General features: G+C 52.2%; 4 long non-coding RNA genes across 50 annotated transcripts; all 4 read left to right on the top strand.

Annotated features, from left to right (window-relative positions):
• The first annotated feature begins 3,668 nt into the window (after positions 1-3,668).
• On the top strand, positions 3,669-8,844 carry LOC128827844 (uncharacterized). Its single transcript, XR_008443109.1, has 4 exons — positions 3,669-3,772; positions 5,252-5,400; positions 6,404-6,480; positions 8,586-8,844. It is a non-coding gene; the product is annotated as an uncharacterized LOC128827844 (long non-coding RNA).
• Positions 8,845-11,780: 2,936 nt separating this feature from the next.
• On the top strand, positions 11,781-19,049 carry LOC128827712 (uncharacterized). 2 transcript variants are annotated; one of them, XR_008443046.1, is made up of 6 exons: positions 11,781-11,859; positions 14,889-15,026; positions 15,316-16,185; positions 16,496-17,467; positions 17,641-18,498; positions 18,795-19,049. It is a non-coding gene; the product is annotated as an uncharacterized LOC128827712 (long non-coding RNA). The 2 variants fall into 2 exon arrangements; XR_008443045.1 differs by having other exon boundaries at positions 16,496-17,345.
• Positions 19,050-19,076: 27 nt separating this feature from the next.
• On the top strand, positions 19,077-22,817 carry LOC128827715 (uncharacterized). Of its 8 annotated transcripts, none has more exons than XR_008443087.1 (5): positions 19,077-19,666; positions 19,980-20,822; positions 21,125-21,472; positions 21,608-21,745; positions 22,033-22,817. It is a non-coding gene; the product is annotated as an uncharacterized LOC128827715 (long non-coding RNA). The 8 variants fall into 8 exon arrangements; XR_008443089.1 differs by having other exon boundaries at positions 21,125-21,254; positions 21,375-21,745; XR_008443091.1 differs by having other exon boundaries at positions 21,125-21,254; positions 21,378-21,745.
• Positions 22,818-22,831: 14 nt separating this feature from the next.
• On the top strand, positions 22,832-37,343 carry LOC128827713 (uncharacterized). 39 transcript variants are annotated; one of them, XR_008443064.1, is made up of 12 exons: positions 22,840-23,817; positions 24,117-24,988; positions 25,302-26,144; positions 26,447-27,067; positions 27,353-28,194; positions 28,512-29,132; positions 29,434-30,306; positions 30,619-31,891; positions 32,005-32,058; positions 32,198-32,560; positions 32,872-33,742; positions 34,027-37,343. It is a non-coding gene; the product is annotated as an uncharacterized LOC128827713 (long non-coding RNA). The 39 variants fall into 39 exon arrangements; XR_008443077.1 differs by having other exon boundaries at positions 32,429-32,560; XR_008443071.1 differs by having other exon boundaries at positions 30,619-30,810; positions 30,924-30,977; positions 31,349-32,560.
• Positions 37,344-54,220: the final 16,877 nt, after the last annotated feature.

Below are 54,220 nucleotides of genomic sequence, written 5' to 3' on the forward strand. Positions count from 1 at the left end.
GACCAATGGAGCAGCCCAGCCAGGAGGAGCTGGAAGAAGAGGACTTGAGCAGCCCAGACATCCAACTTGCCAGGATCTGATAAGCCCAAGAGTTCTGTCTGGCGATGGAGGAGGAGCAGCTGTGTATTTTGCTGAAATGATGTCTCTCTATCCAGTGTCTGAGTAGCAAGGTGCCTCCCTGAGAGCAGAGAGATGATTCTTGTTTGCATGGGATAGGTCCTGGGGAGGTTGGAGCCCTGCATTTGGCTCTTAATGGGCTAGGAGCATCACCTTGCTCCCCAAGACTGAATGTGAAGGAGGAAAACCTGCCTGCAACTCGGGACGCTCTGTTATTTCTGGTCTGTCCTTCCAAGTCACTGGGTGTGAGTCACTGGACACAATATCGAGTACAGCCAAAGAAAACCATCTTCTGGTCCTTCAGAGGACCTGAGCATCCTGGCCAGGCATGGGATGGGATGGGGGTAGGGAGAGACCTGCAGGACTGTAGTCCCTTACCAGAGCTGATCACTTCAAGCACTGGCTAGGCTGGAGGGGACTAGGGAAGGGGGCTCCAGGAAGCAGAAGCCAGGTGACCTGATTGCCCATGTCTGTCCTCCACACGCCAGTGCTGGCCTACATTCTCTTTTCAGTTCCTACCCTGTTTCCCCGAAAATAAGACATCCTCCGAAAATAAGGCCTACTTACAGTTTTGCCTCTCGTTGTAATATAAGGCATCCCCCCGATAATAAGACCTCCCCGATAATAAGGCATCCACCGATAATAAGGCATTTTTCATTTCTGAAAAATAAGACATCCCCTGAAAATAAGACCTAGCGCATCTTTGGGAGCAAAAATTAATATAAGACACTGTCTTATTTTCGGGGAAACAGGGTAATGACATTGGGAAGATGAGAGAATGGCCAACCTGGAGGAGAGACCAGGAGAAGGAGCAGCCACCCTGAGCCCATTCAGAGGAATGGAAACCAGACAGCGAGCTGTGGAGTAGGTGCAAATGGAAATTTGCTTAAGCTAAGTATTGAAAGAGTGCTGCAAACACTCTTGTCTATGGAGAGAAACGTGTTATGTTAGCATGGGGTGGATCCATGAGAAAAAAGTCCTTGCATCTAACTGGGGCATGTGAAGGTTGGGGGAGCCCTGGCTTCCCATTCAGGGAGTTGTCATGGCCAAGTGAAGAGAAAGTATTAGTTTTCCTGAATTATGGTTCTCTTCCAGGAGGGCAAATTGCCTGTAATCAGAGATGCTCAAGCCTCAGCTCTCTGCCTTCCACATCACTGGGTGTGAATAATTGGTCATTGCACTCTGCTCCTTGTCTGTACTGACTCTAGCTTCCTTCAGAGGATGTGAGCATTCTGGTTAGGTACAGACCACTTTGGGATAAAGGCAAAGGGAAGGGACAACCACGGAGCTATCCTGCTGCTGGCCCTGTCACCTCCGGGCCCCTGTTTCCTGCACCATCCATCCAGCAGAACCTGACCCCGCACCGCTTCGCTGGTGCTACATGCAGTGCGCAACCTGCTGCTCAGGGATGTACAAGCATGTGGTTTTCTGGCTGCTGAACCACCTGCTCCAAAGCCTGCCACAGGTCTCACCTTCCTTGGGCAGCAAGACTCTGGCCGGGGGGTGGGGGGAGTCCCTCAAACCTCCTCACCTCCTGTACCCAGAGCAGCCTACTAAGCACAGAAACTAAGGCTAACAAACCCCACCTGCCCCCGCCCGCCTCCAGCTGGAGCTGCAGCCCAGGGCCCAGCTGAGACAGGCAGCCAGTGACCCAAACAACTGGGGCCCTTGGTGTCTCAGGAGTGGGAAATGTGCCACCATCTTCTCTGTAGTACCATGGCACCATTACACCATAGTGACTTTCTGCAGGGCACAAAACTGGCTCAATGGGGTGGGCAAAGCTGGGCCGGGGCTATAGCATCACAAACTGCTCTGTGTCCCAATTTCCTACTACTAGGAGTTACTGACACCTAGATATTTTTTTTTTTTTTTTTTTTTTTTTTTTTTTGCCTGTCCTGCCACATTTGCTACACCCACAATTTCCCATTCCTGGGTCTAGGGGTAGGGAGTTGTGACAGATGGGTTGGACCATGTCAGAGTTTTGACTTCTGTGAAATCTTTATTTTAAATTGGTGTCAAGTATCAGAGGGGTAGCCATGTTAGTCTGAAACTGTAAAAAGCAACAGGGGGTCCTGTGGCACCTTTAAGTCTGACAGAATTATTGGGAGCATAAGCTTTTGTGGGTAAGAACCTCACGAAAGTGAGGTTCTTACCCACGAAAGCTTATGCTCCCAATACTTCTGTCAGTCTTAAAGGTGCCACAGGACCCTCGGTTGCATTTTAAATTGGGACACTCATAAAATGAGATTGTTCTAATTTAATACGTATGTGTTCTAAATTAGCAAAATCTTGTTTTACTTGTGTCCAGATTTTAAAGAGATTTCACAGGAGTAGCAAACTGTGACAGGAGGAACAGCTGTCTGCCCCTCCCCTGGTTCAGAGGTAGCCATTTGTGACAACCAGCAATTCAAGCACCAGTGAAGTCATTTCCTTAAGATTTGTTTTTAATAATGTATTAAATATGGTAAATACAACATCACAATAAAAACAAAGGAAGGGTTAAGGTTAAAGTTTGGGCAGTGGGCTGGGTTCCCCCCCTTGGGGGAGTGACCCCAGGTGGGGCAGGGGATGACCTGTGTGTAGACCTCCCCCACACCATTTGGGCAGTGACTTCTGGTGACCAGCTGTGGCACTGCCCTGTGTGTAACTCCACCAATTGAAGCACTGACACCCCCCCACCACCACCATTGTGTCAGTGGCCCCTCTGCAGGGTTGGGCTGGGGAAAGTGGGTCTCTGTGGAGCTGGGCTGGGGGGACCCAAGGAGCTGTGTGACGGGAGGAGTCCCAGGGGCCTGGTCTCTCTCTCTCTCTCTCCAGGGATCAGCAACGTGTTCATGGTAAAAATTTTGTGGCCCGTGGTAATTTGTCAAGAAATGTTGACTGACTGAATGACATAACGCCCCCAATCTCCATCACTAAGTACGGTAATTTTGTCAAGTGTCCGTTGCACAGCATGGTGGTGCCGACCCTGTCTCTCTCCCCACTGGCCAAGTCTCTGTCTGCACTAGAAGCAGCCGGGCCCGGCCCTGCCTCCAGCCTGGGAGAGGGACCCACTGCCAAGATGCTGGGGCTTGTGTCGTTATGAACCCCTTCCAAGTGTGGGCCCAGTGCGATGGTGCCATTGGCGCTGTAGTAAACCTGGTACTGAGAGTGACGCATGAGGACAGCCAGTCATCTCTATGGTTGCCAGCTTGGGTGTATCCTGGGAGTTGGTGCCTCCTCTGCCCATTCCCCAGGTGCTGGGGAAGGTCCTAGGCCTGGAAATACCCACTGACTGCATGAGTGTGTAGCCCTGCTCGAGTGCACCAATGTTTGACTGAGCCAGGGCCAAAACCTTTATGGGGCCAGTCATGTAAAGGACAAATTTCTGCCTATGAAGATCAGAGCTCTTTGGAGTCACTGAACAGAAAGTCTGCAGCAGAATCAAGTTTTCCAGTAACTGTTAATTAGTATTTAATGCTTCTAAGGGCTGGTCTTCACTACCCGCCCGGATCGGCGGTAGAAAATCGATCTCTCGGGGATTGATTTATCGCGTCTCGTCGGGATGCAATAATCGATCCCCGAATCGATGCGCGTACTCCACCAGCCCAGGTAGGCGTAAGCGCCGTCGACAGGGGAGCCACAGCGGTCGATTTGCCACCGTCCTCACAGCGGGGTAAGTCTGATCAGCTACGTCGAATTCAGCTACACGAATAGTGTATCTGAAATCGATCCCCTCCCGCTGTAGTGTAGACGTAGCCTAACTGCACCAAAAACAACAAGGAGTCTGGTGGCACCTTAAAGACTAACAGATTTATTTGGGCATAAGCTTTCGTGAGTTAAAACCTCACTTCTTCGGATGCATAGAGGTTTTAACTCACGAAAGCTTATGCCCAAATAAATCTGTTAGTCTTTAAGGTGCCACCAGACTCCTTGTTGTTTTTGTAGATACAGACTAACACGGCTACCCCCTGATACTTAACTGCACCAAGGCAGCTAGCCTTCAAAGGTGTGTGTGCGGGAATTGGGGTCATGTGCTAGCGTAATCAAAATGGCTGCCCCTGTGGAGGGCTTTTCGTTCACAGATTCAAAGGAAAGTGTGTTGTCATCCCCATATTACAAATTATGAAACAGAGAATCTTTTCCACTAGCTATGTACTAATAGGCTGTGTGTGAGATGGAGGTTTTACAGAGCAGGTAGCTACTTTACTGCCTCATGCTGTTTGCTTTTCTTTTTCAATAGCCTTATTCCTGTGGCAAAGCTTACAACTGCTCTATAAGAACATATAATCACTTGTTTCATAGTGAATATATAAATATGCAGCAAAAAATCTTCATTATTCAGGATAATGTAACCCTTCTGCCAAGCCAGTTGATAGCAGCAAGGGCCGGGTTCAGTACATAGGGGTCCCTTCCCAACAGCGTGACACAGAACCAGCTCGAGCCCCCACCCAGTGACCTGGGAAAATCTTACACACACCCCTGGGCGCCTCGAAGAGGCAATACTTCCCCTCTCGCAAGCACAGAGCCTCGGTGTAGCAGAAAATGTTTAATAACATGAGGTAAATGACATAGCATTAAATTGGGAAAACACCACAACTAGAGTTCATAGACCAAACCATGAGCGAAGACCCACCCCAGCAGTCCTTTCCCCGTGGGTTCTTGAAACCAGTGACCCAAGAATCACCAAAGTCCCAAAAGTCCAACAACCCCAAAGTCTCTTGTGTCCAGCAACCCAAGAATCACCAAAGTCCAACAACCCCAAAGTCTCTTGGGTCCAGCAACCCAAGAATCACCAAAGTCCCAAAAGTACAACAACCCCAAAGTCTCTTGGGTCCAGCAACCCAAGAATCACCAAAGTCCAATAACCCCCAAAGTCCCTGTCCCTGGTCAGTGCAGCCCCAGAGTTCAAGGGAGGGGGCACAAGCAGGGTGTTAAGGGGTACCTTATGTGATCCAAGGCCAAGCAGCTGCTTCTCCGTGGGGTTCCACTGCAGCCTTCACCACGAGCCACTCCACTCCACCCGCAGCCCTACAAACTGCTCTAGCAACTGCTCCACCAGCCACTTAGGAATATAGCTTCAGGCTCCCCCACTAATTAACACAGCCTCAGTGATCTCAGCTCTTTATAATTTTAGCTCTTTTTGTGATTTCAGCTAGTAGTAGGGGAAAAAGTGAACTCAGCTCAGCAACCTGTAACTAGACTCCTAATGGAATCAAAGTTAGCTCTGACATTCAACAGTGGAGAGAGAAGGAGAAGGTACAATTCGTGTTTCATGCTCTGAAAAGGCACCCACACCACCAGGTACAAATACCTATCCCCCAACCTCTCTCAATTCACTGAGGTTTGTAACCCATGCCCCTTGTCAAGCAAGTGCTACTTAGGTAATGGTGAAGGACTCACTCAGTCCTTCTGTCATACAACAGTTCCACTGGCTTGATTCACAGAATCAGGTTAACAAAACTTTATTCTTCCTGCCCCAATAACAGAGAAAACTGCGGATCCCACACCAGCCGAAGTAACCACTTTAGTTGCTGTGGTTTCATGCCAGGCGAGTGGGTGTGCCTATGCAAACAAGATCAGCCCCTGGAGTTCTTTTCCACACTCGCCATAATTCACCACCAGATGTCAGGGTAGAGCTCATCCTGACTCTGCTTACATAGAAAGTGAAGACGCTGGCTTTGATTGTTAATTATTCATGCCCTAATTAATAAAACTTTCAGGGAAGCTCCAAGTTATTAATCAATTGTTTATAAAATGCATGTCAAATGTAACTTGTTTTCAAGCAATAACCAAAGCTCTTTAAAAAGAACAGGAGTACTTGTGGCACCTTAGAGACTAATACAGATGTATGCATCCGAAGAAGTGGGCTGTAGTCCACGAAAGCTTATGCTCTAATAAATTTGTTAGTCTCTAAGGTGCCACAAGTACTCCTGTTCTTTTTGCGGATACAGACTAACACGGCTGCTACTCTGAAACAAAGCTCTTTAATGTTTGTAAATCTCAAACAGTAATTATCCTATATTTAACTGGCATCCAATGTGGAGCTTTGTACCTATTGGGGTGTCCACCCCACCCAGGACTGGAAGGGCTTTAGGTGGCTAGCCAGGTCTATTAACTCCACAGGCTGCACCTGGAGGAAGAGCCAGGGAGCAGGAAATTGATTGCAAGAAGGCTCAGCTGGGCAGGGCCTATAAAGCTGGCAACAGTCAGAAGTGGGTTGTAGTCCACGAAAGCTTATGCTCTAATAAATTTGTTAGTCTCTAAGGTGCCACAAGTACTCCTGTTCTTCTTTTTGCGGATACAGACTAACACGGCTGTTACTCTGAAACCAGGCAGAGGTTGACTCCTTGGGCAGAGAGAGGAGTGTTTGGAGGCTACTGGGTAAGGAGAGTTGTTACTAAGGAAGAGAGTTTGGAACTGGTACTTCCAGGGTGGGGGGCAGGAATTGTAGAAAGCAGTCTAGGGAAAGAACAGTGAGGGCTGGGAGAGTAAAGCCCAGAACTGCTGGGTTGAAGGTCTCTGGACGGGAACGTGGACTAGAGAGTAGACCCAGGTTCCCCTACTGTCTGCTGGGGAAGTGGCACCATCAGGGCAGTACAGGAGATGATTGCCTGAGACTGCTTGCATAGAAGGACTTTGGGTAACTGTAGAAGGGGGAAACATGGATGATGACCTAGCTGGAGGGGGGAGGGACTCTTAGGGAGCTTCCCCCATGCAGACTGTGGCTGACCCCTAGCATCTCCCATTCAGTCAGGCAGATTTGCCCCTGAACCCCCATGTGTCTGCATCCCTACTCAGACACCCACTCCCCCATCCCCTTGTGTCCTTGCACCCTGTCCACATGTCACTCACCCCCACTCTCACATCTACTCCCCCCATTGGGCCCTGCACCTCTTCCCCCTGTCCCCATGTGTGTCTGTGCACCCGCTCAGCCACCCCCTTACCCATGTAATTCAGCTCTGCGCTTCCCTTCCCCTCTGCCCATGTGGCCCTGCACTTCCACTCCCATTCAGCCCCTGCCCCAGTCTGTCCTCCCCCCACTAGCCTTTAGGCAACCCTGTCTGTCTCCCCATAGACCCTATCTCCTGACCTGGCCCAATAGGCACTGTGAAAAACGCAGGCCGTTTCTCTTCCCTAGCTGGCTGGGAGCTGCTGCTCTGTTTTAGTGCCACAGAGCCCTCTGGTGCGGGGAAAAAGGTGGAACTGCAGCAACTTTCAAGCAGAAGTTTTTTTTTTTCTGTGCAAAAAATTAAAAGTATGTGCAGCTCATTAATTATGAACATGCACAGGGGCACAGAATTCCCCCAGGAGTAACATAGCATCCTCAAGGCTACCAAACCATGTGACCTTCAGCCAAAGACCACACCCCACCCCGAGGGAGGAAAAAGCCTGCGTGAACTCAACACACCCAAGACAGGAAGAGATTCATTCCCGCTCATACCAAGCCCAGCCAAAGTGGGAGCGTGCACCCTCTTCCCAGACACAGGGTCCTCAGGGCTCATTGATGGAGAAGTTTGTTAGGCAGTGGGGGGGCCCAGGAAGCACTGGCTCAGGTGTGCTTTCCATTTCACAACGGGGCTGGACACTGACCCTCAAACTTCTTTTCCCTTGGTTCTAAGCACAACCCAAGAAGAAATGTGAAAGTTATCATTGAACTTTGCAATGCTGTGAAGGCTCTCGACCACAATCCCCTTTCCCATTACACCGTTAGGTACACCACAGGTGCAAGGCCTCTTCCACCTCTCCGTGCAAGGGCCTGCACACAGGGATCAGCTCCCTGTGCATGGCCTCTCACTGCTCTCTCAGAGGGCTTTGACTACCCAAGCACTTAATACATAATTTCAGGGAAGCAGACAGGTCCCGTCAGCTCTAGATAGCATCCACTAGACTAGAGACAGCAGCAACAATAAGTCACTTCCTTTCATGCCTTTCCACCTGTAAATCTATACCTAGCATGACCCATCTAGGCACAGAGCTACTGACACCCAAAGCTGCATCCCCCACAGGTTTCTACACCTGCCCATATCCAATGACAGGAGATAGTAGAAGTGTTTTTGGCTGGTAATTGTCTGGAAGTGTCCCCCTCATCCCCATAACTAAATGTGAAGGAGGTTGACCTGCGTGCAAGTAGAGATGCTCTGTAGTTTCTGGTCTGTCCTTCCATGTCATCTGGTGAGAGACACTGGAGACCACATTGTTCTCCAGTTCCATACTCAACCGTTCCTTTCTTCAGAGAACCAGAGCATCCTGGGCAGGCCTGGGTGTCGTGGACTGAGGGTGTGGAGAGACCTGGTTGATTATAGTTCCTTATGAGTGATGAGCATTTTAGGCCTTGGGTAGGCTGGAGAGGTATAGGGAAGGGGGTCCAATGAGCAGCAGCCAGGTGACTGTGTGTGTGTGTGTGTGTGTGTGTGTCTGTCTGTCTAAGTCTTACAGGCACCAGTGCTTGCCTAACTTACAAGTGTTTTCTCTCTCTCTCTTTTCAGTTCCTATTGATTTTGGGTAGATGAGAGAATGACCAACCTGTGGCAGAGACCAAAAGGAGCAGCCACCCTGAGATCATCTGGGGAGATGGAAACCAGACAGTGATCTGTGGAGTCAGAGCATATAGAAATTTGCTTAAGTTAAGTATTGAGGGAGGACTGCAAGAACTCTTGTCAGCATGGGGTGGGTCTCTGAGAAAAGGCCTTTGCGTGTATGTGAGGCACAATAAGCTTGGGGGAGTCGTTTGTCCCCTCTCAAGGACTTGTCTGGTGCTATGGAGTCTTCCTGAAGTACGGTAACTATGTCGAGAGCAACTTGCTCAGTCCTCAAGTCTCTTCCTTCTACATCACTGAGTGAACTTCCCTGGTCACACCACTCTAGTCTAGGGTTACCATACGTCCGTTTTTTCCCAGACATGTCCGGCCTTTCGGCAATCAAACCCCCATCCGGGGGGAATTGCCAAAAAGCCGAACATGTCCGGGAAAAATACCGGACAGGCACTTCCTCTCCTGCAGCTGCTCTGCTCCTCCCCTGACTCAGACTTCGGCTCTGTTTAAGAGCCAAGCTGCCCGAGCCAGCGCTACCCACTTCAGGCAGCCCCCATGCCTCCGGACCCCAGCCGCCGGCCAGGCACTTCTCCTCCCCAGCTCCAGCTGCTCTGCTCCTCCCCTGACTCTTCGGCTCTGTTTAAGAGCCAAGCTGCCCGAGCCAGCGCTACCCACTTCAGGCAGCCCCCGTGCCTCTGGACCCCAAGCCGCTGGCCGGGCACTTCCCTTCCCGGGCTCCAGCTGCTCTGCTCCGGCGGCTGGGGTCCGGAGGCATGGGGGCTGCCCGAAGCCGGTAGCGCTGGCTCTTAAACACAGTCGAAGTCTGAGTCAGGGGAGGAGCAGAGCAGCTGGAGCCGGGGAGGAGAAGTGCCCGGCTGGCGGCTGGGGTCCGGAGGCATAGGGGCTGCCCGAAGCCTGAGTGCTACTGGCTTCATGGTTTGCCCGGCAGCCTCCAGACCCTGTGCCCCTGGCCGGGCACTTCCCCTCCTGGGCTCCAGCTGCTCTGCTCCGGCGGCGCAGGGTCCGGAGGCAAGGGGGCTGCCCGAAGTCGGTAGCGCTGGCTCGGGCAGCTTGGCTCTTAAACAGAGCCGAAGAGTCAGGGGAGGAGCACAGCAGCTGGAGCCCGGGAGGGGAAGTGCCCGGCCGCGGGCGCTGGGTCCGGAGGCATGGGGGCTGCCCGAAGCCTGAGCGCTACCGGCTTCACAGGTTTGCCGGGCAGCCTCCAGACCCTGCAACCCCGGCTGGGCGCTTCCCCTCCCCGGCTCCAACTGTGCTGGGGAAGCGCCGGCTGGGGGCGCAGGGTCTGGAGGCTGCCCGGCAAACCGTGAAGCAGGTAGCACTTGGGCAGCCCTTTTCGCGTGGCTGGGAGGGAGGAGGGGGAGTTAGGGCGGGGACTTTGGGGAATGGGCGGGAAATGGGTGGAGTTGGGGCAGGGAATGGGCGGAGTTGGGGCAGGGGCAGGGGTGGGGCCAGGGCCCAGTGGAGTGTCCTCTTTTTTTATTTTTTAAATATGGTAACCCTACTCTAGTCCTCCTCCCTACCAACTCTGGCTTGTTTCAGAGGACGAGCTGGGGGACCGAGAGTAGCCCTTGGCCCGTGTGTCCGCTCTCAAAGGTGCATCACCCAGGGCAGGTGGAGGGTCCAAGGCTCAGCACAGCATCCCAGACTGATGTGCTCTGGCCTGGGTTCCTGAATCCTGCTCCCCGAGGGCTGTGTTGGCCCCGTAGCTGGACCCCGCACCAGGGAGGCTCTTACAGGCGGTGAGCGGTCAAAGGGCAGTAGGGAGCTGAGGAGCAGCCACAGCCCTGCGGTCCCAAGGAGGAAAAGATGGGGAAGCTCTGCGGCTGCCTGCACTCTGACATCAGCTAGTGCGGCAGCCGCCTCACCCTGCCCGACTCTGGCTTCTGGCCTCTGACATGGCCGTGGGCCAGGGCCTTGGAGGAGAGGAGGCAGGGCTGGCACTTCACTGAGGAGGAGCCGGGGGTGGAGCCACAGGAGGGGCAGGGCCTCATGGCAAAGAGGGTTGCAGCTGCCACCAGAAGAGGCTGGCGCTGCCCACAGGGTGTTAGCGTGCTGGAGGGGAGCTATCCCAGGATTTTGGCAGGTACCCTTTTGCCCCATTTGTATGTTGAGATGTCACAGCACAGGCAAGGTACTAAGCAGGGGCTTGGATAGAGGAGAAAAAGGTACGGAGGTGGTATGGGAGATGGGAGTGTCTTGTGCTTTCTCCCACCATGGAGTGAGGCGCCAGAAACTTCTAGCTGCCAGGGGGTGGTGAGAAGCACAAGCTGCTATGAGACGTGCCCTCTATATGTGCAACAGCGAGTCACAGAGGTAGCATCCCTGAGCTGTGCTGCTAGTGGGAGCAGCCAACATCATAGTGAGGGGGATGGGTGACCTCTCCCCTGACTGGGGACAGTAGGTTACAGTGGGGCACCCTTAGCCACCGCCCCCCATCAACTTTACGTTCCCTCCTTGGCTTATGTGCCTCAGTTTCCTCCTCTGAAACCACTTTACCTCTTGCTCCCACCACCCCCAAGCACTCACCCTCCTCCACTCACCTAGATAAACCTCTCATTCCCTGCACCCCATCCTCTTCATCCAAAATCTTCTACTCTCTCCTATCCCCTGCATCCCTCCTGCTCCTGCCCATTCCCATGCCCCCTGAGCGGGTCCTAAACCAACCTGTCCCGACTTCAACCCAGATTGGCCTAGCCACAACTCGACACCCCAAAACTGCCAGAAGCCCCGAATCCCTCTGTTTATTCTCCATCTCCCACCTGCCCCCCATTGCCCCGCAGCCTCAGGACACACACACCCCGTAAGACCCCCACCCCCGGCGCCCATCCACAGCCCCCACTATTGCCATGTGCCCAGCTAAGCCCCGCTGGGGGGGAGGGGAGGACTGAAGCAGAGGCTTGTGGGAGATGTAGTGCACCCCGGCCTACAACTCCCATCAGCCACCGCAGATCCAGCGGCACCGTGGGAGAGGCGGGCGCCGGGGCGGGGCCCAGGGCCCTCTGTTTGGGCGGGAGGCGCTTTTGGCGTTACAGCTTCCGGTTGCAGAGCGGGGCCGGAAACGGAAGTTGTCGGAAGAGGAAGTGATGTCAGCGGTCTGGACGCCAACCGCGGTATGCCGGGGAGCTTGGCTTCCGTTCTGCGCCAGTCGCTCCCGTGTCATGAGCGACGCAACCTGGGAGTTGTAGTTTTTAGAGTGCAGCTGTCTCGGGTATGTTTGGTAGCGGCCCGTCTCAGCCACTGACCCCAGCGCGCCACAGTCTTGTGTAACCCGCACCCCGAGCCCGCCGCACCCCTCTCTAACCCGCCCCGACCTTCCTCGTCCCCCCGCACCCCCAGCCCGCCCCGACCTCCCTCGTCCCCCCGCACCCCTAGCCCGCCGCACCCCTCTCTAACCCGCCCCGACCTTCCTCGTCCCCCCGCACCCCCAGCCCGCCCCGACCTCCCTCGTCCCCCCGCACCCCTAGCCCGCCGCACCCCTCTCTAACCCGCCCCGACCTTCCTCGTCCCCCCGCACCCCCAGCCCGCCCCGACCTTCCTCGTCCCCCCGCACCCCCAGCCCGCCCCGAAACTCCCTCGTCCCCCCGCACCCCTAGCCCGCCGCACCCCTCTCTAACCCGCCCCGACCTTCCTCGTCCCCCCGCACCCCCAGCCCGCCCCGACCTCCCTCGTCCCCCCGCACCCCTAGCCCGCCGCACCCCTCTCTAACCCGCCCCGACCTTCCTCGTCCCCCCGCACCCCCAGCCCGCCCCGAAACTCCCTCGTCCCCCCGCACCCCTAGCCCGCCGCACCCCTCTCTAACCCGCCCCGACCTTCCTCGTCCCCCCGCACCCCCAGCCCGCCCCGACCTCCCTCGTCCCCCCGCACCCCTAGCCCGCCGCACCCCTCTCTAACCCGCCCCGACCTTCCTCGTCCCCCCGCACCCCCAGCCCGCCCCGACCTCCCTCGTCCCCCCGCACCCCTAGCCCGCCGCACCCCTCTCTAACCCGCCCCGACCTTCCTCGTCCCCCCGCACCCCCAGCCCGCCCCGAAACTCCCTCGTCCCCCCGCACCCCTAGCCCGCCGCACCCCTCTCTAACCCGCCCCAACCTTCCTCGTCCCCCCGCACCCCCAGCAACCCTCTCTAAACCGCCTCTAGCCTGCCCCCTCCCCCCGCAACCTCCCTTGCCCCCCCCGCACCCCCAGCCCGCCCCAACCTTCTCTAACCCGCACCCCCAGCCCGCCCCAACCTCTCTCGTCCCCCCGCCCTCCCAGCCCGGCTCCCGCATCTCCTTCGCCCCCCCACACCCCTAGCCCGCCCCAACCATCCTCGTCCCCTCGCACCCCCAGCCTGCCCCAAGCCTGCCCCAAGCCTGCCCCCCTCCCCTCGCAACCTCCCTTGTCCTCCCGCACCCCCAGCCCGCCCCAACCTTCCTCGTCCCCCCGCACCTCCCTCGCCCCCCTGCATCTCCTGCCCACTGCGACATTCCTCGTCCCCACCACACCTCCCTCGCCCCCCCCGCACCCCCAGCCCGCCGCGACCTTCCTCGTCCCCCCTTGCACCCCGAGCCCGCCGCGACCTTCTTTAATCCGCCCCTAGCCTGCCCCCTCCCCCCGCAACCTTCCTTGCCCCCCTGCACCCCCAGCCTGCCGCGATCTTCTCTAATCCACACCCCTAGTCCTCCCCAACCCGCTTCCCCGGTTCCCTACCCACCGTAACCTTCCCCAACCTGTCCCCCGCACCCCCACCCCCCCAACCTTCCTCGTCCCCTCCGCACCCCCAGCCCATCGCGACCTTCCTCGCCCCTCCCGCACCCCCAGCGGGCCGCAACCTTCTCTAATCCACCCACCTCAACCTCCCCCCCCTGCACCCCCAGCCCGCCCCCCAAACCCCAACCCGCCACGACCTTCCTCGCCCCCCTGCACCCCCAGTGGGCCGCAACCTACTCTAACCCGCCCCCCCAGCCCACTGCAACCCCCCGTCCCCCCACACCCCCAGCCTGCCGCGATCTTCCTTGTCCCCCCCGCACCCCCAGTCCGCTGCGACCTTCCTCGCCCCCAGCATGCTCTCCGTCCCGCTGCACTCCCAGCCCACCGCGACCTTCCTCGCCCCCAGCACGCCTCCCATCCCCCCGCACCCCCAGCCCGTTGCAACATTTTTCCCCCAGCCCGCCCCCCGCACCCCCAGCCTGCCACAACCTTCTCTAACCCGCAACCACAGCCCGCCGCGACTTTCCTCGCGCCCTCCCGCACCTCCCAGACAGCCGTGACTTTCCTTGTCCCCCCCCTCCCCCCCCGCATCCCCAGCCTGCCAAGACCTTCCTCGTCCCCGCCGCACACCATCCCCCCATACTCCCAGCCCGCCCCAACCCACCCGTGCGCCCCCCTCCCCGCGCCTGCAACTTTCTCCAACCCGCACCCCCGTTCCTCCAGCCCAAACCAACCCGCTCCTATCTATCCCCCCATCCGTTGGGCCCCTCAGTCCTCCTTTCTTCTCCCTCCAGCACCTCCTAGGCCACCCCAAACTGCACCCCATCCCTACCTTTCCCCCATCCATACCTACTCCCATAGTGTCCTCAGCCCTTCCCTCCCCAACACCCCCCAGCCTGCAACAACCTTCCCCAACCCACATGCATGGATCCCTCAGTTCATTCTTCCACTCATGGGACTCCTCAGCCCCCATCTCTCTCCAACATCCTCCCAGTTCACAACAACCTGCGTCTCCATCCATGCTTCCACCCGAAGGGACTACGCAGCTCCCCTTCCCCCCCAACGGCCCCCCCAGTTCATCCCCCCATCTGTTGGGCCCCTCAGCCCCCTTTTCTTCTCCCTCCCAACACCCCCAGCCCAACGCAACCTGCACCCTTCTCTGTCCCTAGATCTGTGGGCCCCCCACTGCCCTTTCTCCAACATTCTCCAACCTGCATCCCCATCCCTACCCTGCATCCCAATCCCAACCTCCACCCATGGGGCCCCTCAGCCCTTCTCTCTTCTTCCTCCCCAACACGAACCCTCCGTAGGAGACGGTCAGGCATGCGAGGTGTGCATCCCCACAGGCCAGGTCTTGGGAGCCATGGAGAAGTAGGAGCGGATGAATACCATGTGGGGCAGTGGGCGCCAAAGTGGAGCTGTGTTTACTCGATCTCTGTTAATCGAGTGGGGCTGATGTAGATGGGACTGGAGAGAGAGGCAGTGATGAGGGCAAGATTCGTCGCACCAATAGAGCTCTGTATAGTGATAGTTCTTGCTTGGCTTTATTAGTTTGCAGAGAAATGATCCAGGAGCCCTAGCCGGACAAGAATATGGCGGAAGTCGACCTGAGCGGCCTGGACATCCTTCTAAGGAGATGTGAATACTCCTCATATATCTGCCTTCTGCATCGCTGGCTGTGAGTAGGAGGTCAGTGCTTTGAATTCCTCATCTGTAGTCGCTGTAGTTTTCTTCACAGGCAGTGTGCTTCCTCGTTGGGTATGAGGCTCTGGGATTAAGGCTGGGCAAGGGACAAGAGTCTGCTGAGGAAAGTGTTTTTTTTGGTGCCGTTACAATGGGTGCCTTCTAGTTGCAGTTGTAACGTAGTAATGGGGGAGGGCTTGAGGGTGGAGCCGTGGGATATGTGAGATGTGAAATGAAGAGCCTATGTGACATTGCAGACGGAGATACTAATTCCCCTCTCCCCCGCTGGATTTAGTACCAAAGAAAACAAAGTCATGCGTCAGTCTACTGTCCTCATGGGATGGAAAGAGAGCGAGAGCATCGAGACTCTGAGCATTGTTGATGTCACGCAAAAGCCATCCATCTGGGAGCTGAGGAGACTCCGCTGTCAGTGAGATAAGTGTCTGGTTTCATGAGGGCTCTGCTCACGCCCAACCTGAGTCCAGGTAGGAAAGGCCAGTACGGTAGGGCTGGGCTTTTATGAAAAGGTTCCTGACTAGCTGTGGTTACGAGGGACAAAAGGTCTCTATTTTGAGAGGTTGCTCACTTCTCTGGTCAGGAACGGTGTCTCCTCCGCAGCACAAGGTTGCATCCAGGAGGATGATTCCAGGTGGTGAGTGCTTGCTTTCCTCCAATGTTTTCCTTTCTCTATCTCTCTCTCTTCTCTAGTACATTGGCCAACACGCACCCTCTAGCTCTCTCTGTCTGTCCTTGCCTTTCCTCGTGTTGTCTCCCTTCGTAAGACATGGGCAGGCGTGCTACGTGTGCATCCCCACAGGCTTTCTCTCGGGAGCCATGGAGAAGTAGGAGGGGACAAAAATCATGCAGGGCAGTGGGTGCGAGAGTGGAGCGGTGACTGCTGGTGTTAACTCAGTCTCTGTTCATCGAGTGGGGCTGATGTAGATGGGATTGGAGAGGGAGGCCAGGATGAGGGCAAGATTTGAAACAACAAATAGAGCTTTAAGTAGTGATGGCTCATGCTTGGCTTTTGCAGCTTCGCTTCCAGAGGAATTTTCCAAGAGCCCTAGCCCGAGGAGAAAGTGGCAGAAGTGGACATGAGCAGACTGGACATCCTTGTCAGCAGATATGAACAGTTCTCAGCTTTCTGACTCCCGCATAACTGGCTGTGAGTAAGCGGTCAGTGCTTTGAATTGCTCATCTGTGCTCGCTGTAGTATTCTTCACAGGCCGCGTGCTTTCTCATTCCGTACGGGGCTCTGTGAGATTACAGCTGGAGAGGCGCCAGAGTCTGCTGTGCAGAGTGACTATATTGGGTGCCGTTACAAGGGGTGCTTTTTGGTTGTAATGATAAAGGTGTAATGGGAAGATGTTTGAGGGAGGAGCCCCGCCGTGAGGAAGAGGCGAAAGGAAGTGCCTACTAGATGTTGCTGACTGAGATGGTAACGGATTTGTTTTTTCGCCTTGTGCTGGGCTTAGGACTGAGGGAAAAGAAGTCACGCCTCAGAGTCTCAAGACCTCATGCGATGGAAAGCCAGCCAGAGCAACGAAACGGCGAGCATTGTAGATGCCAGGGAAGAGTCGTCTATCTGGGATGCGAGCACACGCCACTCTCCGTGAGATAAGTGTCTGGTTTGGTGATTGCTGTGCTCATGGCCCACCTTGCTCCTGCTAGGGACGCCACGTTAGCTGGGGCTGGGTTTGTAAGAAATGGTTCCTGACCAGCTGTGCTTACGAGAGAGACAAGGTCCCCATTTTCAGGGTCTGCTCATTTCTCTGGCCAGGAGCGGTGTCTCCTGCGCAGTGGAAGGTTGCATCTAGGAGGATGACTCCAGGTGGTGAATTGCTTGCCTCCCTCCCATATCTGTCTCTCTCTCTTCTCTAGTGTGTTGGCCAACTTTCTCACTGTCTCTCCTCTCCTCTCCTGTCCTCTCCTTGTGCCGTCTCCCTTTGTAGGACACGGGCAGGCGTGCTAGGTGTGCATCCCCAGAGGCCAGATTTCGGGAGTCGCAGACGAAAATCATGCGGGGCAGTGGGTGCGAGAGTGGAGCGGTGACTGTCGGTGTTAACTCGGTCTCTGCTCGTTGAGCGAGGCCGATGTAGATGGGACTGGAGAGGGAGGCAGGGCTGAGAGCAAGATTTCCAGCACCAATAGAGCTCTGTGTAGTGATGGTTCTTTCTTGGCTTTCTTAGTTTGCGGAGGAATCGTCCAGGAGCCCTAGCCGGACAAGAATATTGCAGAAGTGGACCTGAGTAGTCAGGACATCCTTCTAAGGAGACATATAGTCCTCATGTTTCTGCCTTCTGCATTGCTGGCTGTGAGTAAGAGGTCAGTGCTTCGAATTTCTCATCTGTACTCGCTGTAGTTTTCTTCACAGGCCGTGTGCTTCCTCGTTGGGTACGAGGCTCTGGGATTAAGGCTGGGCAAGGGACAAGAGTCTCCTGAGGAAAGTGAGTATTTTGGGTGCCGTTACAATGGGTGCCTTCTAGTTGCAGTTGTAACGTAGTAAGGGGAGATGGGTTGAGGGTGGGGCCGTGGCATATGGGAGATGTGAAATGAAGAGACTACGCAACATTGCAGACGGCGATGCTAATTTTTTTGGTTTTCCCCACCCCCCTGTTAGGTTTAGTACCAAGGAAAATGAAGTCACACATCAGTCTATTGTCCTCATGCGATGGAAAGTGAGCCAGAGCATCGAGACTCTGAGCATTGTTGATGCCACGCAAAAGCCGTCCATCTGGGAGCCGAGGAGACGCCGCTGTCAGTGAGATAAGTGTCTGGTTTGGTGAGGGCTCTGCTCACACCCAACCTGAGTCCAGGTTGGGAAGCCCACTAAGTTAGGGCTGGGTTTGTATGAAAAGGTTCCTGACTAGCTGTCATTACGAGAGGGAAAAGGTCCCTATTTTCAGAGGTTGCTAATTTCTCTGGTCAGGAACGGTGTCTCCTCTGCAGCAGAAGGTTGGATTCAGGAGGGTGACTCCAGGTGGTCAGTTGCTTGCTGTCCTCCCATTTTTCTCTCTCTCTCTCCTCTTGTGTGTTGGCCAACTTTCTCACTCTTTCCTCTCCTGTTCTCGTGCCGTCTCCCTTCGTCGGACACGGGCATGCGTGCTAGGTGTGCATACCTACAGGCCAGGTCTTGGGAGCCATGGAGAAGTAGGAGGGGATGAAAACCATGCGGGGCAGTGGGCACTAAAGTGGAGCTGTGACTGTCTGTGTTTACTCAGTCTCTGTTCATCGAGTGGGGCTGATGTAGATGGGACTGGAGAGGGAGGCAGGGATGAGGGCAAGACTCGACGCCCCAATAGAGCTCTGTGTAGTGATAGTTCTTGCTTGGCTTTATTAGTTTGCGGAGGAATCGTCCAGGAGCCCTAGCCGGACAAGAATATGGCAGAAGTGGACCTGAGCAGTCTGGACATCCTTCTAAGGAGACATGAATAGTCCTCATGTTTCTGCCTTCTGCATCGCTGGCTGTGAGTAAGAGGTCAGTGCTTTGAATTCCTCATCTGTAGTCGCTGTAGTTTTCTTCACAGGCCGTGTGCTTCCTCGTTGGGTATGAGGCTCTGGGATTAAGGCTGGGGAAGGGACGAGAGTCTCCTGAAGAAAGTGAATATTTTGGGTGCCATTACAATGGGTGCCTTCTAGTTGCAGTTGTAACGTAGTAATGGGAGATGGGTTGAGGGTGGGGCCGTGGGATATGGGAGATGTGAAAAGAAGATACTACAGGACATTGCAGACGGAGATGCTAATTTCCCCCCCCCCCCCCCCCCCCCCGTTTAGGTTTAGAACCAAGGAAAACGAAGTCACCCGTCAGTCTACTGCCCTCATGATGGAAAGCGAGCGAGAGCGTTGAGACTCTGAGCATTGTTGATGCCACGCAAAAGCCATCCATCTGGGAGCCGAGGAGATGCTGCTGTCAGTGAGATAAGTGTCTTGTTTCATGAGGGCTCTGCTCATGCCCAACCTGAGTCCAGGTAGGGAAGCCCACTAAGTTGGGGCTGGGTTTGTATGAAAAGGTTCCTGACTAACTGTGGTTACGAGGGGGAACAGGTCCCTATTTTGAAAGGTTGCTCATTTCTCTGGTCAGGAATGATGTCTCCTCTGCAGCGGAAGGTTGGATTCAGAAGGATGACTCCAGGTGGTCAGTTGCTTGCTTTCCTCCAATGTTTTTCTTTCTCTCTCTCTCTTCTCTAGTATGTTGGCCAACACACACCTTCTAGCTCTCGCGGTCTGTCCTTGCCTTTCCTCGTGTTGTCTCCTTTCGTAAGACACAGGCAGCCGTGTAACGTGTGTATCCCCACAGGCTATGTCTCGGGAGCCATGGAGAAGTAGGAGGGGACGAAAATCATGCACGGCTGTGACTGTCGATGTTATCTCAGTCTCTGTTTGTCGAGTGGGGCTGAGGTAGATGGGATTGGAGAAGGAGGCCAGGAGGAGGGCAAGATTTGAAGCACCAATAGAGGTTTGTGTAGTGATGACTCATGCTTGGCTTTTGCAGCTGCGCTTCCAGAGGAATTTTCCAGGAGCCCTATCTCAAGAAGAAACTGGGAGAAGTGGACATGAGCAGACTGGACATCCCTGTAAGCAGACATGAACATCCTTGTCAGCAGACATGAACAGTCCTCAACTTTCTGGCTCCCGCATAACTGGCTGTGAGTAAGCGGTCAGTGCTTTGAATTCGTCATCTGTGCTCGCTGTAGTATTCTTCACAGGCTGTGTGCTTTCTCATTGGGTATGGGATTCTGTGAGATTACGGCTGGGGAGGGGCCAGAGTCTTCTGTGTAGAGTGATTAATTTGGGTGCCGTTGCAAGGGGTGCGTTCTAGTTGTAATGCTAAAGGCGTAATGGGGGGGGGAGAGTTTGGGGCAGAGCGCTGCCGTGTAGGAGAGGCGAAAAGAAAAGCTTACGCGACCCTGCCCACTGAGGTGGTAACTTCATTGTTTTTCCTCCTTGTGCCGGATTTAGTACCCTGGGAAAAGAAATCAAACGTCAGCGTTTACTCCCCTTGTCGGATGGAAAGCGAGCAAGAGCAGTGAGCCTGCGAGCATTGTTGACGCAAGTCAGGAGCCGTCCAGTTGGCAGTGGAGCAGTCGCTACCGTCAGTGAGATAAGTGTGTGGTTTGGTGAGGGTTCTGCGTAGGGCCCCAATGGCTCCAGGTAGGGACGCCCCGTTAGCTGGGGCTGGGTTTGTAAGAAATGGTTCCTAAGCAGCTGTGGTTACGAGAGAGATAAGGTCCCCATTTTCAGGGACTGCTCATTTCTCTGCCCAGATGCGGTGTGTCCTCGGAAGCAGAAGGTTGCATCCAGGAGGATGAATCCAGGTGGTGAGTTGCTTGCCTTCCTTCCATTTTTTTCTCTCTGTCTCTTTCTCTCTCTCCTCTAGTGTGTTGGCCAACTTTCTCACTCTCTTTCCTCTCCTCTCCTCCTCGTGCCGTCTCCCTTCGTAGGACCACGGGCATCCGTGCTAGGTGTGCATCCTAGCCAGGTCTCGGGAGCCACGGAGAAGTAGGAGGGGACGAAAATCATGCAGGGCTGTGACTGTTGGTGTTAACTTGGTCTCTGTTCATCGAGTGGGGCTGATGTAGATGGGATTGGAGAGGGAGGCCAGGATGAGGGCAAGATTTGAAGCGACATATAGAGCTTTAAGTAGTGATGCCTCATACTTGGCTTTTGCAGCTGCATTTCCAGAGGAATTTTCCAAGAGCCCTAGCCCGAGGAGTAAGTGGCAGAAGTGGACATGAGCAGACTGGACATCCTTGTAAGCAGATATGAACAGTTCTCAGCTTTCTGACTCCCGCATAACTGGCTGTGAGTAAGCGGTCAGTGCTTTGAATTGCTCATCTGTGCTCGCTATAGTATTCTTCACAGGCCATGTGCTTCCTTGTTGGGTATGGGGCTCTGTGAGATTACAGCTGGGGAGGGGCCAGAGTCTACTGAGCACAGTGATTATTTCGGGTGCTTTTTGGTTATAATGCTAAAGGTGTAATGGGGAGGGTTGAGGGCGGAGCCACGTCGTGTGGGAGAGGTGAAAAGGAGAGCCTATGAGATGTTGACTACTGAGATGGTAACTTTTTTCCCCCCCTCCGTTCCTTCCCCCGTGGGTTTGTAAGAAATGGTTCCTGCCCAGCTGTGTTTAGGAGAGAGACAAGGTCCCCTTTTTCAGGGGCTGCTCATTTCTCTGGCCAGGAGCGGTGTCTCTTCCGCAGCAGAAGGTTGCATCCAGGAGGATGACTCCAGGTGGTGAGTTGCTTGCCTTCCTCCCATGTTTTTCTCTCTCTTTCTCTCTTCTCTAGTACGTTGGCCAACACACACCCTCTCTCTCTGTCTGTCCTTGCCTTTCCTTGTGCTGTCTCCCTTCAGAAGACACGGGCAGGCGTGCTAGGTGTGCATCTGCAGAGGCCAGGTCTCAGGAGCCATGGAGAAGTAGGAGCGTACGAAAACCATGCAGGGCTGTAACTGTCAGTATTACCTTGGTCTCTGTTCATCGAGTGGGGCTGATGTAGATGGGACTGGAGAGGGAGGCAGGGATGAGGGCAAGACTCGACGCCCCAATAGAGCTCTGTGTAGTGATAGTTCTTGCTTGGCTTTATTAGTTTGCGGAGGAATCGTCCAGGAGCCCTAGCCGGACAAGAATATGGCAGAAGTGGACCTGAGCAGTCTGGACATCCTTCTAAGGAGACATGAATAGTCCTCATGTTTCTGCCTTCTGCATCGCTGGCTGTGAGTAAGAGGTCAGTGCTTTGAATTCCTCATCTGTAGTCGCTGTAGTTTTCTTCACAGGCCGTGTGCTTCCTCGTTGGGTATGAGGCTCTGGGATTAAGGCTGGGGAAGGGACGAGAGTCTCCTGAAGAAAGTGAATATTTTGGGTGCCTTCTAGTTGCAGTTGTAACGTAGTAATGGGAGATGGGTTGAGGGTGGGGCCGTGGGATATGGGAGATGTGAAAAGAAGATACTACGCGACATTGCAGACTGAGATGCTAATTTTTTTGGCTTCCTCCCCCCCCCCCCCTCTCTTTAGGTTTAGAACCAAGGAAAACGAAGTCACCCGTCAGAGTCTATTGCCCTCGTGATGGAAAGCCAGCGAGAGCGTTGAGACTCTGAGCATTGTTGATGCCACGCAAAAGCCATCCATCTGGGAGCCGAGGAGATGCCGCTGTCAGTGAGATAAGTGTCTTGTTTCATGAGGGCTCTGCTCACGCCCAACCTGAGTCCAGGTAGGGAAGCCCACTAAGTTAGGGCTGGGTTTGTATGAAAAGGTTCCTGACTAGCTGTGGTTACAAGGGGGAAAAGGTCCCTACTTTCAGAGCTTGCTCATTTCTCTGGTCAGGAACAGTGTCTCCTCCGCAGCGGAAGGTTGGATTCAGGAGGATGACTCCAGGTGGTGAGCTGCTTGCTTTCCTCCCATTTTTTTTTTTCTCTCTCTCTCTGTCTCTCTCCTCTTGTGTGTTGGCCAACTTTCTCACTCTTTCCTCTCCTGTCCTCGTGCCGTCTCCCTTCGTAGGAGACGGGCAGGCTTGCTCGGTGTTCATCCCCGCAGGCCAGGTCTCGGGAGCCATGGAAAAGTAGGAGGGGACGAAAATCATGCAGGGCTGTGACTGTTGGTGTTAACTTGGTCTCTGTTCATCGAGTGGGGCTGATGTAGATGGGATTGGAGAGGGAGGCCAGGATGAGGGCAAGATTTGAAGCGACATATAGAGCTTTAAGTAGTGATGCCTCATACTTGGCTTTTGCAGCTGCACTTCCAGAGGAATTTTCCAAGAGCCCTAGCCCGAGGAGTAAGTGGCAGAAGTGGACATGAGCAGACTGGACATCGTTGTAAGCAGATATGAACAGTTCTCAGCTTTCTGACTCCCGCATAACTGGCTGTGAGTAAGCGGTCAGTGCTTTGAATTGCTCATCTGTGCTCGCTATAGTATTCTTCACAGGCCATGTGCTTCCTTGTTGGGTATGGGGCTCTGTGAGATTACAGCTGGGGAGGGGCCAGAGTCTACTGTGCAGAGTGATTATTTCGGGTGCTGTTGGAAGGGGTGCTTTTTGGTTATAATGCTAAAGGTGTAATGGGGAGGGTTGAGGGCAGAGCCACGTCGTGTGGGAGAGGTGAAAAGGAGAGCCTATGAGATGTTGACTACTGAGATGGTAACTTTTTTCCCCCCCTCCGTTCCTTCCCCCGTGGGTTTGTAAGAAATGGTTCCTACCCAGCTGTGTTTAGGAGAGAGACAAGGTCCCCTTTTTCAGGGGCTGCTCATTTCTCTGGCCAGGAGCGGTGTCTCTTCCGCAGCAGAAGGTTGCATCCAGGAGGATGACTCCAGGTGGTGAGTTGCTTGCCTTCCTCCCATGTTTTTCTCTCTCTTTCTCTCTTCTCTAGTACGTTGGCCAACACACACCCTCTCTCTCTGTCTGTCCTTGCCTTTCCTTGTGCTGTCTCCCTTCAGAAGACACGGGCAGGCGTGCTAGGTGTGCATCTGCAGAGGCCAGGTCTCGGGAGCCATGGAGAAGTAGGAGCGTACGAAAACCATGCAGGGCTGTAACTGTCAGTATTACCTTGGTCTCTGTTCATCGAGTGGGGCTGATGTAGATGGGACTGGAGAGGGAGGCAGGGATGAGGGCAAGACTCGACGCCCCAATAGAGCTCTGTGTAGTGATAGTTCTTGCTTGGCTTTATTAGTTTGCGGAGGAATCGTCCAGGAGCCCTAGCCGGACAAGAATATGGCAGAAGTGGACCTGAGCAGTCTGGACATCCTTCTAAGGAGACATGAATAGTCCTCGTGTTTCTGCCTTCTGCATCGCTGGCTGTGAGTAAGAGGTCAGTGCTTTGAATTCCTCATCTGTAGTCGCCGTAGTTTTCTTCACAGGCCGTGTGCTTCCTCGTTGGGTATGAGGCTCTGAGACTAAGGCTGGGGAAGGGACAAGAGTCTCCTGAAGAAAGTGAATATTTTGGGTGCCATTACAATGGGTGCCTTCTAGTTGCAGTTGTAACGTAGTAATGGGAGATGGGTTGAGGGTGGGGCCGTGGGATATGGGAGATGTGAAAAGAAGATACTACGGGACATTGCAGACGGAGATGCTAATTTTTTTTTTTCTTCCCCCCCCCCCCCCGTTTAGGTTTAGAACCAAGGAAAACGAAGTCACCCGTCAGTCTACTGCCCTCATGATGGAAAGCGAGCGAGAGCGTTGAGACTCTGAGCATTGTTGATGCCACGCAAAAGCCATCCATCTGGGAGCCGAGGAGATGCTGCTGTCAGTGAGATAAGTGTCTTGTTTCATGAGGGCTCTGCTCATGCCCAACCTGAGTCCAGGTAGGGAAGCCCACTAAGTTGGGGCTGGGTTTGTATGAAAAGGTTCCTGACTAACTGTGGTTACGAGGGGGAAAAGGTCCCTATTTTGAAAGGTTGCTCATTTCTCTGGTCAGGAATGATGTCTCCTCTGCAGCGGAAGGTTGGATTCAGAAGGATGACTCCAGGTGGTCAGTTGCTTGCTTTCCTCCAATGTTTTTCTTTCTCTCTCTCTCTTCTCTAGTATGTTGGCCAACACACACCTTCTAGCTCTCGCGGTCTGTCCTTGCCTTTCCTCGTGTTGTCTCCTTTCGTAAGACACAGGCAGCCGTGTAACGTGTGTATCCCCACAGGCTATGTCTCGGGAGCCATGGAGAAGTAGGAGGGGACGAAAATCATGCACGGCTGTGACTGTCGATGTTATCTCAGTCTCTGTTTGTCGAGTGGGGCTGAGGTAGATGGGATTGGAGAAGGAGGCCAGGAGGAGGGCAAGATTTGAAGCACCAATAGAGGTTTGTGTAGTGATGACTCATGCTTGGCTTTTGCAGCTGCGCTTCCAGAGGAATTTTCCAGGAGCCCTATCTCAAGAAGAAACTGGGAGAAGTGGACATGAGCAGACTGGACATCCCTGTAAGCAGACATGAACATCCTTGTCAGCAGACATGAACAGTCCTCAACTTTCTGGCTCCCGCATAACTGGCTGTGAGTAAGCGGTCAGTGCTTTGAATTCGTCATCTGTGCTCGCTGTAGTATTCTTCACAGGCTGTGTGCTTTCTCATTGGGTATGGGATTCTGTGAGATTACGGCTGGGGAGGGGCCAGAGTCTTCTGTGTAGAGTGATTAATTTGGGTGCCGTTGCAAGGGGTGCGTTCTAGTTGTAATGCTAAAGGCGTAATGGGGGGGGGAGAGTTTGGGGCAGAGCGCTGCCGTGTAGGAGAGGCGAAAAGAAAAGCTTACGCGACCCTGCCCACTGAGGTGGTAACTTCATTGTTTTTCCTCCTTGTGCCGGATTTAGTACCCTGGGAAAAGAAATCAAACGTCAGCGTTTACTCCCCTTGTCGGATGGAAAGCGAGCAAGAGCAGTGAGCCTGCGAGCATTGTTGACGCAAGTCAGGAGCCGTCCAGTTGGCAGTGGAGCAGTCGCTACCGTCAGTGAGATAAGTGTGTGGTTTGGTGAGGGTTCTGCGTAGGGCCCCAATGGCTCCAGGTAGGGACGCCCCGTTAGCTGGGGCTGGGTTTGTAAGAAATGGTTCCTAAGCAGCTGTGGTTACGAGAGAGATAAGGTCCCCATTTTCAGGGACTGCTCATTTCTCTGCCCAGATGCGGTGTATCCTCGGAAGCAGAAGGTTGCATCCAGGAGGATGAATCCAGGTGGTGAGTTGCTTGCCTTCCTTCCATTTTTTTCTCTCTGTCTCTTTCTCTCTCTCCTCTAGTGTGTTGGCCAACTTTCTCACTCTCTTTCCTCTCCTCTCCTCCTCGTGCCGTCTCCCTTCGTAGGACCACGGGCATCCGTGCTAGGTGTGCATCCTAGCCAGGTCTCGGGAGCCACGGAGAAGTAGGAGGGGACGAAAATCATGCAGGGCTGTGACTGTTGGTGTTAACTTGGTCTCTGTTCATCGAGTGGGGCTGATGTAGATGGGATTGGAGAGGGAGGCCAGGATGAGGGCAAGATTTGAAGCGACATATAGAGCTTTAAGTAGTGATGCCTCATACTTGGCTTTTGCAGCTGCATTTCCAGAGGAATTTTCCAAGAGCCCTAGCCCGAGGAGTAAGTGGCAGAAGTGGACATGAGCAGACTGGACATCCTTGTAAGCAGATATGAACAGTTCTCAGCTTTCTGACTCCCGCATAACTGGCTGTGAGTAAGCGGTCAGTGCTTTGAATTGCTCATCTGTGCTCGCTATAGTATTCTTCACAGGCCATGTGCTTCCTTGTTGGGTATGGGGCTCTGTGAGATTACAGCTGGGGAGGGGCCAGAGTCTACTGAGCACAGTGATTATTTCGGGTGCTTTTTGGTTATAATGCTAAAGGTGTAATGGGGAGGGTTGAGGGCGGAGCCACGTCGTGTGGGAGAGGTGAAAAGGAGAGCCTATGAGATGTTGACTACTGAGATGGTAACTTTTTTCCCCCCCTCCGTTCCTTCCCCCGTGGGTTTGTAAGAAATGGTTCCTGCCCAGCTGTGTTTAGGAGAGAGACAAGGTCCCCTTTTTCAGGGGCTGCTCATTTCTCTGGCCAGGAGCGGTGTCTCTTCCGCAGCAGAAGGTTGCATCCAGGAGGATGACTCCAGGTGGTGAGTTGCTTGCCTTCCTCCCATGTTTTTCTCTCTCTTTCTCTCTTCTCTAGTACGTTGGCCAACACACACCCTCTCTCTCTGTCTGTCCTTGCCTTTCCTTGTGCTGTCTCCCTTCAGAAGACACGGGCAGGCGTGCTAGGTGTGCATCTGCAGAGGCCAGGTCTCAGGAGCCATGGAGAAGTAGGAGCGTACGAAAACCATGCAGGGCTGTAACTGTCAGTATTACCTTGGTCTCTGTTCATCGAGTGGGGCTGATGTAGATGGGACTGGAGAGGGAGGCAGGGATGAGGGCAAGACTCGACGCCCCAATAGAGCTCTGTGTAGTGATAGTTCTTGCTTGGCTTTATTAGTTTGCGGAGGAATCGTCCAGGAGCCCTAGCCGGACAAGAATATGGCAGAAGTGGACCTGAGCAGTCTGGACATCCTTCTAAGGAGACATGAATAGTCCTCATGTTTCTGCCTTCTGCATCGCTGGCTGTGAGTAAGAGGTCAGTGCTTTGAATTCCTCATCTGTAGTCGCTGTAGTTTTCTTCACAGGCCGTGTGCTTCCTCGTTGGGTATGAGGCTCTGGGATTAAGGCTGGGGAAGGGACGAGAGTCTCCTGAAGAAAGTGAATATTTTGGGTGCCTTCTAGTTGCAGTTGTAACGTAGTAATGGGAGATGGGTTGAGGGTGGGGCCGTGGGATATGGGAGATGTGAAAAGAAGATACTACGCGACATTGCAGACTGAGATGCTAATTTTTTTGGCTTCCTCTCCCCCCCCCCCTCTTTAGGTTTAGAACCAAGGAAAACGAAGTCACCCGTCAGAGTCTACTGCCCTCGTGATGGAAAGCCAGCGCGAGCGTTGAGACTCTGAGCATTGTTGATGCCACGCAAAAGCCATCCATCTGGGAGCCGAGGAGATGCCGCTGTCAGTGAGATAAGTGTCTTGTTTCATGAGGGCTCTGCTCACGCCCAACCTGAGTCCAGGTAGGGAAGCCCACTAAGTTAGGGCTGGGTTTGTATGAAAAGGTTCCTGACTAGCTGTGGTTACAAGGGGGAAAAGGTCCCTACTTTCAGAGCTTGCTCATTTCTCTGGTCAGGAACAGTGTCTCCTCCGCAGCGGAAGGTTGGATTCAGGAGGATGACTCCAGGTGGTGAGCTGCTTGCTTTCCTCCCATTTTTTTTTTTTTTCTCTCTCTCTCTCCTCTTGTGTGTTGGCCAACTTTCTCACTCTTTCCTCTCCTGTCCTCGTGCCGTCTCCCTTCGTAGGAGACGGGCAGGCTTGCTCGGTGTTCATCCCCGCAGGCCAGGTCTCGGGAGCCATGGAAAAGTAGGAGGGGACGAAAATCATGCAGGGCTGTGACTGTTGGTGTTAACTTGGTCTCTGTTCATCGAGTGGGGCTGATGTAGATGGGATTGGAGAGGGAGGCCAGGATGAGGGCAAGATTTGAAGCGACATATAGAGCTTTAAGTAGTGATGCCTCATACTTGGCTTTTGCAGCTGCACTTCCAGAGGAATTTTCCAAGAGCCCTAGCCCGAGGAGTAAGTGGCAGAAGTGGACATGAGCAGACTGGACATCCTTGTAAGCAGATATGAACAGTTCTCAGCTTTCTGACTCCCGCATAACTGGCTGTGAGTAAGCGGTCAGTGCTTTGAATTGCTCATCTGTGCTCGCTATAGTATTCTTCACAGGCCATGTGCTTCCTTGTTGGGTATGGGGCTCTGTGAGATTACAGCTGGGGAGGGGCCAGAGTCTACTGTGCAGAGTGATTATTTCGGGTGCTGTTGGAAGGGGTGCTTTTTGGTTATAATGCTAAAGGTGTAATGGGGAGGGTTGAGGGCGGAGCCACGTCGTGTGGGAGAGGTGAAAAGGAGAGCCTATGAGATGTTGACTACTGAGATGGTAACTTTTTTCCCCCCCTCCGTTTCTTCCCCCGTGGGTTTGTAAGAAATGGTTCCTGCCCAGCTGTGTTTAGGAGAGAGACAAGGTCCCCTTTTTCAGGGGCTGCTCATTTCTCTGGCCAGGAGCGGTGTCTCTTCCGCAGCAGAAGGTTGCATCCAGGAGGATGACTCCAGGTGGTGAGTTGCTTGCCTTCCTCCCATGTTTTTCTCTCTCTTTCTCTCTTCTCTAGTACGTTGGCCAACACACACCCTCTCTCTCTGTCTGTCCTTGCCTTTCCTTGTGCTGTCTCCCTTCAGAAGACACGGGCAGGCGTGCTAGGTGTGCATCTGCAGAGGCCAGGTCTCGGGAGCCATGGAGAAGTAGGAGCGTACGAAAACCATGCAGGGCTGTAACTGTCAGTATTACCTTGGTCTCTGTTCATCGAGTGGGGCTGATGTAGATGGGACTGGAGAGGGAGGCAGGGATGAGGGCAAGACTCGACGCCCCAATAGAGCTCTGTGTAGTGATAGTTCTTGCTTGGCTTTATTAGTTTGCGGAGGAATCGTCCAGGAGCCCTAGCCGGACAAGAATATGGCAGAAGTGGACCTGAGCAGTCTGGACATCCTTCTAAGGAGACATGAATAGTCCTCATGTTTCTGCCTTCTGCATCGCTGGCTGTGAGTAAGAGGTCAGTGCTTTGAATTCCTCATCTGTAGTCGCTGTAGTTTTCTTCACAGGCCGTGTGCTTCCTCGTTGGGTATGAGGCTCTGGGATTAAGGCTGGGGAAGGGACGAGAGTCTCCTGAAGAAAGTGAATATTTTGGGTGCCATTACAATGGGTGCCTTCTAGTTGCAGTTGTAACGTAGTAATGGGAGATGGGTTGAGGGTGGGGCCGTGGGATATGGGAGATGTGAAAAGAAGATACTACGGGACATTGCAGACGGAGATGCTAATTTTTTTTTTCTCCCCCCCCACCCCCCTCCCTTTAGGTTTAGAACCAAGGAAAACGAAGTCACCCGTCAGAGTCTACTGCCCTCATGATGGAAAGCGAGCGAGAGCGTTGAGACTCTGAGCATTGTTGATGCCACGCAAAAGCCATCCATCTGGGAGCCGAGGAGATGCCGCTGTCAGTGAGATAAGTGTCTTTTTCATGAGGGCTCTGCTCATGCCCAACCTGAGTCCAGGTAGGGAAGCCCACTAAGTTGGGGCTGGGTTTGTATGAAAAGGTTCCTGACTAACTGTGGTTACGAGGGGGAAAAGGTCCCTATTTTGAAAGGTTGCTCATTTCTCTGGTCAGGAATGGTGTCTCCTCTGCAGCGGAAGGTTGGATTCAGAAGGATGACTCCAGGTGGTCAGTTGCTTGCTTTCCTCCAATGTTTTTCTTTCTCTCTCTCTCTTCTCTAGTATGTTGGCCAACACACACCTTCTAGCTCTCGCGGTCTGTCCTTGCCTTTCCTCGTGTTGTCTCCTTTCGTAAGACACAGGCAGCCGTGTAACGTGTGTATCCCCACAGGCTATGTCTCGGGAGCCATGGAGAAGTAGGAGGGGACGAAAATCATGCACGGCTGTGACTGTCGATGTTATCTCAGTCTCTGTTTGTCGAGTGGGGCTGAGGTAGATGGGATTGGAGAAGGAGGCCAGGAGGAGGGCAAGATTTGAAGCACCAATAGAGGTTTGTGTAGTGATGACTCATGCTTGGCTTTTGCAGCTGCGCTTCCAGAGGAATTTTCCAGGAGCCCTATCTCAAGAAGAAACTGGGAGAAGTGGACATGAGCAGACTGGATATCCCTGTAAGCAGACATGAACATCCTTGTCAGCAGACATGAACAGTCCTCAACTTTCTGGCTCCCGCATAACTGGCTGTGAGTAAGCGGTCAGTGCTTTGAATTCGTCATCTGTGCTCGCTGTAGTATTCTTCACAGGCTGTGTGCTTTCTCATTGGGTATGGGATTCTGTGAGATTACGGCTGGGGAGGGGCCAGAGTCTTCTGTGTAGAGTGAATAATTTGGGTGCCGTTGCAAGGGTGCGTTCTAGTTGTAATGCTAAAGGCGTAATGGGGGGGGGAGAGTTTGGGGCAGAGCGCTGCCGTGTAGGAGAGGCGAAAAGAAAAGCTTACGCGACCCTGCCCACTGAGGTGGTAACTTCATTGTTTTTCCTCCTTGTGCCGGATTTAGTACCCTGGGAAAAGAAATCAAACGTCAGCGTTTACTCCCCTTGTCGGATGGAAAGCGAGCAAGAGCAGTGAGCCTGCGAGCATTGTTGACGCAAGTCAGGAGCCGTCCAGTTGGCAGTGGAGCAGTCGCTACCGTCAGTGAGATAAGTGTGTGGTTTGGTGAGGGTTCTGCGTAGGGCCCCAATGGCTCCAGGTAGGGACGCCCCGTTAGCTGGGGCTGGGTTTGTAAGAAATGGTTCCTAAGCAGCTGTGGTTACGAGAGAGATAAGGTCCCCATTTTCAGGGACTGCTCATTTCTCTGCCCAGATGCGGTGTGTCCTCGGAAGCAGAAGGTTGCATCCAGGAGGATGAATCCAGGTGGTGAGTTGCTTGCCTTCCTTCCATTTTTTTCTCTCTGTCTCTTTCTCTCTCTCCTCTAGTGTGTTGGCCAACTTTCTCACTCTCTTTCCTCTCCTCTCCTCCTCGTGCCGTCTCCCTTCGTAGGACCACGGGCATCCGTGCTAGGTGTGCATCCTAGCCAGGTCTCGGGAGCCACGGAGAAGTAGGAGCGAACGAAAACCATGCGGGGCAGTGGGCACTAAAGTGGAGCTGTGACTGTCTGTGTTTACTCAGTCTCTGTTCATCGAGTGGGGCTGATGTAGATGGGACTGGAGAGGGAGGCAGGGATGAGGGCAAGACTCGACGCCTCAATAGAGCTCTGTGTAGTGATAGTTCTTGCTTGGCTTTATTAGTTTGCGGAGGAATCGTCCAGGAGCCCTAGCCGGACAAGAATATGGCAGAAGTGGACCTGAGCAGTCTGGACATCCTTCTAAGGAGACATGAATAGTCCTCATGTTTCTGCCTTCTGCATCGCTGGCTGTGAAGCTCTGAGATTAAGGCTGGGGAAGGGACGAGAGTCTCCTGAAGAAAGTGAATATTTTGGGTGCCATTACAATGGGTGCCTTCTAGTTGCAGTTGTAACGTAGTAATGGGAGATGGGTTGAGGGCAGAGACGTGGGATAGGGGAGATGTGAAATGAAGAGACTACGCGACATTGCAGACGGAGATGCTAATTTTTTTATCCCTCTCCCTGCCAGGTTTAGTATCAAGGAAAAAAAAGTCACGCGTCAGAGTCTACTGCCCTCATGTGATGGAAAGCTACCGGGAGCGTCGAAACTCTGAGCATTGTCGATGCCACGCAAAAGCCGTCCATCTGGGAGCCGAGGAGACGCCGCTGTCAGTGAGAGAAGTGTCTGGTTTGGTGAGGGCTCTGCTCACGCGCAACCTGAGTCCAGGTAGGGAAGCCCAGTACAGTAGGGCTGGGTTTGTATGAAAAGGTTCCTGACTAGCTGTGGTCACGAGGGAGAAAAGGTCCCTACTTTGAGAGGTTGCTCATTTCTCTGGTCAGGAATGGTGTCTCCTCCGCATCAGAAGGTTGCATCCAGGAGGGTGACTCCAGGTGGTGAGTTGCTTGCTTTCCTCCCATGTTTTTATTTCTCTTTGTCTGTCTCTCTCTCTCTCTCGTACGTTGGCCAACACACAGCCTCTATCTCTCCCTCTCTGTCTGTCCTTGCCTTTCCCTGTACTGTCTCCCTTTGTAGGACACAGGCAGGCGTGCTAGGTTTGCATCCCCACAGGCCAGTTCTTGCGAGCCATGGAGAAGTAGGAGGGGAGGAAAATCATGCAGGGCTGTGACTGTCGGTGTTATCTTGGTCTCTGTTCGTCAAGTGGGGCCGAGGTAGATGGGATTGGAGAGGGAGGCCAGGATGAGGGCAAGATTTGAAGCACCAATAGAGGTTTGTGTAGTGATGGCTCATGCTTGGCTTTTGCAGCTGCGCTTCCAGAGGAATTTTCCAGGAGCCCTAGTCCGAAGAGAAAGTGGCAGAACTGGACATGAGCAGACTGGACACCCTTGTCAGCAGACATGAACAGACCTCGGCTTTCTGACTCCCGCAAAACTGGCTGTGAGTAAGCGGTCAGTGCTTTGCATTCGTCATCTGTGCTCGCTGTAGTATTCTTCACAGGCCGTGTGCTTCCTCGTTGGGTATGGGGCTCTGTGAGATTACAGCTGGGGAGGGGCCAGAGTCTGCTGTGCAGAGTGATTATTTCGGGTGCCGTTGCAAGGGGTGCGTTCTAGTTGTAATGCTAAAGGCCTAATGGGGGAGAGGGTTTGGGGCGGAGCGCCGCCTTGTGGGAGAGGCGAAAAGAATAGCCTATGCGACACTGCCCACTGAGGTGGTAACTTCATCGTTTTTCCTCCTTGTGCTGGGTTTAGTATCAGGAAAAGAAATCGAACGTCAGCGTTTACTCCCCTCGTCGGATGGAAAGCGAGCGAGAACAGTGAGCCCGCAAGCATTGTTGATGCAAGTCAGGAGCCGTCCAGTTGGCAGTGGAGCAGTCGCTATTGTCAGTGAGATAAGTGTCTGGTTTGGTGAGGGCTCTGCGTAGGGCCCCCTTGGTCCAGGTAGGGACGCCCCGTTAGCTGGGGCTGGGTTTGTAAGAAATGGTTCCTGACGAGCTGTGGTTACGAGAGAGACAAGGTCCCCATTTTCAGGGACTGCGCATTTCTCTGGCCAGATACAGTGTGTCCTCAGGAGCTGAAGGTTGCATCCAGGAGGATGACTCCAGGTGGTGAGTTGCTTGCCTTCCTCCCATGTCTTTCTATCTGTCTCTCTCTCGTCTCTAGTACGTTGGCCAACACACACCCTCTATCTCTCTGTCTGTCCTTGCCTTTCCTTGTTCTGCCTCCCTTCGTAGGACACAGGCAGGTGTGCTAGGTGTGCATCCCCAGAGGCCAGGTCTCGGGAGCCATGGAGAAGTTGGAGTGGACAAAAAGCATGTGGGGCAGTGGGCGCTAAAGTGGAGCTGTGACTGTCTGTGTTTACTCAGTCTCTGTTCATCCAGTGGGGCTGATGTAGATGGGACTGGAGAGGGAGGCAGGGATGAGGGCACGATTCAACGCACCAATAGAGCTCTGTGTAGTGATAGTTCTTGCTTGGCTTTATTAGTTTGTGGCTGAATCGTCCAGGAGCCCTAGCCGGACAAGAATATGGCAGAAGTGGACCTGAGCAGCCTGGACATCCTTCTAAGGAGACATGAATAGTCCTCATGTTTCTGCCTTTTGCATCGCTGGCTGTGAGTAAGAGGTCAGTGCTTTGAATTCCTCATCTGTGCTCGCTGTAGTTTTCTTCACAGGCCGTGTGCTTCCTAGTTAGTTACGAGGCTCTGGGATTAAGGCTGGGGAAGGGACAAGAGTTTCCTGAGTAAAGTGAGTTACAATGGGTGCCTTCTAGTTGCAGTTGTAATGTAGTAATAGGAGATGGGTTGAGGGCGGAGCCGTGGGATATGGGAGATGTGAAATGAAGAAACTATGCGACATTGCAGACAGAGATGCTAATTTTTTTGTTTTTCCCCCCTCTGCTTGGTTTAGTACCAAGGAAAACGAAGTCACGCGTCAGTCTACTGTCCTCATGTGATGGAAAGCGAGCCAGAGCGTTGAGACTCTGAGCATTGTTGATGCCATGCAAAAGCCGTCCATCTGGGAGCCTAGCAGACGCTGCTGATAGTGAGAAGTGTCTGGTTTGGTGAGGGCTCTGCTCAGACTCCACCTGAGTCCAGGTTGGGAAGCCTAGTACAGTAGGGCGGGGTTTGTATGAATGGTTCCTGACTAACTGTGGTTACGAGGGAGAAAAGGTCCCTATTTTCAGAGGTTGCTCATTTCTCTGGTCAGGAACTGTCTCCTCTGCAGCAGAAGGTTACCTCCAGGAGAATAACTCCAGGTGCTTCTCTCTCTCTCTCTTTTTCTCTCTCTCTCTCTCTCTCTTCTCTAGTATGTTGGCCAACACACTCTCTCTCCTCTCCTCTCCTCTCCTCATGCCCATTTGTAGAACACTGGTTGGTGTACAGCCCAGGTCTCGGGATCCATGGAGAAGTAGGAGCGGAAGAAAATCATGCAGGGCAGTGGGCGCTAAAGTCGAGGACTGCCCTGTCACCATTTGCTACACCCACAATTTCCCATTCCTGGGTCTATGGGAAAGGAGTTGTGACAAATGGGTTGGATTTTGTCAGAGTTTCAGCCAGTGTTCCCTTCAATTTTTCCCACTCATGTGTGGAAGGAATTTCGTTATGTGCACCAATATGGAGGTGATGTGTCACACATTACCTCCACATTGGTACACGTAACAAAATTCATGTGGCGGGTGTGGGGCCAAGGCGTTCGGAGTGTGGGACAGGGCTCAGGGCTGCGGCAGAGCGTTGAGGTGCGGGGGGGGTGAGGGCTCCATCTGGGGGTGTGGTCTCAGGGCTGGGGATGAGGGGTTTGAGGTCCAGAGTGCCTTGGAACTACAGGAAGTGTGGGGAGAAGACTCCCTGCAGCTCTCTCTCCCCGCAGCAGCACCTGGGCTGGGGGGAGAGGCATGTCTCCACGCCACAGCCCTGAGTCTCTGCACAGTGCTTAATATGCTGCTGCGCAGCTTAGAGGTAACTTAGGTTTCAACTTGTGTGAAATCACTATTTTAATACATTTTTTTCTAAATTAGCAAAATCTTGTTTTACTTGTGTGTAAATTTTAAAAAGAGGTTTCACAGGAGCAACGGGTGTCCACCCCTCCCTTGGTCTAGAGGTAGCCATTCCGGCCAACGAGCAATTCAAGAACCAGTGAAGTCATGTGATCATAAAAATAGACTTGATTATGTTTTGTTTTTTAATAATGTATTAAATATGGTAAATGAGAGTCACTATAAAACCCTAGGAAGTGTTAGAAGAAGATATGAAGGTTTCTTGAAAAGTAAAGAATTAAAATGTATGAAACTCCATTTCCTGGAGGTAATGGGAAAGGGTGGCCAGTTCAGGGAATCGGAACAGCTGAGCAGACCAATTTGTGAACATCTCTGTGCACATGTCACTTGTATGTAAACACCTGAATGAAGACTGAGAGTATTTAAAGAGCAGGGTGTATGGGGGGGAGAGGGAAGGTGTCTGAAACTCACTACATCATTTCAGAGAGGGAAGAGCAGCCTTGTCTAGACCTTCCCTGCCCCCCCCCCCACACACACCTTCCTTTTGCCCCTGTTACTGTACATGGTCAGCTTGCTCCAGCATCCTCAACTGCAAAGTAACCGATTCTGCTGGGGAGTGTTTTATAACACTACAACAGCTGGGGGGGGCTCTTGCTGTGGCTCAGGTATGATGTTCCAGGCTGTAATCCTGACCAGTGTGGGGCTATGTCACCTGACCTGCAACAGGGGGGTGCCTCACCGTGCATCTCTGTTATAGCTCTGACTTGGGTAGCTCACAAACAGCCTGTCAGCGTGATGCTCCCCCCCCAAGTGTCTGTGTATGGCTACGACTCTGATCCCAGAGCTTGTCAGCACTCACCAGTCACACTTTGGCTTCCATCAGACCTGGGCTACCACATGCAGGGTGACCCCAACACACTCCCTGTCCTGAATTTTACCCCAAAAACGTGTTGTGCACTGTCCATCCCTCTCCTGGACAGGCCAGATAGATTAGGTCTGTTGTACCTCTAGGAGGTCAATATACAAAAATCTGCCACCTTGTGGATAATTCCATTTACAGTTCACAACACTGGATTAGTTTTGGTTCAAGAATAAAACAAGTTTATTTAACTACATAGAGAGGTTTTATGTGAACAAAAGTAATAAGGCATTAAAGAAGAAATGGTTACAAGAAAAAATAAAGATAAAATGCTTTCTAAACTTAACAAACTAGGCTTGTGAAGTCCCTTCCCACAGCTTCCAGTAATATTGCTGCCCAAACCCTCAGGCCAGAATCTGCTTCCAGGGTCCAGCAGCTGTTTCTCTGATCATCTTAGGTGAAAGGGAGATGAGGAGGGAGAGAGAACTTGGGTGTTTTTGCCCTTCCCTTTTATAGTTCGGTCACCATTTGAAAAACATTTTCCTGAGTGTTCACCTTAGGTTAAGTTTTTTCTTGCTGAGAGCATGGAGTTTGGTGGAAGAAGGAGGCTTTGTGCTGTTTCTGTTCATCCGTGTATACTGCTTCTTTCTTCCCCCTCTTATCCTCTGTGGAATCTGTTTACAGCTGAAATGCAAATTGAGGCAAACGCACATCCCTTTCTTTAGGACAGGTGTGCTTGATCACTTCCACCTAATCAGGCTATGTGAATTGGAACTTGTGCTTTTAATACCCTATAGGTGGAATTTCATAACTTTACACAGACTGTTGCTACCGCCATTTCACCAAAATAGTATTGATCACTGAGTTTCAAATGCTACCTCACAAGGCATATTTTGTCCAAAGATTGTTACAATAGTGTGTAGGGTGTGAATACAGGGGTGCATTTGGCCACAGTGGTTTGGGAATTATCCATTTGTGAAGGGCTCGTTAACCTTACCCTTCCTTGGAAATTGCCAGACAATGAAGGGAAGTGGAGAATTCTTGCTCCAATCCTGAATTGCTGGAAATCCCAGGCTCGCTGGAGCTGGTTTGATTTCCCAGTGGAGTCAGTTTTTCTCCCTGGTGGATTATGATTTTCCCCATTGTAGTTAGTTGCAATTTGTCTACTTCCCCACAGACCTTCACTAGCTTCTCTAGGCATTATCTCATTGCTTCAAATTAAAACTGCTGCCCTTTGGGTCTGTATGTTCTGGGGTATTTGCTGTCATGAGTGACTGTGCTGATTTGGGCAGGTGCTGGGCAAGGTGGGGGTTGTAAGTTTCTGATGAAGAATGCTGTGTGTTAAATAAAATTACCCTGTGACAAACAGTGGCATTTGGCTCTTTTCTTAAAGTGTGAAATAGCAACCACGGGTCACTGCCTAAATGGGGGGGAGGGGGATGGATGGACACACATGGCACTGTCCCACCTGTGACACCTCAGCACTTCGAGTCCCCAAATCCTTGTACCTGCCATCACTCATTAACAGTGCCTCCCTCCACTCCTTACAGCAATCCAAGCTGTAGAAAGTTGATGTGCTGAGAATACGGTGTAGCACATGGAGAGCCTGCAACAGAGCAAGACCCTGGGAAAAGACTCCCTGGCACTCTGTAGTCTCCCATGGGTTGGGGAGGATCCATCTCGGGGGAGGGTTGGTCTGCCCCAGAGGGAGGGTCCACACCTCCTATCAGGATCAGTGGGATGCACTCTCTTGCCCCCCGTGGTCTCGTATGAGTCATATAGGATCTGTCTGACCCAGGGATGATCCATGCCATGCTGAGGAGAGTTCATGCTGCCTGCCAGTCTCAAGGTGTCACTCCTCCTCCTCTTCATGGGGACTTTGGGGAGATTCTTGTTGATGTAACAGGATCACAGAGCACGAGTGGTTGGTTGAGTATCTTTGGGACTATGGGATCTGGGCCCGAGAGGTGTGAACTCAGTCATGGCTCCTGGCTTAAGAGAAAAGAGGCTGAGACTAGAGATGCACTGTCACCCTACAGCTCCACTACTGCAGCACCCAAAAGCCTCACTCAGGTCCGGGCCTCATTGTGTTGGGTGCTGCATGGAAAATCCGTGAGAAACAGAGATGTCTGGAGCTGGATAGATGAGCGTCTCTGGCATACAGAGGAGGGATGGAGAGGTGTGTGTGGCACATGGAGGACAGATGGTGATGCTGCAGGCTGACAGGGTTGTGGGTTTGGCTGGTGGCTGATTGCCATAGCAGCTCCTGGCTCCCCATTTGCTGTGCTGTTTTTGATGCTGACCCATCTCTTGCAGCCACCGCCAAGCCTGGCCACAGAGCAGCGCTACAGCAGGTCCATGGACCAGCTGCACACTGTGCTCCTTAGCTGCTCAGGAACGGACAAGCACTTGGGTTCCTGGCTGCTGCCCCTCTCCTGCACCCAGAGTAGCCTGCTCATCACAGAGACCAAGACCAGCCCCCAGCTGCCCTGGCAGCCACTGTCCCTAATGTGGAGAGCCTGATGTCGGGTGGGGGGAAACATCCCAGTATCTCCTCTGTAGTGTCAGGACGTACTGTTACAAATTGCTCCCTGTCCCAATTTTCTACCAGTTGCAGTTACTGACATCTACATAGCACGTTTTTGCTGTCCTCATGCAATTCACCAGCCCTGGGTCTAGGAGGAGCGATTTGTGGCAGATGGGGTATGCATTGTCACAGTGTGCTACTTCTGGCAAATCTCTGTTTGAAATTGGGACACATGAAATGAGTTTTTTAACAATACATTTTTCTAAGTTAGAAAACATTTGTTTTATTGAGATCCAAATTTAATATGGAGATTTCATGGGGTAGGAAACTGTGACAGGGCAGACACTATCCATCACAAATTGCTACTTCTGCCGCAGGGCTGAAACAATCAAGGAAATCAGGCAGCATTCAAGTGTTATGGGCATAAATAATAGCCTGACATTAAAAAACAAAACAAAAAAACATGAGTATTAAAACCTGTAATTTACTATTTCACAATAAAAAGATAGGTGATGTTATAATAATAATGAAACTAATGTTTTCGAAAAGTTAATAAAAGGAATTAAAATACATTTACAGGAAATTGATACAGAATGGTCAATTCAAGCAATTAGAAGAGCAAAAAAGACAAACCCTGAGCCCTCACCTGCTAACCCTAATCCCAAACCCTAACTCCTGTTCCCTAGTACTCTAACTCAACTCCTCCCCCTAACCTTTGACCCTATCCCACACCACAACCCAACCCTAAATCCTGACCCCTCCCTTCACCCTAGGCAACCCAACCCTGACCCCTGCACCCTAACCCTTCAACTAACCCTGATCATCACCCTATTATATCATAACCCCCACCCTGACCATAACCCTAACCCTTTAACTCTAACCCACCTTTGAACCCAAACTCTTACCTAATCTAATCCCTAAAGCTAATCCTAACCCTCGCATTAAACACAACCCTCTAACCCTCAACCCTGCCTCCCAGAACCTACCCCACTCCTCCCCTCCCCTAATCTTACTCTCCCCTGGGCTGCCTAAAGGATTCAGGGTGTCTGGGGAAAAGCAATTTCGGGGGTCCCTTCCATAAAAAAAAATTGCAATACTATATTCTCGTGGGGGCCCCTACAAGGCCTGGGGCAAATTGCCCCACTTGCCTCCCCTGGGGGGCCCTGACTCTCCCTCTCAACTCCTAGCCATTTCCAAACCTAATCCACACCCTAAACCTAGGTTTCAGAGTAACAGCCGTGTTAGTCTGTATCCGCAAAAAGAAGAACAGGAGTACTTGTGGCACCTTAGAGACTAACAAATTTATTAGAGCATAAGCTTTCGTGGACTACAGCCCACTTCTTCGGATGCATGGGTCTCCCATGGAGCAGCAGTGACACCTGGTGGCTAGTCAGGGAAATGCAGAGAGTATGTCTCCCTTGAAGGAACAGTGACACCCAGTGGTCAATCAGGGTAATGCACAGAGTATATTTCCCTTGGCATAGCAGTGACACCTGGTGGCCAGTTGGAGTAATGAACAGAAGGTCTTTCTTTTGGAGCAGCAGTGACACCTGGTGGCCAGTCAGGGAAATGCACAGAGCGTATCGCCCATGAAGCAGCAGTGACACCCGGTGGCCAGTCAGGGTAATGCACAGAGCATGTTTCCCTTGGTACAGCAGTGACACCTGATGGTCAGTTACGTTTGTGACGTTGTGCAGTCTATATGGTTTTATAAAAACATGATAATAAGTGAATATAATGTAACTGGGATAGTTTTAGAAAAATATGGTAAAAAGTGAATATAACGTAACTGGGATATGCTTCATGCAAAAGGTCTCTTGTAAGGTATCATTACAAAGCTTATAATCTACTGAGTGTGATCATCCAATTTGTATAAATGTACCACTCTTGTATCTAAAACTAGAAATATAAAATATAACTCTGAGGGCCTACTGTAATTATGTAAAGTGTGGGACATTAATGATGGTTTGGAATCTTGATGACTCCCATTGCCTGCAGATGACTGTGTTTACGTGTGAGTCTTCCTGTATATGTGTGTGCTGGCAAGTGAGTAATGAAGTCTTGCAGTGATATGTGATCATGTCACCTGAACTGAAATCCATCTTTAACCTGGTGCTTTTCCAGTGAGGGGGGTGGAAACCCAGAGGGACAAAGGGTTCCCGCCTTATGCAAAAGATATATAAAGGGGTGAAAGAGAACAAAGTGGAGAGAGGAGCCATCATGAAGAATCCCCTAGCTATCATCTCAGCTGCAACAAGAGCTGTACCAGGGGAAAGAATTGTGCCCAGGCCTGGAAGGTGTCCAGTCTGAGAAAAAAATTACTGAAGCATCTTTGAGGGTGAGATTATCTGTATTCAGTTTGATTAGGCATAGATTTGCGCATTTTATTTTATTTTGCTTGGTGATTTACTTTGTTCTGTCTGTTACTACTTGGAACCACTTAAATCCTATTTTCTGTATTTAATAAAATCACTTTTTATTTAGTAATTTACTCAGAGTATGTATTAATACCTGGGGGAGCAAACAACTGTGCATATCTCTCTATCAGTGTTATAGAGGGCGAACAATTTCTGGGTTTGCCCTGCATAAGCTTTATGCAGGGTAAAACAGATTTATTTGGGTTTAGACCCCATTGGGAGTTGGGCATCTGAGTGCTAGAGACAAGCACACTTCTGTGAGCAGTTTTCAGGTAAACTTGCAACTTTGGGACAAGTGATTCAGACCCTGGGTCTGTGCTGCAGCAGACGGGAGTGTCAGGCTCAGCAAGACAGGGTGGTGGAGTCCTGAGCTGGCAGGGAAAATAGGAGCAGAGGTAGTCTTTTGCACATCAGGTGGCCAGGGCCGGATTTAGCTTGCTGCAAGCCCCGCCCCCAGGAATCGAGCCGCGCTCCGGCCGGGGTTGCCGGGCTTGGGTCTGACCCGGAGCCGCGCCGCGGGGGGGACTGGGGGACCCGAGCCGAGCCGCGCCGCAGGGGGTACGGGGGGACCCGAGCCGTGCCGCGGGGGCCGGGCCAGACCCGGGCCGCGCCGCGGGGGCCGGGCCAGACCCGGGCCGCGCTGCGGGGGCCGAGCCGAGCCGGAGCCGCGCCGCGCCGCGGGGGCCGGGCTGGAGCCAAGCCAGGCCAGAGCCGCTGGGGCCTGCGGGAACAGGCCGCGCCTCCCCAGAGCCCTTCTCGCGCCCCCACCACCCTAGCTTACCTTGTGCTGCAGGCCCCTGCCCGCCCCTGCTTCTTTTCAGACTTCCCGCAGGGGAGGGGGCGGAGCATTCAGGGGAGGGGAGGAGGGGGAAGTGAGCTGGGGGCAGGGTGGACAGCTGCAGCGTGGGGCCCTCTTGGCGCGGGGCCCAATTCAGCCGAATCGGCTGAATCGGCCTAAAGCCGGCCCTGCAGGTGGCAGCTCCCAAGGGGGTTTCTGTGATCCAACCCTTCACAACGTTAATGCACAGAGTGTATCGCCCATGAAGCAGCAGTGACACCCGGTAGCTAGTCAGGGAAATGCAGAGTGTGTCTTCCTTGGAGGAACAGTGACACTCAGTGACCAACCAGGGTAATGCACAGAATATGTTTCCCTTGGCATAGCAGTGACACCTGGTGGCCAGTTGGGGTAATGCACAGAAGGTGTTTCTCTTGGAGCAGCAGTGACACCTGGTGGCCAGTCAGGGAAATGCACAGAGTGTATCTCCCATGAAGCAGCAGTGACACCCGGTGGCCAGTCAGGGTAATGCAGAGAGTATGTCTCCCTTGGAGCAGTGGCCTGTCAGGGTAATGCACATAGAATCATAGAATATCAGAGTTGGAAGGGACCTCAAGAGGTCATCTAGTCCAACCCCCTGCTCAAAGCAGGACCAATTCCCAGCTAAATCATCCCAGCCAGGACTTTGTCAAGCCGGGCCTTAAAAACCTCCAAGGAAGGAGACTCTACCACCTCCCTAGGTAATGCATTCCAGTGTTTCACCACCCTCCTAGTGAAATAGTTTTTCCTGATATCCAACCTGGACCTCCCCCACTGCAACTTGAGACCATTGCTCCTTGTTTTGTCATCTGCCACCACTGAGAACAACCGAGCTCCATCCTCTTTGGAACCCCCCTTCAGGTAGTTGAAGGCTGCTATCAAATCCCCCCTCATTCTTCTCTTCTGGAGACTAAACAATCCCAGTTCCCTCAGCCTCTCCTCATAAGTCATGTGCTCCAGACCCCTAATCATTTTTGTTGCCCTCCGCTGGACTCTTTCAAATTTTTCCACATCCTTCTTGTAGTGTGGGGCCCAAAACTGGACATAGTATTCCAGATGAGGCCTCACCAATGTCGAATAAAGGGGAACGATCACGTTCCTCGATCTGCTGGCAATGCCCCTACTTATACAGCCCAAAATGCCGTTAGCCTTCTTGGCAACAAGAGCACACTGTTGACTCATATCCAGCTTCTCGTCCACTGTGACCCCTAGGTCCTTTTCTGCAGAACTGCTACCTAGCCATTCGGTCCCTAGTCTGTAGCAGTGCATGGGATTCTTCCGTCCTAAGTGCAGGACTCTGCACTTGTCCTTGTTGAACCTCATCAGGTTTTTTTTGGCCCAATCTTCTAATTTGTCTAGGTCCCTCTGTATCCGATCCCTACCCTCTAGTGTATCTACCACGCCTCCTAGTTTAGTGTCATCTGCAAACTTGCTGAGAGTGCAGTCCACACCATCCTCCAGATCATTAATAAAGATATTAAACAAAACCAGCCCCAGGACTGACCCTTGGGGCACTCCGCTTGAAACTGGCTGCCAACTAGACATGGAGCCATTGAGCCCGATGATCTAGCCAGCTTTCTGTCCACCTTACAGTCCATTCATCCAGCCCATACTTCTTTAACTTGGCGGCAAGAATACTGTGGGAGACTGTATCAAAAGCTTTGCTAAAGTCAAGGAATAACACATCCACTGCTTTCCCCTCATCCACAGAGCCAGTTATCTCATCATAGAAGGCAATTAGGTTAGTCAGGCACGACTTCCCCTTCGTGAATCCATGCTGACTGTTCCTGATCACTTTCCTCTCCTCTAAATGTTTCATAATTGATTCCTTGAGGACCTGCTCCATGATTTTTCCAGGGACTGAGGTGAGGCTGACTGGCCCCGGATCCTCCTCCTTCCCTTTTTTTCCCACAGAGCATGTTCCCCTTGGCATAGCAGTGACACCCGGTGTCCAGTCAAGGTAATGCACTGGGGGTCTCCCATGGAGCAGCAGTGACACCCAGTGACCAGTTGGGGTAATGCAGAGTGGCCAGCAGGTGTGGCATTAGCCTCTTGCCGTTTGTTGCAGGGGGGGTGAGGTAGGCTGGAGAAAACATTGAGGGGCTGCGCCCCCCTCATCACCTGTCTCCACCCGCATTGGGGCCAGGCCTCTGCTCCTCAGTTAAAGGCCAGGCTCATCTCCTCTCCCCCCTGGCCAGGGTTTATAGCAATATCACTTTTATTAAAATAAAATAGTAAATAGGATTTAGTCCAAGTCCATATAAATAATCTAAATCTGTCCAAATTTTAGTATAAATCCAAAATCCTCTTAAATAGATCATCAGAAACCGAAATTTGAAACTGTAAACAATGCTTAATTTAAAACCCAAACATTAAGAAAAGCTTATTTTGTTTTTAAAAACAAAAATTAAAAAATGTCATAAATTATCAAAAAAGAGTGCTACTACAGGATGATAAAATAACATAAAATAAATAAGCCCTACTATTAAAACCACCTATAAAGCAATTGAATTGTTGAATACTGGCCAAATCTGTATAAAATATGCAGAATTATGTCAAAATTGGTATTGCATGTCAGACATTCCAATCCAGCAAAAGTCAATTAAAAGCTCCACTTCAACTAAAAAAAAACAAAAACAAACCAAAACAATAAACCAAAACAGTCAGCCTTAAACAAACCTGCACATAAGCGAAATTAAACCTGTACCAACATTGGAACAAACTATGTAATTTTCTAATTCTAATTTCTTGTTTCACCCATGAGGGAAAGTGTTTTGTAGACCCAGTAACCGTGCTGTCACACCAGCATTTCTTTCAATAAATAAGGTTTTTACCAAATATAAATTGCCTAACAGAAATTCTAATTGTATCTTTGCAATAATTTCCCAAGTATGCAAGTACGTCCCCTCAGAACAGCACGACATTCCTCAACTGCTAACCCAAGTGAATAAGTGATATTCTTCTGCTAGAATCCTAGAGATGCATTTGCAAACCCTGGAGCCTGAAGCCGATGGGAGAAAGGTAAGTGAGCGAGCTCAGAGCTCTCCAACATCACCTGCTGGAGAGCAGAGGGAATTGACTGAGCGATGTACTAGCTAATTTAAATATCAATGTTGTTCTCTGGTGGCAGGCTTCCACTGGAGAGCAAGAGGAGTTGACTGAGGGTGGCATATCTTATTTGAATATTAAAAGCTGGCAGTTTGGGGACACTGGTGCCAAATTTGAGTAAGTTTTGGGGTTGGGACCCATATTTTTAGTGTAGCTTATTGGGAGCCTGCCACTGACTGGGGGTGTGGTCACCCTGAGCTGGAAGCCTGTTGCCCGACGTGATGAAGGCGCGCTGGGCACTTTTAATAAACTAGAGAAGAGAGATTACACAAGATTACACAAATGTGGTGTTGTGCCAAAATTATGTTTCCTGGCGGTTTTGAGACTAAACCACTGAGTTTTTTCTTCTTCTCTTAACTAAGCTGTTGCCTGGCTTTGTTGTGGGGTGTTATTGCCCATGTTTTAGGCACGCTATTGTGACGGTGGCTCTGGGTGACTGACCACAGAACGGAAGAGCATGGGGGAGCGGTTGAGGCGCGCGGCAGTACCTGGATTGGAAGGCAGCATGGGCCCATCTAGTGCCCGCTGGTGAGTGTGGGAAGAGCTGCTACGTTACGGGGGGGGGGGGCGGGCCGCTCACTGTCTGGCAACTTGAGAAGAGCTGTGGTGCCAGCCTGCCAGGCGTTTTCTGACAGCTGATCTCCCATTGGGCCTAGTGAGGTGAGGTTTTCTGAAAGCTGATCTCCTACAGGGCCCTCACTAAGTGACGTTTTCTGACAGAGCTAATCTCCCATTGGTGATGCTTTCTGAAAGCAATGCTAGGTGGACCCGTCAGGGCCTTGTGCAGTCAGAGCTCAGCGAATGCCCGCAAGAAACAGGTCGAGGCCGAGTGGCGCCGATTCCGGCTGCCCGGGCGGAGGAACGGAGACCCCCAGCAGCAGTCACTGCCGTCCTGCCTGGCGAAAAGCCGCAGGGGGGTGTTCACAGGTTGCGCCCGCTTGCGCGCACTGGTGTTTTCTGGCAGCCAATGGGCTGTCGCTAGGTGACGTTTTCTGACCGAGATGGCAGCCAATGGGCTGTCACTGCCTGGGGGCGGAGATCGCTGCTGCAGGCACTGTGGCTCAGAAACTTCTCGAAGCCCCAGGACCGTTTGGAGTCGCTGAAGAGAGGCAGGAAATCGCCAGGCTGGAGCGCGAGGATCCTGTGGGCAGCGAACCAGCCACAGGCTCGTGGGCGCAGCCACTGGTGCTGGGGGTTGGACCGAACTCCCTGCTTTGTGGTGGGCGCTGCCAGTGAACGCGCGCGATGTTTGTAGCTGCAGAATCCGCTTCTGTGTGTGTGAGCGAAGTTCCTGTAGCTGGGCGGCCTGAACGAAGCAGGATTCCTGGGGGTTTGCACAGTGTGGGAGTTGGGCGGGGAGGGTGTCAGGCTTAGCAGGGTTGGGCTCAGAGCTCGTGGTTAGGGTTGGGGGAGGATGGGGCTATGGTTTGAGTTAAGGGGTTTAGGGTTGGGGACCAGGGTGAGCAATTTTTGGTGCAATTTGGGCTCCGGTTTGGGGGGGGGGTTAAAACTTTGGGTTGGGGGTTAGATTTTGGCAGGAGGGTTTGGTCAGCAGCAGCATAGAAATACGGGTGGCAATGGGGTGCCAACCAATAGTGATTCATAAGTATTTTTTTTTAGATTGTTTTTGTGTCAGTGGCACCCTAGAGAGGGGGTAGGATCATGTTTGCTACAGGGGTCTATTTGTAATGACGTGGGGCGGTGGGGTCCCCAAGCCATCAATGGCTGTTTGGAACTCCTGGGTCCACCTGCAGCGGCTGGGAGCTCTGGGTTCCATACGCAGTGGTGTAGGCCTGTGGGGTTCCCCCGCTGCCTGCAGCAGCTGAAGCTGTGGGGCCCTGCCCCTGCCCACAGTGGCTGGGCGCTCCTGGGTCCCGCTGCGACATGTGGCAAATGGGAGCTTTAGGATCTGCCTGTGATGGCTGGGAGCTATGGGCAGGGCCGGCTCTAGGCACCAGCAAAACAAGCTGGTGCTTGGGGCGGCACATTTTTAGGGCGGCATGGCCGGCGCCAGAATGCCGCCCCTAAAAATGTGCCCCGGCCGCCCTAGCTTACCTCCGCTGCTGCTGCCACGGTGCACGAAACAGCTGATTCGCGCGCCGCTGCTCGCCCTCCCTCCCAGGCTCTCAAGCCTGGGAGGGAGGGGGAGATCCCGAGCGGCCGCGGCACGGGCGCCGCTTCTCCCCCTCCCTCCCTCTTTCCTAGGCTTGAGAGCCTGGGGGGAGGAGGCAGGGCTGGGGATTTGGGGAAGGGGCGGAGTTGAGGCGGGGCCGGGGGTGGGGTAATTAAAGAAGGGGAGGGGGCGGCCAAAATTGTTTTTGCTTTGGGCGGCAAAAATTCTAGAGCCGGCCCTGGCTATGGGGTCCATCTGCAATCGCATGGGGCTGCGGAACTCCAGTCTGCCTGCAGCGGCTGGGAGCTCTGGGGTCCATCTGTTGTGGCATGGGCCTGTGGGAGTTCCCCCACCACCCATGGCTGCTGAAAGCTGAAGGGGGCCCCTGCCGCCATCGGTGGCTGATAACTACGGGGCCCCCAGCGGCTGACAGTTCCAGTGTCACTGCCCCAGGGCTGAGGCGGAAAATGTCACTGAATTCTGTGACCTCCGTGATATAATCTTAGCTTTAATCATTGTTGACTCTCTCTCTTAATCTAGGTCTGCTCTAGTGCAGGTGAGGCAGGGAAGATAGAAGTTCACACCCCAGCACAAGTTCAGGAAGCGATGGCTCTTGGGTTATTTGCTGTGCTTGCAGAGGACTTGTCCAGGCCAGTGGAGCAGCCCAACCCGATGAGGGGCTGGAAGAAGAGGACCTGAGCTGCCTAGACATCCTACTTAGCAGGAGCTGAGTAGCCAGAGAATTCTGTCTGGTGATGGAGGAGGAGCAGCTGTGTATTTTGCTGAAATGATGTCTCTCTATCCAGTGTCTGAGTAGCAAGGTGCCTCCCTCAGAACAGAGAGATTCTTCTTGTTTGCATGGGCTGGGTCCTGGGGAGGTTGGAGCCTCGCATTTGGCTGTTAATGGGCTAGGAGCATCACCCTGCTCCCCAAGACTGAATGTGAAGGAGGAAAACCTGCCTGCAACTCGGGACCCTCTGTTATTCCCTGTCTGTCCTTCCAAGTCACTGGGTGTGAGTCACTGGACACAATATCAAGTACAGCCAAAGAAAACCATCTTCTGGTCCTTCAGAGGACCTGAGCATCCTGGCCAGGCATGGGCTGGGATGGCGGTAGGGAGAGACCTGCAGGACTGTAGTCTCTTACCAGAGCTGATCACTTCAAGCACTGGCTTGGCTGGAGGGGACTAGGGAAGGGGGCTCCAGGAAGCAGAAGCCAGGTGACCTGCCTGCCCATGTCTGTCCTCCACACGCCAGTGCTGGCCTACGTTCTCTTTTCAGTTCCTAATGACATTGGGAAGATGAGAGAATGGCCAACCTGGAGGAGAGACCAGGAGAAGGAGCAGCCACCCTGAGCCCATTCAGAGGAATGGAAACCAGACAGCGAGATGGGGAGTAGGTGCAAATGGAAATTTACTTAAACTAAGTATTGAAAGAGTGCTGCAAACACTCTTGTCTATGGAGAGAAACGTGTTATGTTAGCATGGGGTGGGTCCATGAGAAAAAAAGTCATTGAATATAACTGGGGCATGTGAAGGTTGTGGGAGCCCTGGCTTCCCACTTGGAGTTGTCAGGGCCCCGGGAATGGAAAGCATTAGTTTTCTTGAATTATGGTTATCTTCCAGGAGGGCAAATTGCCTGTAACCAGAGATGCTCAGGCCTCAACTCTCTGCCTTCCACATCACTGGGTGTGAATAACTGGTCATTGCACTCTGCTCCTTGTCTGTACTGACTCTAGCTCCTTTCAGAGGACATGAGCATTCTGGTTAGGTACAGACCTCTTTGGGATAAAGGCAAGGGGAAGGAACAATAGTCTGCTGTGCAGTGTGATTGCTTTGGGTGCAGGAGCAGCCAGATGCCTCTTCAGTTAGCTGTTACTGTCTCAAGGAGTGTAGAAAAAATCCCTCTGGAATAGCAAGAGCCAGAGCTAAATACCATTGCTGTCTCTGCCACTAACTTTTTCTTCTTGGGTTGTGTTTTCTGCAAGGGAACACTTGTAGCAGAGTAGTTCAGCTCTGTCCTGAGGTGGAGAGCAAAACTAGCCTGGCCTCAAGACAGGGGCCAGTCAAGACCAGCGGGGAGCAAAGCAGCTGTTGTTGTCCTAAGATAAGTGTTTGTCTCCTAAAGGCTCTGGTGACAGCTCAGATGACTAGAGAGAGTACTTCCCTTTGGCTGGGGCTAATATCCAATAAAAGGTTCCCAACTAGCTCTAGGGGGAGGTGGAGAATTTCTCCATCTTGAGAGCTACTGATCTTCCTTGGCAACATCTAATGCAGGAGTCGACAGTCTTTCAGAAGTGATGTGCCGAGTCTTTATTTATTCACTCTAATTTAAGGTTTTGTGTGCCAATAATACATTTTAACATCTTTAGAAGGTCTATTTCTATAATATATAACTAAACTATTGTTGTATGTAAAGTAAATAAGGTTTTTAAAATGTTTAAGAAGCTTCATTTAAAATTAAATTAAAATGCAGAGCCCCCCGGATCGGTGGCCAGGACCCAGGCAGTGAAAATCAGCTCGCGTGCTGCCTTCAGCACGCATGCTTTAGGTTGCCTACCCCTGATCTAATGTGTATTTCTAGTGCAGCTCCTCACCGGCCCTGATACCTCATGGGAGTTGTCTTCTCTGGCCTGTGTTTCTAGATTGTGGTGACCTGGGCACTGCTTGGGGCAGCTGGATGTCTGTTCAGTGATTGATCAGTAGGGTGTTTTGTGTGTGTGTTTGTGTGTGCGCAGGGGTGGGGTGGGGTTGTAACTTTGCTTTTGCAAAGACTCCAGTCAGGCCTAAAAATTTGTTCCCTAGAAGTTACCCTAGGCTCCTCCCATCCCATCCCTGTTGCAGCAGCCTAGTCCCCAGTAGGAAAAATTAGCTTAATGAATACTTGACTTTAACTGAATTTTGTGTGGTGGCTACTCTAGTCCTCCTCCCTACCAACTCTGGCTAGCTTCAGAGGATGTGAGCGGGGCATAGCCCTTGGCCCGTGTGTCCGCTCACAAGGGTGTACCACCCAGGGCAGGTGGAGGGTCCAAGGCTCAGCACAGCATCCCGGACTGATGTGCTCTGGCCTGGGTTCCTGAGTCCTGCTCCCCGAGGGCTGTGTTGGCCCCGTAGCTGGACCCCGCACCAGGGAGGCTCTTACAGGCGGTGAGCGGTCAAAGGGCAGTAGGGAGCTGAGGAGCAGCCACAGCCCTGTGGTCCCAAGGAGGAAAAGATGGGGAAGCTCTGCGGCTGCCTGCACTCTGACATCAGCTAGCGCGGCAGCCGCCTCACCCTGCCCGACTCTGGCTTCTGGCCTCTGACATGGCCATGGGCCAGAGCCTTGGAGGAGAGGAGGCAGGGCTGGCACTTCGCTGAGGAGGAGCAGAGGGTGGAACCACAGAAGGGGCAGGGCCTCATGGCAAAGAGGGTTGCAGCTGCCACATTTTTGTCTATTCACCACCACCGGAAAAGGCTGGTGCTGTCCCTGGGGTGTTACTGTTCTTTGAGAAACACTCTGTGCATAACCTTGTCTGGCCACTGGGTGTCACTGCTGCTCCAGGGCAGATGCACTCTGTGCATTATCCTGACTGACCACCAGCTGTCACGGCTGCTCCAGGGGAAATAGTCTGTTCATTATCCTGACTGGCCACTGGGTGTCACTGCTGCTCCAGGGGACACCGGTGCATTACCCTGACTGGCCTCTAAGATAAATGTGTAGAAAGGCTGAGTACAGACTCCTGCTTCCCTCTAGCTGCAGCTTGTTTTCTAATAAAAGATTTCCTGCTCATTCTGGGTGCAGAGGGAGAATTTCTTCATCTTGTGAGTTTTTGATCTCCCTGGGCAGGGCGAAGCATGTCCTCCTGAGCAGAGGCCTGGAACCCGGAAGGTGACTACAGGTGGTGTTTGTTCTTCCTTCATTACTTCTCTCTAAGGTGTTGGCCAACATGCTCTCTCTCCTTGCCTGTTGGTCTACAGCCTCCCTTCAAAGCCATGTTCACCTGCATGTGTCCAGTGGTGATTGGGACATAGACGTTGTCAAGGCTGCTTCCCCACTTTGAACTTTAGGGTACAAATGTGGGGGCCTGCATGAAGACTTCTAAGCTTAACTACCAGCTTAGCTCTGGTCCGCTGCCACCATAAATTAAATAAATTAATGGAGATATCCCATCTCCTAGAACTGGAAGGGACCTTGAAAGGTCATCGAGTCCAGCCCCCTGCCTTCACTAGCAGGACCAAGTACTGATTTTGCCCCAGATCCCCAAGTGACCCCCTCAAGGATTGAACTCACAACCCTGGGTTTAGCAGGCCAATGCTCAAACCACTGAGCTATCCCTCCCCCCCTTATTCCCTTCCCTGGGAAGCCTTGAGAAACTCTTCACCAATTCCTTGGTGAATACAGATCCAAACCCCTTGGATCTAAAAACAAGGAAAAATCAATCAGGTTCTTAAAAAGAAGACTTTTAATTAAAGAAAAAGGTAAAAATCCTCTCTGTAAAATCAGGATGGAAAATAACTTTACAGGGTAATCAAACTTAAAGAGCTCAGAGGATCCCCCTCTAGTCTCAGGTTCAAAGTACAGCAAACAGAGATAAACACTCTAGAAAAAGGTACATTTACAAGTTGAGAAAACAAAGGAAAACTAACACGCCTTGCCTGGCTATTTACTTACAAGTTTGAAATAGGAGAGACTTGTTTAGAAAGATGTGGAGAACCTGGATTGTTGTCTGGTCCCTCTCAGTCCCAAGAGCTAACGAGCTCCCAAACAAAGACCACAAACAACAGCTTCCCCCCCACCAAGATTTGAAAGTATCTTGTTGCCTTATTGGTCCTTTGGGTCAGGTGTCAGCCAGGTTACCTGAGCTTCTTAACCCTTTACAGGTAAAAGGATTTTGGTCAGGAGGGATTTTAGAATACTGTACACAGGAGAGCTGTTACCCTTCCCTTTATAGTTATGACAGACGTCTATAGCTCTCTGTGCAGATTCTGTGGGTGGGTGGGTGGGTGGGTGGGGCGGGGGAACAAGGACTTAAAGCTGCTGCTGCTTCTCAGGTGTGCTTCTAGTGCAGTGTGCCTTGATGCAGCAGGGGAATTGTAGTCTCTTACCTTTGTTTGCAGAATGTGCTGCCCTATGTGCTATTTGGTGCCGCTGGAGGTGTGATTAAAAATACATAAATACATCATATTGACAAGCTTGCAAAAACCCACTTGGGGGTTGAAAATGTATTCCCCAGAATGCTTCCCTTCCTGTTTCTTCCACCATCCCACCCCTACTGTGTTATGCTTATAAGCACACAGGATCTTTTTCAGAGGAAAAGGCAATATGCCGCATTTATTGGAGATACAATTAGCATATGCATTCAATCACACACACACACACTGTAGTTACCAGTACAGAGTCTGGAGCAACCTAGTGGCCAGCTAGGTTGATTATGGGTAGGAAGGAGCCAGGTTCTGTCGGTTGTGACACGATGCTCCGGGGAAGTCTTGGCAGGACGAACCCAAAATTTCATGGCAAAGCACCCTGTTTATATAGTGATCTAACTTCATTGGGACCAGTGAGTTTTGCATCGTTATGCTGTAATCAATCGCTGTTTGACGAGTGCTTGTTTTCTAAAATTGTTCTTATTGCTTATTTTATTCCTTCATCAGTCTCTTGGGGACTTACCCCATGCTGATTTTGATCACAGCTATCTTGTCCCAATTGATAGGTGCTTGCCTTGTTTTTTAGAGTCATCAATCTGTGCTCCTTTGACATCTCAATAGGGGCATGTTGTAATCTCCTAGAGCCTTTTTCTGTCCTCTCTAGAACATTTGGTCTGGTGATTGCCTTCACACTTATCTTCTAACACACACACTCCTCATTCATGCACAAAACAGGATTGATTTACACAGAATATTTGAACAGGAACATCAGATTGAAATGCAAGAGAAAACAATTATTTCATTCTTTTACTTATTTCACAATGCTAATTGTAAACCTACAACAAAGCGGTGACCCTAAACTTCTATTACTGCCTTGAAATCTGCTTCAGACACAAGATTCTGGCTGGCAGGAGCAGGAGAATGTAATCCTTAACCCTCTACAGATGGGGAAACAAGCACGGTTGAGGCTGAACCATCACACCCCGGAACAATACAGACAATTTTAACTACATATAACTCTGAGTTCTTTAGTATCTCAGTCATGCTTATCACACTGGCAGCTTACTCTATGGAGTAAGGATGTATTCTGATAGGTTGGTAGTGTTTTTTTAAATAAAAATGTGTGGTGGTGGACTATGCATTCTAGCATCTCTGACTCCAACGCACCTTTGCATAACAGTGCCATGTAATCTCTGTAATAATGTATAGAAAGATCTGTTTCTCCGTTTGTACCGTCACAGCAGGTTTTTTTACATCACAAATTAGTCAACATGTGGGATGAGGGGGCAGGGTACTCCCTTTTCCCTTCACTCTTAACCCCATGTACCGTGCTGGAGGGGAGCTATCCCAGGATTTTGGCAGGTACCCTTTTGCCCCATCTCTATGTTGAGATGTCACAGCAGGGGCAAGGCACTAAGCAGGGGGTTGGATAGAGGAGAAAAAGGTACGGAGGTGGCATGGGAGATGGGAGTGTCTTGTGCTTTCTCCCACCATGGAGTGAGGCGCCAGAAACTTCTAGCTGCTAGGGGGTGGTGAGAAGCACAAGCTGCTATGAGACGTGCCCTCTATATGTGCAACAGCGAGTCACAGAGGGAGCATCCCTGAGCTGTGCTGCCAGTGGGAGCAGCCAACCTCACAGTGAGGGGATGGGTCACCCCTCCCATGACTGGGGACAGTAGGTTACAGTGGGGAACCCTTAGCCACCTCCCCCTCAACTTTGCTTTCCCTCCTTGGCTTACGTGCCTCAGTTTCCTCTTCTGAAAACACTTCAGCTCTTGCTCCTACCACCCCCCCCCCCGGCACTCACCCTCCTCCACTCACCTAGATAAAGCCCCCTACTCCCTCTCATTTCCTCCCCTGGGGCATCTGCACCCCCATCCTCCTCATCCAAAATCTTCTACTCTCTCCTATCCCCTGCATCCCTCCTGCTCCTGCCCATTCCCATGCCCCCTGAGCGGGTCCTAAAGCAACCTGTCCCCACTTCAACCCAGATGGGCCTAGCCACAATCCGACACCCCAAAACTGCCGGAACCCTGGAATCCCTCTGTTTATTCCCCATCTCCCACCTGCCCCCCATTGCCCCTCAGCCTCAATCCTCCTCAGGACACACACACACACCCCGTAAGACCTCCACCCTCTGCGCCCAT

This window comes from Malaclemys terrapin, chromosome 22 (genome assembly GCF_027887155.1).
Source record: "Malaclemys terrapin pileata isolate rMalTer1 chromosome 22, rMalTer1.hap1, whole genome shotgun sequence".
Classification (NCBI taxonomy): Eukaryota; Metazoa; Chordata; order Testudines; family Emydidae; genus Malaclemys; species Malaclemys terrapin.